The sequence below is a fragment of the Triturus cristatus genome, chromosome 9, assembly GCF_964204655.1.
Source record: "Triturus cristatus chromosome 9, aTriCri1.1, whole genome shotgun sequence".
Lineage (NCBI taxonomy): Eukaryota > Metazoa > Chordata > Amphibia > Caudata > Salamandridae > Triturus > Triturus cristatus.
Window position 1 is genome coordinate 437603689 of NC_140592.1, and position 72089 is coordinate 437675777.

The following is a 72089-nucleotide window of genomic DNA, read 5'->3' on the forward strand; positions in this document are numbered from 1 at the left end:
TGTTCGCATGCACCCAGAACTCTGGTGATGTGTTCCAGAGAGTGGGTCCCAGCCTCCTGGTGTCCCTGGGCGACCCTGCCCCTCCCACCTGCCCTGCTGCCAAGGACCTGTTGCCTCACCACTGTGGGCACCCGCATCCTCTCCCTGCCCTCCTCCATGGGTGGTTTGTGCTGGGCATCCTCTGGGACAGGGAGGGTGTTGCAGGCAGCACTGGTGTGGTGGTGGTGGCGGTGACCGCACAGGCTGTGACAGCAGTGGTCTACTGTGGAGTTGTTGTTGCTGCAGATGTGGTGGGGGGGACGCTGGGGTCCTGGGTCCTGTTGCTCCCTGGCACACCAGATGGGCCGGCCTCGAGCTCATCATCCACAGAATCCTGGGAGTCAACATCCGAGAGTCCTTGTACCGGGGGTGGAGACTGGCTCTGCAGGTTGCTGGTGTTGTCCTCAGCAGTGAGTTCTTGGTCACCTGTGGGTCAGATGTGAAATGGTCATTGCAGTGCACCCGGCAAGCTTTGTGTTAGCTGTGTGTCATTCACTTTTTCTACACTGCACAATTGACATAGCATCACATTGTTGACTGTGTGCAGTACTGTGCTTCCTGACATGATGCAGTGGTACAAGCATTACTTGTCCATGGTGCGAGGTGTCAAGGCATACCATGCGAACCGTGTACAATTGAGGTTTACTGGGACTTGAGGTTATCTAGGGCCTGGCACTACATGTGTTTAATTGTGGACTCATGGTTTATTTGTCTGACCTAGCAGATGTCACATCTGGCCATGGACTGGCCATTGTCATCTCCTGCATCCCTTTGTCCTGTCATGTGCATATCTTGATTTGTGCCACCACACATGCTTTCATATTTTTGGGATGGTCCTTGTTGCACTTGCCCCATGGTGATGCACATGTAACTAGTTGTGGCTTTCTTCTACTTGTGCATTGGTGTGTCACACTTTGGTGGTTGTGACAGTTTCCTTAGCTTACCTGTGTGCACACTGTGCTTGGCAATGGGCTAGGTATGCCTCTTTGTGCAATGAGAGGGCTGGTGTTGTCATATGGCACCATTTAATTTGGGAAAAATGGGTGGGTGCAAGTAGTGGCTACCTACTTGTGCGTTTGTTTGGTGTACTGCAATGGCTTCCAACTTCTCCTGGTTGGGGTGGTGGAGGGCTCCATCCTGCTGAGGTGTAGGACAGATGGAATGTTGGGAGTAGCAGTGCAGCCCTCCCAGACACAAACACCCTCCCAGGGAAGATAGCTACCTACCTGTAACTTTGATGTGGGTTGTGTAATGGCTGACACATTCTTCTGGGTAGGGTGTTGGAAGGGCTCCACCCTGCTCAGGTGTGGGACAGGGGGCATGGTGGGAGTAGTGGTGCAGGCCCCCCACCCCCAGACACCCTCATTGGGAAGTTGGCTACCTACCTGTGAATTTGTTTGGTGTACTGCAATGGCTTCCAACTTCTACTGGGTGGGGTGGTGGAGGGCTCCATCCTAATGAGGTGTGGGACAGAGGGAATGTTGGGAGTAGTAGTGCAGCCCTCCCAGACACAAGCACCCTCCCAGGGAAGATGGCTACCTACCCGGTTCCGACGGGCAGTTATTCTGGGCCTCGTACCGCCGCGGTCTGATTTTTGGGGCGTTTGATGCTAATTTGGACGCCGGTTTTCCCACGGGGACGGCGGGCGGTTGTTTTCCGCTTCCATGGCGATCAGGGTATTTTTCCACCCTACATCCTAATGGACCTCATGGTGTCAAAGCTCGCTCCCGCAAGGGAATTGCCAAACGTGCACATGTTGCCATTGAAAGCAATGCAACGCGTGCACGTTTTTAGGGCGAAAAGCAAATCCATTCCAAAAGGTCTTTTTCCTATGCAGCGCATGCGCACAGCGTAGGTCGAGACCTAAAAACTGGTGAAATTACAGTTTTTTTATGTTGTTCTTGTTTTCTTTGCACTTTCTATTGTTTATAGTTTAACACACCTGTGCATTGTAGAATTTTTAAGCAAAGTTGGATGCTGAATGTCTACTGGTTGTATTGTATGGGATTTTCCAATTACTTTTTTCCTTTTACAGTCTGTGGAAAAGAAAATGAAGTATGTATTTGGTAGAGTTGCATTTAAATTAGTCATTTTGCACCCGAGTCACTATCCAGGTAAGAACCTGGCAATGTTAGAATAGTAATTTTGCCCCCCTGTCAGTGTCTAGCACCTTCCCTAAGGTAAGAACCTGGCGGAGTTAGAATAGGAATTTTGCCACCACCCCCTCCCACTGACTGTCCATCACTTTCACTGAAGTAACTACCAGCGGAGATAGAATAGTAATTTCGTCCTTCAGTCACTGTCTCGCACCTTTCCTGAGGTAAGTACCCAGTGGCAGTAGCAGCTGGCAGTGAGTGGGGGTGGCTGGCCAGGTGTTTGGTGGGTTTAAAAAGAAAATTAAAAAAAACACACTTACCTCCTTACAGCCGCCGTCCTTTCACCGCTTCTCCGGGGAGTCCTGGAACAGGAAGCACACAGGTAACCCCTAAGCCAATCACAATGCGGCAATGCAGTGTTATGATTGGTCTGAGCGCTGTGGTTCGGTGCTCAGATGGGGACAGGGAGCCTGTGCATGTTCCCCACCAGGCTGTGCATTACAGTGTGGTGCCGAACATATAAACTGTTCATGACTCTTAGAAATATTGGCCCCCAGTAACTGTTCAGGATCAAAGCTGATAAGGCGATTCTTTTTTTTCTAAAAAAATGTAAAAAAATTAACACATTTTAGTTTTATATATTCTAGTGGTGTACAACAGTAACTGAACTTGGAACGCCCACTGTGGTCAGTTTTCCCAAATCTGTCCATTTTTTTTACAATTCAGAAATGTAATTTGTTTGTGAGATAATGTTTGTATTGTTAGAGAACGTTATTAGACATGTTTATCTTACTAGCTAGATGGCAGATTTTGCAGCTGGCTGTGGGTCTCTCTCTCCCGCTGTCAATGGCGTGTGTGGCGATGATACAAGCCAGTGTACCACTGAGCACAAAATGGTGGACGGCTGAATTTATATATCATTTCATTTATTCGATAATTCACAATAAAATGTGTTTTGGAATCATTTTTTTAATGTGTTTCATAATCTGACTGAATGTATATATAATTTGTTTGGGGTAAAAAATGCATTTTTGACCTTCATCGCATTTCACAGCAGCCATCTTTGTTGGGGACAAGCTACATACAAATGCTTGAAATGAAGAACAGACTATTGTGGTCAAGTCAAAAATGTAAATGCATTTATTAAGATGTTTGCTTTATGTGGGTGGGTATTTTTTATTTATTTAATGTAAAAATTGTGTACCAAAATGTTACTGCACTGCCATGTTTTGCGTAGTGTTGCATTAGTTATTAGAATGTTTTAATTATATTTTTACTACAAAAATGAGTTTTTACTTATATATTAATAAATTGCCTTCTAAAGGTATGCGTGCCAATGGTATGCGTTGTAATTATATATGTGGTAATGGTACTTATAATGTATTTATAATTATGTGCGTGGTAATGACAGGTGTGGTATAAGCATTATAAAGACTGCGTTGTAAAATCATGCACAGTAATGGCATGCGCTGTTTCATCATACATGCATACAATAGGCTTTTTCCCGAATATGGCATACAGCTACTAGGGGAAGGCAAGTGGTTGTATGAAAGAGATTTAGGCCTTTTGTGGCCTACGGTTCATTTACCCACGATAAACTGGAAGAAATCATAAGAGGTATTTTTCCTCAAATTGATTTTTCACTCTCCGCTTCATTCCCGCTTGGAGCATAAGCTATTGAAAGAAAACATTCTTAGGGTCTTGATTATGAATTTGGTAATCCCCTGCACCGCCGTATCTGCAGTGGAGGTCCAAGTGCGGTGAGCTCGTCGGCCTGATCGCTATTTTATTAGTAGGACAAATCGGCTTTATGAAGATCACCGTTGGACCGCCAAGACCGCCAGCAGACTGCTGACCATCAGGTTTGCCGTGGGGGAAAGGCAGCCGCCATAGGGGAATCCAGGGGAGCTGCACCGCCACACGCATTACGAGTTGCCTGTTCCATGAGTGGACCGCGGCGGTCTGACCGCCTGCTTCAAGGTGGCGGTGACGAAGGATTTCAGGTGCGTACTCACATCTTTGTTATTCTTCCTTGCAGATTCCCACGTGGATCCCTTTCTCCAGGTCCTCCCTTCACAGCAAGATCTTCACATCCAGGATTACGACCCAGTTTGTGGTGATCTACAGGTGAGTCCTTTTCAAACCATATACCCATTGCCAAGACTGCCCACATATGGGATGAACCCTGATAATGAGTATATATTTTTCCACATATTTCATGCATATGTGTGCTTCTGACACATGGTCAGACGAAATGCACACAGAGGCATCGATATATTTGTGAAAAATACTCACAACTGCTGCAAGATCCCTCCCTCTGCAGTGCTGGCTGTGTGGTTAACTTGCAATACAGCAGTTTTTGGACCCCCAAACTCGTCACTCGTAATAAGGCCCTTACTGGCACATGCATCAAGCAAAAATCCAGTCGGTAAAATACCGAATCGGTAAAATCAGCCGTTAGCGAGTGTCAAAAACCGAATCCCAATGCATCAACACTAATCGGGAAAAAATAAGGAATCGCTAAATAGATTAGCGGAAAAATAACTAATCGCAAATAACCAACCCGCAAAAATAAATAATCGCAAAATACCGAACTCGCAATCACCAAAATCACTATTAGCTCCCGGCAAGTGCCAATGGCTAATAACGAATCGCTACTCAATGCAAGAAAACTCGCAAATACCGAAAATCCCCAAAATCGCTATTTAGCATGAGCAGATTAAGGAGAATCAGAACCTGGAGGTAAAGTTACCAAAAGTTTACAAAAAACATGAAAAAAAGATACATGTGCCACAGATGGTACCAATCAGTAAACCCTTACATTTTGCCCAGGAGACCCTGTTGGCTTGCACTAAATGGCAGCCCTCTACGTGCTTGCAAGGAGGATACGAATCAATGCAGCAGGACAGCGCAGGAGAAGGGTCCAGGAGAGAGTATTCAGAGTGCGCATCACCTTGCTAGGACAGAATGAGGATGAGGTGTGCGACAAGTATCGACAGAATCGTGCCATGATCATGCGCCTAATTGCAGACCTGGAACCACTACTGCAGCACCAGACACAATTCCTGCGCACGTCCAGTTCCTATGCAGCCTGCACCCACTGGCCTCTGGAAGTTTTCAGGGGGCCTTCGCCGTAGCCGGAGGCGTGTCGCAAAGCGCACACTCACGCCTCTTCCACAAATTCATTGATGCCATGCTGACAATGATACACACCCACATCAGCTTCCCCACAACCCCACAGCAGTTGGACCACAACAAACAGGCATTCCACCAGGTGGCCCATTTCCCCCATGTCATTGGATGCATCGACTGTACGCATGTCCCCATCTGTCCACCCTCTGCCAATGAGTACATATTTCGTAACCGCAAGTCCTACCACTCAATCAACGTGCAGATTGTGTGCGATGCCAAGCAGATCATCACGGACCTAGTGGCACAAATTCCGGGGAGCACACACGACTCCTACATATTCAGACACAGTGGCATCCACAGGCGCCTACTCAACAGAGAATTCGGAGAGGGACTCCTGCTTGGTACGTACACATACCTCGTCCACACATGAGCACCACACATGTATATACATCACCCTTGCTAAGCCTTTGCTTCTATCTTGTAGGTGACAGTGCATACGCCCTGCGTGAATATATACTCACCACCTACATCAATCCAGCAACACCACAGGCGCAACGATACAACGCGGCCCACATAAGCGCAAGGAATGTCATAGGGAGGACCCTTGGGATTCTGAAGAGTCGCTTTAGAATCCTAAATAAGACTGGCGGTGCCTTGCAATACAAACCTGATACCTGCTGCAGGATTGTAGCTGAATGTGCCATGCTGCACAACATTGCAACCAGAAGGGGGATACCCATAGAGGTGGACAGGAATGACGACTACTGGGATGACCAACCACCCGCGCAACACCGACAGGCACACGTCCCTAACACAGCTGAGGGCCATAGGAGGCGGACATACATCACGCAACATCATTTCTGATCCAGGTAAGAATGAAACATGACAATTTCATTAGTGGTGCTTCTGTTTAATGCACAGGAGCACTGAGGTATGTGCGGACAAACATGAAATAAAATAATATCTCCCCAATACAAGTGGAACAACAAATGGCCGTTGTAGTCACGGCTGTGCAGCGTCAAATAGGGGAGGACCCTGGTTGCCCCACCATGGTCATGTATGGCTGTAAGTTTGTCTAGTGGCGCTTGCCACGAACGCCCAGCCTCCTCTCAGGTGTCTCCTCACCCTCACCACGGCCTGTCCCTGTGGCTGTGGAGCACCGTGAACTGCGCCTCCGGGTGCTGGCCTCCGCCACCGAAACACTGCTCACACTTGAGGCAGCTTCACTGCCGTCCTCCCCTCCCAATGCGCTAGCACTGAAAGTACCGCTCTGCAGGTGTTCAACTGCAGCGGTCACCTGGCCTAGGGCCTTGGCAACATCACCGCAATAATGACCCAGGTCCACTGGCAGTGACACCGAGCGGCGTGATAGAACAGCGGTGCTGTTGCTCAGCCTAGTGATGGCCTTCGTAGAGGCTGCGGACCGGAGCAAGTTCTGCCGGTGCCTCCTTCTCTCGCTGTCATGCCCTGCTCTCATGGCACGGGTGAGTTCCTGTATGTCCTCCCTCAAGTACCCATTACCCTCTGCCACCACAGTCGTCATGTCCCTCACTGCCGCAGTCAGGGAACGCATTTCTTTAGCAAGGCGCGCTATGTTACTGCAGATTGTAGCCATGTGTCTCCCCTGCAGGCGCTGGACACGCAGCATCCGTTCCTCAATGCCACCATTTGGGGCGCTTGCATCGTCGCTGACAGTTGGTGTACTGCGCAGAGACCTGCGGCGCAGTGGGAGTCGGACACGTGCTGGTGGTGCTGCAGGCGGAGGGACGACTCTTTGACTTTGGCCCGATGGTGTTGCAGGTATCTGACATGCATCCATCACCTGCATGGGTGTGACTTGTGACCTGCGTCTCCGCTCTTTTGTATCAGTTGGTGCGCCAGCAGGTGGTGGTGGTGGTGGTGTGGTTGCTGGTGGAGGTGGTGATTGCGGCTCTTGCGGAGTATCGATGTCCGAATCGGCTGGTGTCTCCGATATGATTAGCCGGCCGCTGTCGTCGGAATCGCCAGGAGATGCATCTGTGTGTGAAACAGTGCATGGTTAGTGGGATAGTTACAACTAGGTAGTACTTTAAACATACATGTCCCCTATGATTCACTAAATAAACTGTCTATTACTAGCTTCTACTGATGTAGAGAAATGAAATGTTCTTTCTTCCTGTGCATGCACACCAGGCTGACATGACTACAACTCCCATGATGCACTACTGTTAGGTGTGGATGTTGTGTGGGGCAAATCTGCATGCACACTGTGATCGTGCTGGGGGCTTGGGAATGGTTTTACGCAATGCTGGGTGTGGGCACAGGCATGCATCTTACCATGGGCACTTGTGGCTGCGCCGGAGGTGTCCATCTGTGTGACTCCCACGACGGCCTCAGGCTCAATGGTCCCTTCCACCAGCTCCTCCAGGGCAGTGTTTGCTTGCACTGTTGATGGTCCGCCTCCTGTTCTGGATGCCTCCCGGAGCCTCTCAGCGATCCTCTCCTTGGCCCGCTTCCTGAGGTCGTACCACCTCTTTTTTAAATCGTCAATGCTGCAGGGCGTCACTCCCACCGCATTGACCCTCTCTCAGATGCGCAGCCATATGCGCCGCTTCTCCGCCTCTGGCACCTTTAGGGACAGCTTCCCAAACAGCCGATCGTGTTTGCTGCTCACCCCCTCGATCAGGTGCTCCAGCTCCCGGTCGGAGAACTTGCGCTTTCTCTTTCGTGCAGCTTCAGCGCTGGATGGTGCATCTTTCTCCATCCTGGTTGTGTAGGGTGGTAGTTCTGTCAGTGTTGCTTCACTGGCCTCAGGCAGTCTCCAGTTCCAGCTCCTGTCAGCTCCTCTGGCGAGGGAATGAGGGTGGGGCTGCAGTATTTCCTGGTAGTGATGTCATAATGCCGTTCCCAGAGCGACCCGTTTTTTTACGTTTTCGCTATTACCGATTTCGCTAATACCGATTTCGCTAATACCGAAATCGCTATTAGCTAATTCGGTGATACCGATTTCGCTTTTTGCTATTCAGTGTTTGCTACACTCGCTATGGTATAATCGGTAAAATATAGCGATTTTTAAGGAATCGCTATTTTTTACCGAATCTGTTGATGCATTCAGTAAAGCGATTCCTTGATAACGAATCCTTATTTTTCGCTATTAGGGAATCGCTTTTGGTTTTGTTGATGCATGTGCACCTTAGTGTTTGTTTTATTTTTAAGATTGCCTATGATCCTTAAGCATTTTTTGAGGAACAGCGTAACTAGTTAGTATTCATCACAATTCTAGGTGACATTGGATCTGGTTACAAATCTGTATATTTAATGTGGGCTGTGACACACAGTGAAGGAAAATGGCCTTTCCATTGCCAGGCTCTTAATTGGATGAATATTAAAATAGCATCTGGGAAATATTATTTGTATCTTTTTAAGGTTTTTTCATGAGAAAGTCGGGCACCTGCTCAAACATCCAGTGTTTAAGATTGAGCTTGTATCATGTGCATCTTTTACGTTGTTGTTTATGGGACAAAAATGTCTAAAAAGTAGTGAATTAGGGAATAGGTTCGCATTACATACTCAATTTCTCAGGATATGAAGCCTGTTTATCTGAGTGCTTATTTTTGACTTGATACACATGTTTAAGACTTCGAGTAGACGAGGAACTGTTTAATTTCACAGTAACTTTAGCCCATCTTGACCTAGATTGCAAGTACTGTGATACATCGGGTTAAAATTCTGAACCCAATACCAGCCCTGATTATGAGTGGGCCGCATTATTCCCCCCCTTGCACAAGCCACTTTTTGTGCAGGGTTGGAAATACCAAGTTGTGTAGAGTTCATCGTACCCAGTGAGAACTGCCCAACCCTATGCTGAATTTCAGCAGATCGGAATTTAAAAGGGGGAAAGAGGGTGGTATTTTATTTTCTGTGATAAAAAGGGATTTTGTGCAGTAGGCACCAAAATATGCATACTATTTTCCAAAACCTCGCAACAGGTGCAATATATTGCATCCAAAAAATTCCAAATCCAGTGAGTCGTTTTTTAGGTCTCGACTGGCGTTGGAGCGCGCATGCGCTCCTCGACTCGAGACTTATAGTGAACAAGTATACTTTTACAAAAGGGCTTTAAGCCCCCACCGTTTATGCTAAACGGTGGCCAGTCATTGGAAAAGAGCTTTGTATGTTGCCTCCCTTTTGCTTTTTTGGACGGCCCACTTGGATGGGCTCTCCTGCTTTCCGTGCGTCGTAATTCTTATCTTTATGGGGCCATGTGTTTCAAACAAACACATGGCCCCATAAAGACATTTTTGTCTGTTTTTTTCATGCTAGGGGAAGTTAAGTGGCTTGCCCAGAATCACAGTATGTTGAGCTGCTCCCCAGCTCAAATGTCGGCAGCCGTAGCCGCAAGGCCACATCTCCTATCCAGCAGTGGACTGACCACAATTTGTTCTGTATGTGCCAAGGCCGGACCTCACTGTAGACGAATTAAGTAGCTCAGTTTCCTCACTTTTCATCATCCCTGGAACGGGAACAGATACCCACATCTCCTGCCGCCAGCTCTGCTCGCTCTGAAACCGGAGCCATGAGAAACAGAAGGGTCGGCCTGAGCAGGAAACAGCTGGTTTCCATTTTCTGCTGAGACTCGAGATGACAGCCAGGGCCGTGAGGGCCTGAGCCCTCTCACCTGGCTCCTCTCGCAGGCGGTGGGGAGTGAGTACATGCGAGGCGCGTGCGTTTTCTTTGAATTATCTTTGGCTCACAGTGTACTCCTGATGGTCTATTTAAACATCGCGGGGGGAATGCCTTCGGACCTTTTTATCACGAAAAATTGCTGCCCGGTTCCTGGCTTGAGTTTGGAGGTGGGATTAACTAGCGCCTAGGATAACGCAGTAACTTGCTTCACATTCTGTAATGAATTGTGGTGTGGGCTACAGAGTGTCACTGTTGGTGTACTATAAATGTACTGTAAATGTTGAACTGTGCCTTATTTGCCTAAGTGGAATTGGCGATTAAAAAAGCAGCAAAGATCGCCAAACTTGAGAGTGACAGGTTTCGCTGTGCTGGTATGACATACTTTACGTATATTACCAGAGTGCAGGAGCCAGACAGAATGCAGCGGTGTTTAGTTTATCTGCTACAGCACAAGCGAATAATTTATTTACATTTATGCCGTGGGAGTTTGAAGCAGAATTGACCAGCAAACGACAGGGTGTTATAATAATGAGTGTTTGAATGAATTGTGTTATTGGGATACAGAGACTGCATCATTCACTGTTCATCGTGCCTTATTTGAAATCCTTACGAAAACAATATTTAAGAACCATGAAAAATGATGCACATACTGCTACTGGTGAATTATAATTAATTGTATCCACATCCGTTGAGGCTGAATGCTATAAAGTGTTTAAATATTTGAATGCTTTTGTTATTTTTCATTATACTGCTAAGCTTTTTTGAACCTGGAGTTTTTCGCCACATGAAAACTCCTTGCGGCGCTTAGTTTTTTGCCACTTTCAAACTCCTTGCGGTGCTTTGTTCTCCGGTATGTTTTGCTTTCCCATTGAAAAGTTGAGGCTCACACAATAACAGACAGCACTCCCTACATGCGTATCTTTTTTAGATTATTTACATACCACTGGACACTGCTGAGCTTTTCGCGGTGCCGCGATATTATTTCACCGGACAGTGCTGAACTATTCACAGCGCTGTGCTGTGCCCTGGGACTGTGCATTTGCCCCTGCAGAGAGCAAAGCTGGAGCTGCCGGTCACAGCTCCACGGGGTGGGGGCTCGGTGATGCATCCCGGCGTCCAGCACAGGCCATCCTCTGGGCCTCCCCTTCCAGCAGTGCAGTGTCTGACAACCCCAATAACGCATACATGCACACACACAGGCACGCTGCATGCTCCAGTTTTTTGTCTCTGTCAATATTTTAACAGCTGTGACTTTACACACTTTCTCATGAGGCCGTGATCACAGTAGGCACAACTGCGCATCATTCTTTGGGTTCTACAAAGAGGCCAAGGACTGGATGAGCAAGTAGTGTGAATACCTTTATTACAGTGACTGGCAATGTGAGACACGTGACCACTTTCAAGTTCAACTCCAGAGCTCTCTCTCTTCGTGCGTGCCCCCATGCACAGTGCGAACTGACGCAGGCACCCTGAGGCCTCCGCTGACCTGAATTACTTTCAGGATTCTTTGCAGTTTGTTTACAGAGAGATCATTCTTTTTAGGTGTAAAGTTTAGGACATAAATTTAGAGCCTGGTCGGCTTCAATATGTTACTACTTACTGCCTGTGTGAGGGCCCGCCGAGCGCAAGACAGACAGATCTAATTAGTCGTGTGTACTTAGAACACATTGAATTAACATTGCAAGCTTCAGTAGGATGACTTCACAAGAAAAGGCAAGCACATCCTTTGATTCTGGGCAAATCAGTTCATCGCTCCGTGACTAATGTGTGGTTGTGTAATGTGACATTACCGGTACAGCAGTCGCGCCGTTAATTTAATTTAAAATGCTTTTACCAGAGGATACATTTCTTTTGCTGCAACAAGGGCACGTGGATGACCGGAGGAAAAACTGGAAGGTTGTCAAATAAGCGAAGCCGTCCCACCGAGCCCAAGACAGGCAGATTTAATTAGTCATGTATACTTAGAATACATTAAATTAACACTGCAAGCTTCGGTAGGATGACGTCACAAGACAGGTCCGGGAGACCCTGCGAACGTGAACAATAACCCCGGGTGTAGTTTGCGTAGTAGCGCTACGCGTAGCTACGCGAAGTGCACTTCGCACTACGCGAGCTACGCAAACTGCATAGTGCAATGTGCAAAATGGTGTTTACGATGCTTGCACAGTGCCAGATGCTTGTCCGCACTGTGCAAGCATAGCAAACAGCATCTTGCACAGTGCAAGCGGTCGTTTTCTGCCGCTCGAGTAGATTTCTACTCGAGCGGCAGCTTTCTCAACGCGAACTGGTAGTTTCTCATCACGGGCGGCCGCGAGCATACGCGACCACTTGCAATGAGAAACCTGACCTCCCTGCATTGAGAATCTCGCTGGGAGGTTTATTTTCCACGCTCGCGATCGGCAACTTGATGTTGCTAATCGCGAACGAGGAAAAAGTCTCGCTGGAATGTCATTTTGGTCGCTCGCGGTAGCCAACTTGACGTTGAGGACCGCGAGCGAGCAAAAAATGATTGCGATGCCACGCTACACTACACTACGCGTGTTTGCACTGTGCTACGTGCAATTCGCGTAGTGCAAAGTAGCGCAAACTACGCAAACTACGTGAGCATAGCGTAGTGCTTCGCCCAGGGTTAGTCAGCAACATGGAGGAGACAGAACACTCTCGGAGCCCAGAGAACTTTGTTGGGCTGCATGCAGCGGCTCTGCGCTGTAGAAGTCCCCTTGCTCTACTAGGAGAGCCTGCACCACAGAGGGCCACCGGCAAGGACGTATAGCGTGGCCCTAGAAATCAGAAATCCAACTCCTTGTTCATGTGTGGTGAAACCCAGGGCGCCATAACACCTGTGCAGACCAGGACCAGGTGATAAAGACAGGCACTAGTGGGCATCTCAGAGGGAAACAAAACGGAGCCTGGTATAGGTATCACAGCATAGACCATCTATACAGCACACTCCACGAACTGAAATGTCTTGTGACACTGAAGTCAAGGTGGGTAATAATGCCCCCCAAATCAATGGGGCTTGTGTGATTAGCTTTAGAAGGATGAATAGCTGGGTTGGCCATAGTGGGGATTGAATGTGTGATCCGCAGAGGGTGAACAGCCCACAGAGCTGCCTCCATGTTTGATTGGAGCAGTATGAGACAGACAGCAGGGATGACGCAGGACCAGCTTGCAGGATGGAGAGTTCGACAGTGACGGCTCCGAGGTGACAGTAGAGAGATTAACAGAGGTGAAATATATCTGCATAACGGTCGACAGAGCTCGAGACAAGAGTAGCCGGGAGGAATCTGAGCCGGGAGCTGGGGCTCAGCACGCAGCATAGTGCCTGCATAATCTGAAACCAGCTGGTGATAAATCTAATAAAGATCACATTAAAATGTAAATGGGAACGCTAATTCGATCCACAGAAGTGCCGTTACTGAAGAGGAACGGTGTAAAGTGCTGTCAGGGCAGATGTGCAGCTTGGATTCGCCCTGCCAGCATTCTGTCCGCCCCCACCACAGCTGCAGAAGGTTAATGGCAGGATTATTGGAACTACAGATGCTGCACGAGACAGGCGCGACTACGTGTCCCCCGTGTTTGCAGTGCCTGATACATATGTACTGTGTCTGTGTGAGTGTGTGGAGAAGGTGTATGAGGATGTGCACATCTGCCATCATTGCTCGTCTGTGTGGTGTGTCTGTGTTTTTGTGTTGATGTTTCTTGTCTGTTGTGTGTATGTATGGTAGTATCTGTGCATGAGCTGTGTGTCTATGTCTGTGGGCGTGGTATGTGTCTGCGTGTGTTTGTTGGGTGTGAGTGGTTTTTGTCTTTATCGGTGGTTTATGTGCCTGTGTGGTGTTTCTACTTGGCGTGTAATGTAAGTGGTGTGACATGTCTTTGGTATATGTGTGTTTGAGTGTTTATTGTGCGCGTGTGGATTTTGTCTTTTATCTGCGGTTTATGTGCCTGTGTGGCGTTTATGCTTGGAGTGTAATGTAAGTGGTGTGGCATGTCTTTCATATATGTGTGTGTGTGAGTGTGGAATGGATCTATGTTTATCTGGTGGAGACTGACCCCATTCGGAGTGAGAGGATCGAGCCACAGGACAGGTAAAGGACACTAGACCTCAACTGTGTTGGGTGAGGTTGTTTGCCCAGGGCTTTAAGGTGGATGAAAAAACTGGGGGGTTTCTCAAAGGGGCGTGACCAATGTGATTAGGGGCGTGGCTTACCAAACACGTAAGCTAAAAGTCTGTGCTTCGCATAGTGTGCCGCCTGTCTTGTATTTTTATGTTTCTGTCATTGCATCCAGATATATGATACAACAAGTAACATCGTGTTTACAACAAGTCAGGACATATTGGCTTTGTCAGCCACAGGACAGGCAAAGGACACTAGACCTCAACTGTGTTGGGTGGGGTTGTTTGCCCAGGGCTTTAAGTGGGATGAAAAAACTGGGGGAGGTCTCTCAAAGGGGCGTGGCCAATGTGATTAAGGGCGTGGCTTAAAACATGTAAGCTAAAAGTCTGTGCTTAGCATAGTGTGCCACCAGTCTTGTATTTGATGTTCCTGTCATTGCATTCAGATATATGATACAACAAGTAACATCATGCCTACAACAAGTCAGGACATATTGGCTTTGTCAATGGTTGTTAGTTGCATAAGATAAATAAGCAGCAACTATGGCGTGTATATAATATTGAAAAAGCTTTCACTTAAAGCCCTGGTGACACCGCGACAATGTTTCTTCTCCCAAGTTTCAAAAAGAGAAGGGAAATCCAGAGAGAAAATGACTCTCTTTAAAGGATTTCCCTTCCTCTACAACGCTCACCTGGCATGACGTAACTTCCTCAATAGTGAGAAGTGAACAGTGTGAGCAGCGCACATTGATGTGCCTGCTATAACTGCAGTCCAGAAAAAAACAGACCGCCTGTGCCAGGGCATAAAACAGAGCCCGATAGAGACCCGTTTCGAGGCCCCCTTTAAACAAGCATTGGCATAGCCAATAGGTCTCGCCTTTGGGACCTTATAAGTGTTTAGTTATCCAGCACAATATCCTTGGTGCAACAACATCAACTGTTACATGGTTAAACACTTATAAGGCCCAACGGCGAGACCTATTGGCCAATAGGTCTCGCCTTTCATTAAGTTAAAGCCATTTGCTTCACTATACAATACCATTAGCAAAGCAAATGGCTTTAACTTAATCAAAGACGAGACCTATTGCATTTTCAATGCTTGTTATATGGTGTGATAGATAGCACCTTTCACCAGTGGGACTCGTTATCAGGGCTACCAGTGTGTAAGACCCCTGGTCAGGACAGCTCCACCCTGAGTGCCTCTGCCCCAGCGTACACTGCTGACTGCAGTTCGAGGCAGCTCCTGTCTCCTCATTAGCCTGCTTTTCTTCTGCACTGCCTTTTTTTTTTTATCCCTTTTTGCCTTTATTTTTAGCCTTGTTTTTAGCTTGCTTGCCTTTATTTGTTCTTGCCTTTATTTTTAGCCTTGTTCCTTTTTCCGCTTTCTGCCTCCTTTCATTTTTTGCACAGCTTTTTCTGCTGCTCCTGCTGCCTCCACCTCTCCTGCGTGTTCCCGCTCCCGCCTCCCAGCTGTCCCGCCCTACTCCTAGTTAATGGGGGGCACTCCACGGCTGCGCCGTGCCGCTGGTGAGCCAAAGGCAAGCCCGTCTGTGGCTGTCCGCGACCCAACCACAACCAGCACCAGGGACCTTCTCGACAGCACCGCCCCCAACATCGCATTCCTCACAGAAACCTGAACGAATTCCGCCTCAGGACCTGACATTGCGATCGCCATCCCCGAAGGCTACAAGATCACCCAGAAGGACCCCCTCAACCACCCTGAAGGAGGCATAGCCATTGCCTCAAGTCCAACCTCCGGCTGAGCACCCACTCCGAAGGGACCACAGAACTGATGGAACACCTCCATTTCAAGATACAGACCTACCTGATCACCAACCTACGAGGCACCGTCATTTACAGACCCCCCAACCCCACGCACCTTTCACTGACTCCATCACTGATATCATCACCCTGCAAGCCATCTCCTCCACCGACTACACCCTGCTGGGAGACCTAGACTTCCACCTTGACAACCGCCAAGAGCCGACCTCCACCTCCCTCCTGGACAACCTCCTCAAAATCAGACTCATACAGATCGCACCAGAATCCACGCACTCAGCAGGAGACAACCTCAACCCCATCTTCACAGCAGAAACAACATCACCTTGAGCCACACTTCAGAACTCCAATGGACAGACCATCGCTGCATCCAATTCACCTTCAAAAAACACATCTCCCGCAAACGTCTACACCAGCTCTAGTGCAGGAATTCAAACAAGATCTCGGAGACCAGCTCACTGCCTCCCTCAGCAGCTCCTCTCCCACCACCATGGATGATGACCCAACCACTACCGCCTGCACCCTACACAACTGGATCACCGACTGCACCAACACCATCGCCCCCTCAAGAAAACTTCCAACCCATAAACTAAGATAACCAGCTGGTTCTCCACCAAACTCCAAGAAACTAGATGAACTTGCAGATCTCTCGAAAGTTATGGAGAAACTCTAAAACCACAGCAGACCTCGACAGTTTCGAAGCAGCCACGGTTGCCCATCACAAACTCATCAGACACTCAAGGAAGAAAGCACTCCAGGACAGAATCTCTACCCACGCACACAACAGCAAGGAACTCTGCAGAATCATCAAAGAGTCCACCCAACCCAACAGTGAGACAACAGACATCCCCCCTCCCAGGAATCTTGTGACAGACTCAGCGCCTTCTTCTACCTCAAAATCAAGACCATTTAGGACAACTTCAATGAGAGCAACCTACACTCACCTAATCATCAACACTCCTTCGAGACGGCCTCCTTCCCTGATGACTAGAAACAGGCAGAGATTAACTCTCTACTGAAAAAACCCTCGGCGGACCCCACTGAACTCAAGAACTTCAAACTAATCTTCATACTCCTGTACCTGTCAAAAGTCATGGAATAAGGCGTAAACAGCCAGCTCGCCTCCTTCATAGAAGAAAACAACATCCTCGACCCCATCTCAATGAGGCTTCAGGAAAAACCACAGAACAGAAGCCGCCCTTCTCGACGCAACAAACGACATCCGCTCCCTCCTCGACAGAGGAGAGACTGTGGCCCTCATCCTCCTGGACCTCTCTGCAACCTTCGAAACAGTCTCACACCACACGCTAGCCTGTAGATTCCTTGACGCTGGGATCCAGAACAAGACCCTCAACTGGATCTGCTAATTGTTCTCTGGCAGAGAACGCCTGGTCAGACTCCTACCCTTTCTCTCGGACCCCTCTTTGACCACCTGTGGAGTCCCCCACCCTGTTCAACATCCACATGGCACCGCTCGCACCCATCATCAGATCTCACGGACTCAACATCGTATCACATGTAGACGACACCCAACTCATCCTCTCCCTATCCAACGAACCCAACGACACCCAACTAAACCTCTCCCCATCCAACGAACCCAACATCTCCAGACACAACTTTCAGGAAGGGATGGAATCAGTCGCCAGGTGGATGAAGAACTGCTGCCTACAACTAAACTCAGACAAGACCAAAGTACTTCTCAAGGGCCTGCACCCGAATGCCTGGAATGACACCTGGTGTTCCCCCGCCCTCGGAAACCAGCCCACTCCCACCGACGGTGCACACAACCTTGGAATCATACTGGACTCTGAACTCAAAATTGACCACCAAATCAATGGCATCCCTTCCTCCTCTTTCCACACCCTCCGCTCCTACATAAGACCTTCAATTGGATACCCTCGAACACAGGAAAACCATCACCCATGCCCTCATCAGCAGCAGATTGGACTAAGGCATCGCACTCTACGTCGGGATCAACAAGAACCTCACACGCAAACACCAGAACATCTAGTTGGTCTCCGCCAGACTAGTCCTCAATCTGCTGCGCCACTGCCCAATCACCCAACACCTGCGGACAATACACTGGCTCCCTGTTGAGAAGAGAATCACCTTCAAACTTCTCACCTACTCCAACAAGGTTCTCTACAACACCGGACCTGCCTACATGAACCATCGCCTCTTGTTCCACGCAACCCAAAGATCCCTCCACTCAGCCCAGCTCTCCTTTGCTACGGTATCACGCATCAAGACGACCAGAACAAGAGGGCATTCCTTCCCCTTTCCTGCGGCCAAGGCTTGGAACAGCCTCCCTGTCCACCCCCCACAGACAACAGCACCCCCCAGGTTCTTGAAGGGCCTCAAGACCTGGCTCTTCAACGAATCTCCATGAACATCCAGGAGCCTGCGTGAATCCCCCCCTCAGTGCCTTCAGACCCCTTCGGGTGAGTAGTTGCGCTTAACAAACCTGTGATTGATTGATTGTAAATGTTCACAATTATGATTTTTTCTGCACCTTGTGCGATCGGTGTTTAACAAATGTGGAAATTATTTAAATCTGATAAATATTATACCTGGTAAAAATCCCATGTGCAGTTTTTATCATGTACAATATTTAGCACATATGTTAAATTTTTTTTTTTTAACTTGGTTGTTTTAGTTGCCTCTTCATGAGCTAAACGCTAGGCTACGCCATTATGCTCGTCACCCGCTCTGGGATAATCCGTAGGAGTCGGCACGTTGTAAGACAGTTTAACAAAACATAACATGAAGAAGCAGGCAGAAGACATTGGTGCATATTTACAAGGAATATGACGGAGCACGGTGTTAGCCTTCTTGGCTCAACGCCCGCTCAGCCATTTTTGAAACGCAGGGCTGCACCGTATTCACAACAATACGGTGCAGCCCACGTTTCCCCCTGCCTGGCTCTAATTAAAGCTGCCTAGTGCCAACACAGGCATCCTTGCACCTTATTGCAAGGGTGCCTGCGTTGTGGAAATGATTGTTTATGTGAAAGAAGGTGTCCCTTCCTGCACATAAATAATCTTAAATGGCGATTTGTAACTTCTGTGTGTGCTGCTTTGTGCAGCACACACAGAAGTTGCAACTGGTCTTTTTTAAATGATTGTTTATGTGCAGGAAGGAACACCTTCCTGCACATAAACAATCAAGCATGGTGTGTTGCTGTCTTTATGCGTGTTGAACAATGCACATAGAAACAGCAAAAATTAGGAGAAAAACAGCATTTGTCCTAGTTGCACCATGTTAAGACCAGCCCTAGTATATGGGGCAGGGTCAAAATCAATGGGCGGAACGCTCATTTCAACACCTATTGCCCACCCCTTAAGTATAGCATGTAAGGATGCCTTATTTGCACGGCCGCTTAATGTGGCTTAACGCTGCCTTGTAAATAAGGCGAATCCCGTATCGCACCAGTAACATCGAAAAAAGTGACATTCCTGTGGCGATAGGGGCTTGTAAATATGCCCCAACAAGCAAGAGGTCCTCACAACAGGTGAAGGTGCACCAACTCAGGTGCAAATTTAAACCCTGGAGGAGAAAGTTCTTTCTACCAAGAACTTATTAGCAATAGACTGATGTTTGCCCCTTGATGACAGTGCATCTCTTTCTGCTGTGGCTTGACAGGCAGTAGTGTTTTCTGAACTTTACACAGTGCTTCACAGAATCTAAATGCATGTTTTTCACTTTTATATTGGCTTACAAAAATACCCTAAAAATTAAGGCTTTCTATATTTCTTTGCTGTAATTATCAATTAGAATTCAGTTGCCAACTGTCAATCATGTCAGCCTTTGTTTTATGACATGTATCAAAAAGTGAATTTCCTTCAAACAGTGGCAGCTGGCATGCAAATGGTTTACCAAATATTTGTCCTGCCAAGGTAATTTCAGAGTCACACATATGAGTGGAACATCAGAAGTAGACAAGGAGATAGAACTGAATAGATACCGGCTCATCGTGACTCTTTCATCTGGCCATAATTTCCAATCACATTACAACATTTAAAAGAAACGGTATGAGCCCTGAGAGCCCTTACAGTTCCAGGCTCTGTATTCAGAGCATTACAGTCAACAGAAAGGCACGCAGGAGGATTGCATAGAACGAAGCCAGATAAATCAGTGTATGAGGGTTAGATGGAAGCAGTTCTTAATTTGAGCCGGTGGCTTCACTTACTCAGCTCCTGCACTTAATTGTCAGCGCAGATACTTATGATAGTACACCACATGGTGGCGCTATCTGGCTAATTTTGAAATGAACGCAACAACAGTTGTTTAATAATTATTACAAATGAGTAATACCAGCCGTCCAAGTCATTCCTATCGCTTTGGGCGGCCTGGTATAGTCCAAATTGTCTCCCATGTAGAAGTATCATGGTTAGTAGTTGTTAGCGCCAGAGTAGGCAGGGGAAATGTGTGGTGAAAGATGAAGTAGCCTCCTGACAAGGGCCTTGGCACTTATTATTTTACAAATCAAACACCGGTTAGAAATGAAGAAGGCATGGGATATGAGACTGCAACAACACCAGAGCCACCACAAATGTACTCCTACTGTAACTCTTCTTTCTAGTCAGGTAATGTTCACTTGGCTCCTGGGATGAAGCCCTAGAGCACCAAACGTTTAAGGGTAAAACTACAGTTGGTCACGTTTAGGAAATTTTAACGACACGTTAAACAACCCACTAAAGTACTGAGCTAACAACAAGTAACGTTGTAGCTGGAAAAAAATTGCTGAGACATATCTGAGAAATTACAAAATGCATTTATTTTAGAGAATCAAATACAATTTTTTTCCTTGATTCCAAGCATTAAACCCCAATACCAGAAAGAGGGTTTTAGATCAACGAAGGAAACACAGACCTATACATAAACAGAGCCTTTTCAGGCCTTAATAAATATTAATTAATTTGTTAAAGTTTTATTTTTATTTTTTTATAAGAAAAAGCACTATAGCCAACTCCCATCCCTTTCAAAATAGGCTTTCTGATGATATTGTGTAGCCCAAAAATGCGTTACTATCCTAAAGGAGGAATAAACAAATTGGTGATTATGACAGTAAATAAAAAAATGTCTTCCAAAAGATTTATAAACTCTGTTGCTAGGGTGGGCTGGGGCCCCTATGAATATGAAATTGGGATATCATTTGAATACTTGGGCACAGGTGTACTAGGAAATTTCAGATGTGGATATCCCTTTATCAAGGGCGCAGCATGTCTCATGACAGCTCCTTCAGTGTACTCTGTCTCTTATGGCGTGACTCGTGTTTTCTTTTCCTTTCTTCCTTCTTGTAAACTCATGGTGTCCCAGTATGTAATAAGCCATCATGACACCAGGGGGGCTTTGACTGTCCTTGTGTCCTGGGTACTTGCTTCGCTCTCTGTACATCTGAGGTTTCTCAAGGTCTATCTCTCAAGTTCCTTCCTCACATATACTATATATAGTCATGCAAGCCTATTTTAAATTGTCCCTGACATGTGAAACAGTGGAATATGCTGGTATATTTTAGAGAGCACAGAGGGTTATGGAAGACAACCAGAATGTGGGTTGAAGAGATTGTGTCTGTGCATTTTTGTTCTTGTGCGATTATTACATGCACACAAACATGTCAATATAAATATGCACTTGATAATAACAACACTATAAAATCCCAAAATGTCTTTAAAAAAACCTTTCAGAAAAAATGTACAGTCCTGCACCTTGCCCCATATAAAATAACAGAGCTTTTAAAATAGTACAAATTTAAATATTGCAACATGGAGTATGTACAATAGGGTGGGGCACTTTATTATAAGGAGCTAAGCAGGGGTCTGGAGTACATGTTCGTGTAATAAGAGCCAGAGTCAGAGGAGATTGGGGGCATCTCCAGCCCTTGCTTGATAGTCATGGGGTGATAGTCGCCAGTACCAACAGAACCATAGCTGGAGTAGTTCATCATATGCTCATGGGCCTGTCTTACGTCCATCTTATGGTACTGCTGCTCGGAGGACATAAGATTGGTGATGGAGAACGGATGGCTGAGCGAAAGGGTCTCTGGCTTGATGTGGGCTTCAGCACCTAGCTGCGAAAGGAAGTCATCATTGGCTGGCCCCAGGTTGTGGAACATTTGCTGGTCTGGGGATTGACGCTGATCCGAAACTGGGCTAAGGCTTGGAGAGGAGGCTGCCATGCTAGGATGCTGCTGGTGCATCATCCCCTGACTGTGTTCCAGGCCGGAAGGCAACCCAGGTGATTGCATAGGAGAGCTGGCGTCACTGCTAGGAGCCGGGGAATCTGATGTTTTCACTGTTGCCTCATTCGACTGCTGGGAACTAGTCTCATCCTGCACCCGCTTGGGACCAGTTTTCCGTTCACACTTGAAGCGCTTCTGCCGCCGCAGGTAGCAGCCATTCTCAAACATGTTGCCCGAATCTGGGTGGAGAGTCCAGTAGGACCCCTTGCCTGGTTTCTCGGGGGACCGTGGCACCTTCACAAAGCAGTCATTGAAGGACAGGGAGTGGCGGATGGAGTTCTGCCAGCGTTGCTGGTTCTGCCGGTAGTAAGGGAAGAGATCAGTAATCCACTGGTAAATCTCATTGAGGGTCATCATCTTGTTGGGGGACTGCTGCACGGCCATGGTTATGAGAGAGATGTAGGAATACGGAGGCTTGGCGTGGGAGTAGTTGCGCCTGTATGCCCTTGGATCACGCTGATAATCCAGACCGCCCTGCCCGTATGCCAGTGAGTTCATGGGCGAGTATGGTGTCAAGGAGGAGGAACCCTGAGGAGCCACATTCATAGACTGGCTGAGCGGGGAGGACATGTTCAAGGAGCTGGGTGCCATGGAGTTCACAGGGCTGCCCCCACCCGGCATGCCCGGCAGAGAGCTGGCAAGCCCTGGGTTCATGTAGTTCATGCCGGCTGAGGCTGCATGTATGTCACCGGGCATGTACGAGCTGCTGGGGAGGGATGATGACATACTGTGCATCCCGGAGTAAGCCTACAAGACAAAACAAAACCAGAGTTAGGAAGAGGAAGCAACCACATTGGTTATAAAACAAGTTCTTACGTAAACGTAAACTTAAGCTTTATGCAGTGTCCGAATGTTTAAATAGCTGAACAGAAGTTTGTGAGATAAAATCGACCTCGATATGGCCTTTCACTTGAAACTAGAATGCTATGCTTGCTTGAACAAACGTTTTGAGATAGCCCTCTGCACAATCACTGCCCTGGTGCCCAGAGCTGCTCAGCAACCTGCGGACACATCTCATAATTCAATTTAACCTCATTGAACTTAATAGCGTATCAAAACCTTTGTACAAAAAATGAAAATGGAATCAAAGAAGAACAGAGAGGCGTAGCTAAAATACGTTTGACGTAATTATCCACAACGTAATACTGTGTTGAGCCAATCTACACAATCAAGTTGTATTGAATTGTCCAAGACTGACTGACATTTTAGAAACGTCTTCCTGTTTCTGTCCTATGGCTGGTCCGTCTCCCTGACTCCAACTCTCTGGTCGTCTGTCGTCTCTATAGTGAAGACTTGTAGAGCGGACGAATTTCCGCTCCTCACGCAGAGGCTCTCAGGCCCCGGAGCTGAACTGCTGACAAGACAGGCGGCGGCGGCTACCTTGGAAAGCAATCTCGCGGGCCCTTTCAGACAGCCAAGAAACGGATCCAAAATCAATCAAATGCGGGTAAATCTGGGCCTGGCCGCCTTTGAGGGCTCCCGCCGCTTGTGTGTTCTGGAGGGGCGTAAAGCCATTGATGGGGTCAGGGGCCTGGTGTTCTCCATTGTGAGGGGACCGCCTCCCCCTGGGCCACCCACCCTGCAGGAGTCCGGCTTACAGCACCCGGCTCAGATCAATGCCCCGTCCCAGGAATGTGCAGGGGGTGGCAGGAGCCCCCCCAGGCGGGAAGACTGAGGACACCAGGTCCAGGAGCCCAGTGAGGGAGGGGAGAAACGGGGAAAGAAATGAGGGGATCGTGGGTAAGAAGAGGGAAAGAAAGTAAGAATGGTAGAGAGATGCCAAAGAAGGGATGGGCAGGGATTGAGAACCTGGCAGTACAAAAGGAGGTGGGTGAGGTCGGGAACAACCTTGCCGAAAGAGACCTTGCCGAATGAGATGGGGATGGAAGGAGAAATAGTAAGAAGAGCCCGGGTGAATAAAGTGAACAGAAAGTGAGTAGTAAGGGAACAGAGAAAGGATGCAAGCATAAGGGTGCGGTGTTAGAGACAGAGAGAGCATAACACAAACAGAAATGTGACAAACATAGAAAGGAATCTAAAGTGGATTCTGATGGAAGGAGGAAGATATTGAGGTAAAGTGAGTGAAAGTGGGAGGGAAAGACAGAAAGACGCAGGGATGGAAGAGTGCTGGAAAAGAAAGGAGGGTGAAATATACAAAGAAGCAAACATAAAGAAATAGGCCTTAAAAGGAAGCGATTAACTGGTTAATGTAGACGCTGGTGCACATTGAGGGCATAAAAGTACTCCAAGCAAATAATATTTGCATCAACAAGCAGGTGGGGGTTTTCCTGATTCAGACCTCTGTATACAAAAAATTGGCACGAAACATTAGCAAATGGATTTTCTTCTCCTGTCGCACGCATTCTTGCTGGGTGTTTTTTTTTTTTTATGTGCATGCGCATTTACTACCAGCAAAAGTCTGGTGGAAGCACCATGTGCAAGTTGGAAACAAGTGCGAATTTTTCACAGTTCCTAATCAGGACTGTTTGGGTGGCTTAATGAATTCCACTTTTTTGCCTTCTTGACCATGTTGCCAACCTGTTGAGCACTTGTTAAAGATGGGGAGGTTACATTGGTGGATTTTTTGTAATGGGGAATACTGCTGCATGCTGTGTTTGGATGTTTTTTTACACACTTAAATCCGAGTTTGCCACCTGGTAATAGGGAATAATATGCAGTAACAGACTTCGGTCCAGATTTAGTCTCTTTCATGTAAAATCGCGCAGCACGAGATTTAGTAATAGCCATTTGCTGAAGATGTTGATGGTGGTGCTTACACTAAGGGGCAGATTTATGTTCCCTGGCGCATCCCTGCAAATCAGCATGGATGCGCCTGGGAAGATGCGTCACGCAAGTTTGCCCTTGCGCCACCGCAGAGGCGCCGCATTTTCAATGCGGTGCATCGTGGCGCAAGGACAAGCAGATACGTGACGCATCTGCCGGCGTAAGGTTGGCGCAGTGCTGAAGTTCCGTCGCAAGCGCGACGCAACTTCAGCACTGTTCCAACCTACCCTATCCCTAACATGGTGCGTCAAGCCTTACGCCTGCTTCAAGCAGGCGCAGGGTTATGACGCATCAGCGTTGGGAAAGTGACTCAGTGAAATCTTATAGATTTCACTGAGTCACTTTTCAGGGGCGTTCCTGCGACGGAACGCCCCCCCCCCTGAGTAGAAACGCCCACATGAAACCTGACGCAGGTTTCATGTGGCGCAGGGCTTTACACCGTGACGCATCTCCATAGATGCGTCACGATGTAAATGGGGCGCAACATGGCGCACGGTTTACGCCGCCACTGCGTCACAAAAGTGACGCAACGGCGGCATAAAAGGGGCGCAAGTCTGATATAAATCTGCCCCTAAATCTGGCTAAGCCTTAGGCTGTGGAGCAAAGTGGACTCTGCGATGTGTAATGTAGGATGTGCCCTGGAGGTGCACCATCCATCCAGTACAAATTCCTGTGTTTGGACTCCAACACTGGTGTCAGGCTTGTAATGTAACCATACGAGGAGATATACCACTTGACCTCTGGCTTAAACCTGCTTTTGCTTCGCATAAGGATTTGGGGAAAATCTAGATCACTCTATTTTAGTATATATGGCTTTGAACCAAAGCCCAAAGCTTTTGTGCTTCTCGGCCACAGATACTCCCCCAACCACATGGATACATTAGCAGGTTTGTGGTGCAAAGGGTCACGGTGCAGCAAAAAGGTCAAGTTTCACTGCAAAAAAGCTTTTTTTGAGAGAAAGTTGATCTGTTGTTGTACTCTACGATGCTTTCTATATTAGCATTTATGTACTTTGAACTTAGCTATGATGCAAGGGAGTGCTGTATGTTATGATGGAAGTTTGGCAGACCATCTACAAGATTGTGTACATCAATTTAGGAGACTGCACAAAAACGTTCACACACATTACATTTTTTGGGGCACAGAGAGATTACATTATTTTCCCAGAATCATAAAATGTTAAGCCAAGCACCAAAGATGGGATTCGAACCAAGATTCCAGGTAACAAAAGCGGCAGCTCTTGCCACTAGGCCACATGTCCCATGCTTTGTGTCACTTTGCGTCACACGAGCACCAGCGAACCTCTATGGTTGGTTTTACTTCATCGTGTTCCCTGAACTGCACATTTACGGTCATACAAATTCTTCCAGGTTTGGCCTGGAAATAACTGCTGCGGAAAAACATGGTTGGAGCACAATTAGAGTCAAATCAGTGATTTCAAATGAAGTTGAAATACTATTAATGTATGTCCCTTTAGAAACTCACTCATCTGTGGATCATTGAGTAAGGCAAGGGTGATCTTCATGGTTGTTGAAAAGTTTTGCAACTTCTAAAGGCCCTTCTCGGTGGTCTATCACACTGGTTGGTTCTACCGGGGGCACATGTGGGGACAAAATAACCATAGAAGTAGTCTCTGGCATTGAAAAGAGCTGCTTTTTGTTGTAAAGTTGTGCCTTGAGAAAAGGCAGAATGGCGTTACTCGCAGAGACATTAGCTAGTGATGGAATTGGGCTGATCCACTATCTAATTCTGTATGCTGTAGTGGGTACAAGAAAAATGTGAACGACACAATACCAGATCAACAGGTGAAGAGGGCTGACTGAAAACTCCTACCAGCATATTATAAATATAATTTTAGAATAATCAAAAGATATTGGCTAGCATCAGACCAAAAAACTGGTGTAAGTGGTGGACGTAGTGTAAGCATTTACCCTAACACAACCATATAAAATTATTTACACAGGAAGAAAAAAGAGGAAAATAAATGTGTAAGGCACATTTTGCATAAACCTACACTTGGAGATTGTCCGCACTTTAAACGATCCACTGCCATATGGAAGGGTTCGAAAAAGGTCATGAACTGTCCACAAGTCATAAATCACTGTGATCTACGCTAGCCACCTCTTAAATTAAAAAAAAATATGGAATGCTAATCTGGTTGGTGGAATATGCCTAGTCAGTAAGGTTTTCCTAATTTCTGGTGACCCCAGCTCAGATTGCAAAAAGCCTAAGGCAGAAACAGAAAAACAAAAGGTAGGGTCAGGCCAAAAACAGTGCTAGAGACACTGGAATATACATTGTTGCAACTGGCAAGGATGTGTTCAGACTGGATGGGCCTAGAAGTGGCCCCTACCCTGAAAATCTACGTATCTACATCTGTTTTAAGCTGTTTAAAGGTGCAATTATTTATTGTGTGTACAAGATTGTGCTCACAAAAGTATATCTCTTTAATATCTCTTGTAAGATGTGATCATATCTTAAAATTGGCTTATGCAAGAGAGTGAAGTAAAATAAAGTGCCAGTTTGGGGAACCACTGCACTTTCCAAAGCCTTTTTCTATTCAGCCATCTAAAAAGGGAGAAGACGTTTTTTGAAGTGAAAAACTTCAAAACCCGTAACCACTCCATGGAAAAGATGATTTTAGAATCCAGCTGGCTTTACTACAAAACAACTGAAGAATATCCTTGATGTTACCGACTTCGGAAGGATAGCGGGCCGACCGAGCACTACCAGTATTTGAACTTAGACTTGCAGATAACCTCCTGTTTCAGCGGCAAACTGAGCCATCCTGTCATACCTAACTGACGTATTCGTCATTCTTCTCAGGATGGGTTTCATGCTAAACATGCTGCCCGGCACAAAAAAAAGACAACTAAAAATGATAATAGTAATTATGTTTTTCTCACAGATTTAGCCTTGTGCCAGCACTCCTGTTGGCATGTGAAGTGATCACAGTGCTTCAACGATGAACATGGAAGGCGCTATTGTGCTGTTTTTCAGCAAACCTACTCAAGTCTGAACAATGCAAGTGCATCCCTCTGGATTAAATTCATGGGCTATGTAAGTATATATATATATATATATATATATAAACCACCATCCTGCAGTAATCGTAGTCTCGATCACACCAACCAGGTACAGACCACAACGTGGATATTCAATTCTTCTTTTTATTGTTGCAGATTTATAAAGTGCAAATGCGAGTGCAAAAATCTCTATACAGGCAAGTGCCCAGCATGACGCGTTTCGACTGCACACAAGCAGTCTTGATCACATTACCTAGGCTTGCTACCTTGCTGACCACACCTCACTTGGAGAGGCTCGAGCATTCGCGACATAATTTCTTGGATATATATATATATATATATCCAAGAAATTATGTTGCGAATGCTCGAGCCTCTCCAAGTGAGGTGTGGTCAGCAAGGTAGCGAGCCTCATAAATCCAGCACAAACTGCAGCAAATACAAGTATAGATCACCCAGGAAAATTAAACAGAGCTGCCACTCGATTTTCCAGCAGAGCATATATTTTATTTCACACACGGACAACAAAGAAAAAGACCAACCGCGTTTTGGAGTTTAACCCACTCCTTGCTCACGAGTTAGGGTTAGCGCTATTGTGCTGTTTTTCAGCAAACCCACTCAAGTCCGAACTATGCAAGTGCATCCCTCTGGATTACATTCATGGGCGATGTGTGTGTATATATATATATATATATATATATATATATATAGCGCAAACCACTGTCCTGGGACATATAAACACTGTCCAATACCATCAGGACTTGAAAACATGGTAGAAACAGATACTGTCTCTGCTCAGAAGGGGGGTTTAGCAGATGACAAGGTTCTAGCTTTTTATGTCTTAGGTCAACAGTTCTCGGGACCATCTTTCCCGATCCCCGACATCCCATTTAACTGGCATCAACTCATCCTGCCATGATATAACATTACTCACTTTTGAAGCAATCTAAACTGAACCTTTAGACCTGCCTTTAAAATGCTTGGCATTAATGTCTAGCGGAAGGCCAACATTGACTTTTGGTACTGCGGACTCCCCAGGGGTGTGTTGTACATTTTATACATACTTAAATGCTCTTTCAATTATTTTGATACATGTATGAGTAAGAAAAATTATATAAAATATTTTAATGATGTTTAACGTTTTTTAAACTTGGCAACACTTTACCAGCGGTGCATGCATTGTCAATCTCGCAAAAAAGCGTTGGAGGAAGTTTGTTATGCAAAAGAAGAGAAATCTGCTGACAAAGTGTTTGATTGCTCAATTTTTTTTAAAAGTAAAATCAACTCATTAAATATTTTGTTTCTTGCTTAAGTTTTTAAGAAAACGTGACTGCCTTTTTTCATCAGGTGTTAGAAGATAATTAGACAAATTTTCAATTTTCTTGAATGCAACGTTTTTTTTTTAAATCACTTACAATGAAGATAATATTTTTATACTGAAACTGACCGACTGCACTGTACTTAGTTTTAAACTGAAACTGACTGACTGCGCTGTACTTAGTCGACTCCCGTAGCCTTTGTGTATAGATACCCCTTTCTCACTTCTAAATGCAACTGGAGTGCTTGCGTCTTGGCGATATGCACAGGTGTGACATCCGGACAAGTCATTATTTTCCAACAAGAGCGCAATATGCACCCAACTTTGCACAAATGTAATCTCGGATTTAATTCCTGGAAATCTCCTGGAACGGTTTACCTGCCGCAGATTCCCTGGACGTGTCACAAGCATGGGTATTTCTCTATAGGGAAATGTAACAGATGGCAATATCCTCTTACAGAAATGTAACGCAAATTTGCTATCACTCCTGAAAATGCTTGTGTATAAAGTTTCTCCTCAGAGAAGCATTTTTTGCCAGTGGAGAAGCCACCTCCCTGCACCACCATCACTCCCTTCTAATTGACACTCTGAGAGTTCAATTACTGGTATACTTAAATTGGAGTACATGTACAGGAGGTGAGGGTTAAGTAGTGAGCCATACGACCTTCAGCCTCATATCAAATACCCATGAATCAGTGGTTGTTCACCAACTTTTGCTGGTAGGCCCACCTAGGAAGTTTCACAAACCCTCCCCTAGTAAGAGATTGACTTACAGGGAAATTCCACAACAGTAGTGGAATTCCTGTGTGAACGAATCCCATTTGAAAGGATAAAATTCCAGATTCTGTGATTTAGGAGTGAGATTTTCCTCATGCAAAAACTTTTGAAAATTGGGCCCAGTGTAATCCCGCCACCAGCATAATTTGAATTTTTAGGGTTAGGCGTACTGCACAACATTTTTCTCCTCAGGCGATCATGCCTTTGCATGGACTTTTCAATCAATGGAGACTGGTTCGGGCAGAAAATATCTTGCAAGAACCCTCAAACTGATGTGTGCTGCTTCTGAAAGGCGTCCGTTTCCCGCCAGTATTTTGAGTGACTTACGTGTGTGAGGCTTATCCTTCTATCACAAGGAGAACCATTGAAGCGTATTTCATTTAATATCCGTAAACTTCGCAAAAATTAAGCATTTTTAGTGATACAAATGTTTGCACTTTTGCCCACTCTCTTCACCATGATCTTATGTAAAGTATTTCACGCTGCTGAGAGGTTAAAACAGTAAAGAAAAATAGCTGGCATGGTGAGCCTGACGGTTGCTATCTACCATTCGTATCCATATATCTCCTATGTATACCATACACAATCAAGCATATATGTGTAATTTGAGCCACATCCCCTCTATTGATGATCCAACTAAAAGACAACACAAATTTCAGTCTGTGATGGAATCCTCAAGACCAGGCAGTGAAGGTACTTGAACCAGACAGCGCTGCAAGACCATAGAAACAACAATGTAGTGTTTGGCTGCTCAAAATATGGATTTATTAAGGAAAAACTGCATGTTAGCAACTGTAGAACTGAAAATAGAAACTATAAAGACAAAACAAAAAGGTGAGCTTTAAACATCTGATATTAAATTATTTTAATGTATCGTAATGTTTTATGGCGTTCACCGCAACTAGGATGTTAAGCAGGTATTTACGAATAAAATAAACCTGGTCGATCACCTTGAGTTAGAATTAGGGGTGGGCCTTGAGTTAGAATTGGGGTGGGTGTAATTTGCTGTAGTGTAACAATGTGAAATTACAGCAAAATTCTGCGAGATTACTCAGAATTATGCAAGGAACGTAATCCTGCATTTTGCGCTATTTTCTTAGTGCAGAATGCACCCCCACATCCAAAATGAACTTGAGGCTGCATTATATGGGAAGAAATAGCGCTGCGTGCAACAGAACAGGCACAGCAGCAGCCACTCGGACTCTGTTCCTGTGCTCCTGGACTGGCATTTTTCTCTGAATTACCTGCACGGTGTAATCCTGTAATTTTCATTCATTTTAAAATTATTAGATTACGCCCTTCATGTAATTTGGAGTAACTGGGTAAAAAAATGCCTACCCAAGAGCACAGGAACAGAGTGCGAGCGAAGTAACTCCGGCGCAAATAACATTTTGCCTAGACCCAATAAGAATTTATTATGCCATGACTAAATAATTCTAAATGTAATTTATCAGACCTTAATTCCCACTGTCGAGCCATCAAAGCACCTAGATGCCAGTCCAGTTGCAAGAAATGTTCTTTACAAGGCCTAAATCGAACAATAGTTGGATTTTGTCCACACATTGCGCATGTACTAAAGAGACACCATAGAACAGAAGAAGCTATCTTAGAGATGAGTGGTACGGCCCAGTGCCCTTGCACCCGGTACTCTTAATCACCGTCCTCTGTACACCCCTGAAATATTTCCACAGCCAACACTGGTTCACACCTTTACATGTGTACTGGGTCCTATGGCACCAAGCAGGTGTAGCCAAAAAGTTGACACAGTCTTAGTCCAGACAAAAAATTACCTGGTGTATTAAGATATTTTTCGCACAAGGCCTCAGACTGAATTGTGACTAGTGGTTGGAGGCGGGGGTGGGGGGATGCCAGCAAGGTTTTGCAGTTTCCAACTTTTACCCTTTGCGAAGGCTTCAAAGTTTCTCGGTTTATATGTGCAAACAGCTGTCGAAAGTTTTCTCCCTTTCAGGACATAATTTTTCACATATTTGAGCCAATCTAAACTGGACAATATGTGCAGACTTTTTGTATGAAGTTTTACTTTGATAGACATTTTCTGTGCTCAATGGCATCTCTCAGGAGAAAGAAAACGAACTGTCTTCTGCAAAGTATATATCATGTCAAGCCAATTTGTTAGTAGTGAATAAGATCACCTCACTATGCGCACTACACCACTAAGCTGTCTGAGCAGGTGCACCCATCCTCTTTAGCCCTCTGTTCTGAAGAAGCACAAACATGGCGGAATGTACCTGAGCGGCTACATATTTATTTTATTTGGTATTGACAACATAAATTCAGCCAGCAGTAGTAGGAGCACCTCAAAAACATCAAAAGACGAGCATTAATATGCTGCTATTTTTAAATTAATATTGTTTAGGATGGGTTTTGCGCAGTCAAATGTAGGGTGGGAGCACATACATTTATTTTTCTCAATTAAAAAAAACCAGAGAGTAGTAAACATTAAATTTAGGTTCGGGGTTCCTGCTCTTTAAAAAAATCTTATTCATGAGAACATGTCGACCTTTGGCAATACCGGAAATATGCACGCTGGCAGCTAAAGTAGCTCGGTGGGTTAATGAGCCGTTACGATGGTCTGGATCTACCCTAGGGCTTTCCACTTCTGCTTGTATGATTGGCTCCGTACGTCATTTATTAAATGAGTACCCATGACTAGGAGTCATAGAAACAGCCCCACCACAGGTCATACCTTTTAGAAGTGAACAAACTTTTAAAAAAATATAGATAGATAGATAGATAGATAGATAGATAGATAGATAGATAGATAGATAGATAGATAGATAGATAGATAGATAGATAGATAGATAGATAGATAGATAGATAGATAGATAGATAGATAGATAGATAGATAGATAGATAGATATATATTCCATTGCTTGAGAGCGGAGGGATTCCAGTGCTTAATTTCTACATATGGGATATAGTGGTAAAAAAAAATCTTCAATTTACTAGTCTGAAAAGCTTCAAAGTGAAGGCCCGACTAGGATTTTCTAATAAGCCCCTTTTCTTCTTGGTGTAAAGGCTCTGAAACTAAAGTAACAGACTTGTCTTTTACAGTGAAATCCAGAAAATCTGGGCTGATTGTATTTTTTCGTGTTATTTCCAAATAAAGTATTTCTATACAGAGCCCCATCATGCTTTGGGAGCCTGGAAAGCAGCCGTGGGGGTAAGGTTTAGTTATAACTCGTATAAGGAATTTCACACTAGAGTGCTATTTGTGATGCAGCGGGAGCATCTTAAATGCAAGCGCTATAATTACAAGAGTGTGTTGTGCGTGGTGTGTTTGAGACCTGAAATCAAGAACCAGGGTGCGTTCGAAAGGTGAGATTCTGTACTTCTGGCAGTACTAAATATTACACTTGGGTGTTTACTTTGCACACATTTATTTTTCAGGAACAGAATCACGCGATAATTTTTTTATGCAGTGCCGACGCCGGGATGAGAACCCTGTTTTTTCTGGGTTATAGACTCAGGAAGTCAGACCAAATGTACTTCCCAATTCAGATAGGCTGTACTGCATGCAAGTTAGCGCCCCCCCCCCCCCCCTCCCCCCCTCCCCAGTCCTACTTTTAGAAGGCCATCCCGAGGTACTGTAGTCCTTTGCCGCCCTAGTCAAGTGGTTCAATTGCCATTTTGCTACAAATGAATCATCGATTCCCTGAAAATGCCCAGAGTCACGTCGGGATCCTGCTGCCACCTGCTCACTTTCTAAGGGCTGGGATCGTTATTTCGCCTCTCGGTAATTTTAACACCGAAACATTCCTGCTGGCCCTCTGGCTAAAGCAATGGTGACATTTTTCCTAAAGGTTTGACACCAAAAGGCCGCAGAATCGACCCCTACCTCCCCGTCCCTGCTGCGACACACCACACACACCTCGGGAGAAAGCCATAGGTCTCAATCCACGCAATGGCAGGTCCCTTCCTGAGGTAGCAAAAGAAATCCATAAATTGGGGAACAGTCTCCTCGCGCTGTTAGGCGCAGGCTCCACTGCACCTGCTGCACCAATCATAACTCGCTGCTAACGTCAGACTTTCCCGCCTCAGCCTGGGGCCTCAGGGCCACGTCTGTCATTTCACCTTGGGGCCGTGGGTGTAGCCTGTAGGCCTCACTTGTAGTAGGCCCGAAATGTGCGCATTAGCATCAGATTTGCTAGGTTTTCCCCTCTTTTTGTGACTCTCCCTGTAAACCCTATGCTAAGGCGCTGCCACAGGAAACGGTCATTTCCTTGCATAAGAAAGGGCAACCAGACAGCGCTGTGTCGCCTCCTGGGAATCAAGTGCCCCCCGCGGAGCAGGCTTATGTCTCGCTTCCGGTTAGGCCTAAACTTGTGCCAGTCTTACAGCCATGATTCAAATGCTCTCTGGCACTGAAAGGCACCTGCTGCAACCTTGTCTCTGCCCCGTCACTCTTTTGAGGCCCTTCATTACTCTTTCTGGATCACTACGCGACATGGGCCTTTTCATAAACTGAAGACTTGCAGGGCTCCCCCTTTCAGCCCACTTTCAGCTGTAACCGGATCATGGGCATACACTGATAAATACAATACAAACAACTGCGAGCACCAGGTTGCAAAGGAAATAAAAGAGAAAAGGCTGCTGCTGTCACCTTACATTGAAAGACTGAGAGAGATATGACGGGTAATAGAACCTGAATAGGTACAACTGAGGCATTAACAATGACTTTCCACATCGCCAGGCAATGGATGGCTAAAATGCGCTCTTGTTTACGCCAATTATTGCGCCATTAAGAACAGTTAAAGCGACATGTTCAAGAAACAAGCAATGGTCTTAAATACGGCTTTCTTTAGGATTAACATAGCTATGCGCCCTCTCTCTATATATGTCTTGCATTCTACAGAGTTCAGTTTGCATCAACATCCTGCCACGTAACCACCTCTGTGCTTTAAAATCCAAATAGCATAGCATAAAATACACGTATTTCAGTTCAAAGCTATAATTTGATTCTCACCTGCTGTCATGCTATGGAACTTCATTCGTGTATTTTATTCTGATTATTATTATTATTAAAAGTGCAGAGGGTGCTCTGGGTTGTGCTACATTATTATAACTTACAATGATGATGCATTACTTTTGAGGTGGAATTTGCGTACTCTTAAAATCTAAAACCAATCTTGATCAAACCAATTTGTGCAGCTTGTAAAATGACGGGCCAGTTTTGACACAGGCAAAAAATGAACACATCTTTGTGATTCTGTTGAATGCACTGAGCTCCATTCTCTTTTTATCTCCTTCTAAAAATGACTCCTGAACCAGGAGTGTGCAACCTGTTGAAAGTGTTGCGCAACCTCAGAGAAAAATCAACACAGACCAAGCCTAATCTACCCATTTTACCACGTGACTGGACAGAAACATCATTCGGGCGTGCCAGGGGATCTGTTTTCCCCGACTAAGGAAAAGTCGCCAAAAGCTTAAGCTTGTGTTAAAACTTAAACTAAAATAGGGGTGCGAGAAGTCACTTTTGGGAGAAGAAAACCATGATAACACAGCGAAATAAATCACTGACAGGCAGCTTCAGACTGATTCAATCCAAATACAAAGTTGGCTACATCTCACACAGTTGCACGCTTAGTATAGTGAAAAGTCTAGACAAGGCCTATTGTCTTTCCACATATTGCTAACTATAGGACAATTCATTGGAGCACACCAACACACGTCTAAATATTGTTGTGTTCATAAAAAGTGAAGAAGTCTGTTTCCCTCTGTGCCATTGCATGATTTTTCACCCCCGCCCACATGACGGCTCAAGAGGAATCTGGGAGCAGGGGTACCCCGCGAATGGACCGGAATCCTACCTCGCTGTCCTGGTAAAAGTGTGTCCAATCCATGGCTGCTTGGTTTTCCAGTTTAACTCCACTCAACATGGCCCGGAGTTGGCCCTTTCCCTCGTCTCGTGCTGTGGCGTTCACAAGAAGCAGAATGGATAGGTCCGAGGCCCTGGCAGCAGGGTGGGGTGGAGAGGCCCCCCCAAAACAGTGCGGGAAGCTGAAACTCTGTGTACTGGGGCACTTCCGCCAGTGGTGGCCCTGATCCCAAGACGACGAACGACGAATTCCTACAGACACCCAGGTCTCTTCTGAGCTCGGACTCTCCGTCCCCAGCTTTTTATCACCTCAGTGGCCCTTTCAGACCCCCCGCCCCCTCCACCTCTGGGCTCACACGTTTTTTTCTCCACAATCGCTCTCCTCCTCCTCTGTGACACGTCCATCCTCTTTCGACACCCCCTCTCCTCACCCCCACCCTCGGCTCTTCCTATTGTCCACCTGCGGAGCCAAATCACTTTAAAAGAAGAGAAGATGAATTCGTTAGCCCCCCACCCCCCGTTCCAGGCCCTGTCTAATGAAAATGCTAATGCCCACAGCTGGCTCAGGGCGCTGGGTCCACTTTGCAACAAAGTTTGAGTTGATATGGGTGAAATAACACAATTTCAAGTTAATCTCTCGTCGGATTTCACTAACAATATCTGCCCAGTCCCAGAGGGTCACTCGTTGGTAGTAATTCATTTTAAAGGACAGCCCCATTTTAGCACGCGCGTAGGTCTGTCACTCCTCCGAGCAAAGATTCTATTTGTGTACAAAATATCCTGTAATGAGAACGTGCCACTAATGGGTCTGTCGCCCCGCAGCCCGGTCTCTATTTGTACCACACGCAGACGCTGTAGCAACTTTTGTAAGGCCCTCCCCTCTGACATGCCGATCCCTCAAAAGCCCCGGTGTCCACCCGTACTGTGTACCCAAAAGCCACTTTCCCGAACAATTACAGCTTGTCCGATCGGGCTGAAACTACTGTTGTAAAAGCATCCACGGCTAAGAACACCCCTTTACTGAAGCTTCCTTTGATGTAGCACGTCCCCTTGATGGAGACATCGCTGCACAGCCACACTGTCTATTTTTTTTATATATTGTGATTCTTATTACAAGGCCATTCCCCCAGGAACAAGGTCATCTCTATACAGTACCGCCTGCCCCGCTCTGTAGAACAACTCACCTTTTCGGTACTTTCTGTGATAGTATTTCCTTTTCACAGCCCAGCCTGTCCCTCTCTATTGATGTATATTATGTCATCAGAACATTCTCTGATATGAAGGTCTCACCATAGCCCAGCACGTTATTTCCTGTGGATCTAAACCATGTTATCAGAACATCCTTTGATATGATCACATCTCAAAAATTCCAGCCTGTCCCTCTCTGTACAACTAACTTATGCTATTAGTACATTCTCTGATATGATCAGCTCTCCACAGACCAGGCTGTCCCTGCCTGTAGAATTAAGTAACATATTATAAGAACATTCTGTGATCTGACCATCTGTGCATAACCCAACCTGCCCCTCCCTGTAGACATAATTAACATGTTATTAGAACATGCTTGGATTTGACTCTCTCTTCTCACCCCGGCCTGTCCTTGATATAGAAGTAACTAACATGATATCGGAACATTCTCTCATATGACCTTTCTCACCACAACTTTTTAACCAATATTTCCTGCCAGCGGTGGTGTAAAGAGAAGATGCTTTTACCTATAAGAATTTAAAATTTTAATTATTTCATAGTTTTTTTTTAACATATTGACTCTGGGGTGACACTCTCAACTACATCTTTCATTAAATATAAAAAAAAAACAGTATAAAAACCTGCATTACGTTGAGTAGAGTATACAGCGGACGGGGTATTGTGTTTATGCTCCAGGAGCAGAGTTGCTGATAATAGTACTAACATCATAATTGTGATACAACTACTCTTGCAATGTTATGTAACCGTTATATACTTTTATTAGTAGGATAGATATCAGACAATAGCTATATCTCTTGTACTACTAAATTTGTTCAACCGAGTCTCATACTTTTTAGCTTCAGCTACCTTGAATTCGTGGAGGGAAGATGCACAGAATACGTAAAATGATAGACGTTCTATGGCTCGATGGCCTATGTCACCTAACAACCTCATAGACTCCTCCTTCCTTGCACCCAAATCCCAATAACAAAATCTTTCAGTTCCGGTCACAATATGTTGTAGGTTGTTTAGTATTTTTTTTTTAATAGCAACCAGAGAGACTTTTTAAAGATGTCCAAAACGGAACAACAAGTGTGTCCTCAACAGGCGCCACCGGGAATTCGGGCATGCTGCGAATATGTCGGTTGTCCCGGTCACCGGGACGCGTGTCTTGCAGGGGTTGGGGTCAGGCCAAGGCCGATGACACGGCCGGCGCCTACCCCCGCAGGCAGTGATTGGATGAGCCTGGGAATGCCCCAGAAGCGCAACAAGCACTTCCAGGGCCAAGTAGGAGGAACAGGTCCCGGATCCTGCAGGGACCTGTTCGAACCAGATTCTTGGCTGGAAGCTCCTTTAAAAGGAGCGCAGAGCGACAGCAAGGTCTTTTCCTTGCCGCTCTGCCTTGGGAAGATCTGCACGCCTCCGTGACGGAGGTCACCTTTAACCACCATCTCTTTTGTTTCCCCACCTACCATATCCTGAGGCAGCAATTTTAGGAAATGTTCATGTGGAAGCTTTGTGTAACGATTTCTCGTGCAGATTTGAATTTTGTTGGTTTTATTTTCAGGTATTGCAATGTTGTGCTAAGTATGTCATATCAAAATGTTTTTTGTATTACAAGGTGACGTCATTTTGCTTGTCGTATTTTATGTTTGAGTATCCTTGGTCTGCAGTAAGGTCATAATTGGTCGGTCAAATTTTCCATCTCTTAGTAGGCATCCCATTATTTAATGGGGACGCCGGGGGAGGGGGGGCAGTGGTCTCTCATCACACTCCAGGGGGCGTTTACAGCCGGTAGGCTGAAAGGTGCGGGGGTAGGAAGTTCCGCTTCCGGCAGGTCCTTGGGCCAATCCCCGCACAGGCGCATGGGCGTCAAGTTGGCATAACATCAGTCCCTGGGACGTAGTATTGGTGGGCGTAGGGGATGCTGAGGGAAGGAATCTGATAGGCAACTGGGCCTCCTGCGCAAGGCCACTCCGGTAAGAAGGGGGACCTAGCAAGTAGTTGGGACCAGTCATGACCTTGCACGTAGGCTCATCCGGGATATGCAGAAAACAAATTGTACATATTTCAGTTTAGGTGAGGTATGGCTATGTATAAGACATGTGTTAAGGTTAGTCATAAAGATGTGTAAATACATTGTATATGAACTTAACTCGGGCCGCAGGGCCGGATAATCTCCCAGCGTATATATTAAAATCTAATACAAAATGGTGGGCAAGGTTCCTATCCCAGCTATTCCAAGTAGTATTAATAGAAGGCAAAATGCCAACAAACTGGAAGGGCGCAATAATAAGGCCTATTCATAAAAAAGGCAGTATGGGTGAACCCCAAAATTATAGACTGATAAACCTCCTGGATATAGGAGAAAAGGTATTTGCGAAATTAGTCTTAAATAGATTAAATACCTGGGTCAATGAGTGTGCAATAATACCCGTGGAACAGGGAGGATTCAGAGAAGGACACTCTACAATGGACCATTGTTTCTCCCTATGGGCATTGGCAAGGAAGTCGACGGAACAGAACGGAAAGCTCTGTTGCTGCTTCGTAGACTTCCGCGCCGCCTTTGATTCAGTGGACCGGGAATGTCTCTGGGAACTATTAATAAATAAAAATATCCCAAAAGACCTGCTGACCATACTGAAAGAACTACATAGAGGCACCTGGGCCCAAGTAATTAGGGACATGGAGGGGTCACTAACACCAAAAATACCAATTGAAAATGGCCTAAGACAGGGCTGTGTACTCGCCCCCCAGTTATTTTCCATATTTCTATCTGACCTACCTGAGGGCTTAGAAGTGGAGGGTAGTGCAAGCCCCAGGATGAATGGCAAAAAGGTACCGTGCCTTTTATATGCGGATGACCTGGTAATAGTAGACCAGACGGAAATAGGTCTTCAAAGGAAGCTGACATTTTTTAAGGAATATTGTGAAAAGAAGTTTTTAACGGTAAACCTAGATAAGACGAAAATGTTATGTTTCGGGAAAAAAGCGATTAAGTTTAATTAGTTTTTAGGGGACTTTAAATTAGAATCTGTAAATGAATACCGTTACCTAGGTGTGTGGTTCGATAAAACATTAAACTGGCACACACACCTAGAAGCCCAAAAAGCGAAGGCACTCACAACAATTGCCGGGCTAAAAATGTTTAATCGTGACTACGGGGATATGTCCCATCGTCCTTTATTCAAGGCCTTCAATGCAATGATACCATCACAAGTACTCTACGGAGCAGAAATCATTTATTTGAGCGGTAAAGATTTCTGGGACCTGGAGGAAGGAAAATGCCTGAAAAATCTTTTATCACTACCCCCATCAGCAATGATCCAAGCATTAAGATTAGAAATAGGAACAATGGCGTGGGGAGTACAAGTACAAGTAGCCGCGATTAGATTTTGGAGACGCCTGGAGAATGATAATGGACAAAAAATTGCATATTGGTGTCGTAACGAGATTCAACAAAGTAATTTAAGTTGGGCAAAAAGGTTTAGTAAGAAAGTGGTACAGGCCGCTGAGAATATAAAAGTGGTCTTATGTCGAGCGTCACTCAAGATAGAATGTACAAAAAAAGAGTTAAAGTACAATGGTCAAGAAGTCTCAAAAAGGGCAGACAAGGAATACCCTAGTAAGAAAAAATCAGTAAAGTTTAGGATGAACTCCTGGGCAAATGAAAATTGGTTCCCCTATTTGGATATTTTACCAAACCCATGGTATAGACAGGAGATCTTAAGGTTCCGCACTGGGATTAACCCATGGTTAATAAATAAAGGAATTAAAAATAAAATGCTCGATTCCAGAGGGTGCTGTAAATGTAACCTGGGAACAAAAGCAGACTCAGTGCATATTCTGCTGGACTGTTTGACTATCCTAGAGCAACGCAAACTTTGGTTACGCCCAATATTTGTAAAATATGGCATAAGAAACCGGGCACAAGCGATCGATTTTATCACAGAAATGCCCAACATAGAAATTGCAATCGCTTTGGGGAAGTTCATAAAGGCAGTTCAGAGTTTTATAATAAACTAGAACTAATTTTTGAATTTTAAAACGAAATATTTTTATATCTTGTCTAGAACCGGTTTTATAATATTGAAGGGAGTAGACCCACCAATAAAGAAGTGAGTTTTATTTATTAACTGACATGCATATAGGTCGAGAGGAGTTTAATCTGTTTTTAATTTGGTCTGAATATTTAATTGGTAAAATTGTTTATGAGATCGTTGATGTGAACCAATTTTAAAGTATATTTATTGTTTTGTATTGTTTAAAGATTATGATCTAAATAAACATATCTTTGACCTTGACCTTGACATTGTATATGAAATGTATAAAGTTATTGAATATGTGTGGGTTTTCTGCACATTGAAAATATGTTATAAAAATGTTAATTATGATTTTTTAATTTTAATAAAATACGGCTGGGGTTCTCTGAGCCCTAATCCAAGATCTGTGTTGGATGATGATTTATTATCTGTGCCTCAGGGGAAAGGGGGGGTGGGAAGTACCCCTGGGTCTCTGGAGGGAAGGTTGGAGTCAACCTGATGGTAGGGGACTTGGCAATACCTGGCCATATGGTGGGTTAATCTGGCAGAAGACAGCTGCAAAAGGGAGGGAGCCCGGGATGATGCTTTTCAACTGTTTACTGATATATTCTAGCCAGTTTTCACCATCTGTAAATGCCAAGGTTATTGCTTACAAAGAGAATTTGCAGTGGTAGAAGTTTCAAACCTCACCCATCAAGTTGACTAAGTTTGCAGAATTTTTTAATTTGCTTTCCTTCACTTGTATGACGGGCTTACCTTAAAAACATGTTTTTGCAAGGGAATTTGCATGCCCAAAAAGTTTCTGTGAAAGCATTTTGCCACAAAAAATATTTTTTAGTGGAATTTTTTTCTACCACTAACCTTCTTTTAGCAGACGTTTGCTCCCACTTCATTTTTGTTTCAGGTTTGCAAACTTCTTTCAGTTTACAGTGAGAGGATTTAAAAATAAATAAATAAATAAAAAAACTCCATGAAACTCTAGAGGAAAAAACCATTCCCATATAGTTTCAGAATAATGTTAGTTATTGACTTCCTCTCTCGTTTCCAGCAGAACCATACTCTTGTTCCATCCCTAATCTTGGAATGTCTCTTTAGAGCACAGGTCTTCAAACTGTGGGGCGCGACCCCCTTGGGGGGCGTGGATGGGTTCCCTGGGGGGCGCAAAGGCCTCTGCAAGCACATGTAAATGAAGACGCCTGGAAGTGCAGCCATGTTTATTTGCGGCATTTTCAGGCTGTCTTCATTTACTCGGAAGCCCTCAGAGTGCCTTAGGGCCAGAGGTCAGTGGGTGTGCTGCTGGGGGCTCTGCTGGGCAGTGTCTGGAGTCTTATTAAGACTCCAGCATGCCTGAGTTTTTCATACCTTTGGAAACTGGTTAGGAGGCTTAGTTTTTTTCTTCTTTTTCCAGTACCCCCTAGGCCCCAACTCTGCCAATTCCTTACATTTGTATTTTAAATTTACTGCTGTAGTGTGAAAATGCATTTCATGAAAAGGAATATAAAGTAGGGTTGCCAATAGAAAAAATACCAGCCATGTATGTTTAAAGAGCCTGCAAAGAACTTGCTTTGACACTAAATAGGGTCTTAAATAAAAAGTATGTATTCATTTGTAATGTGACTTTCTGTCTGTTCCTTTTATTCTCAGTCATGAATCACTCAGGTAGCTCTAGAGCACATTTAAAAGTGCTTTATATTTACTTTTCGAAGTAGGCACAGATAAGTGCTGAAAATAGGGCTTTAGGTGACTGTTTACTTTTGTACCGTCTGCAACATCAAAATAATGAGCTGGCAACACTAATCATAAGACTGGAAGTTTGTTGCAGGATCAGCACATTATTTATTTCCTTCACTCTTGATTCCCTGATGAATTCCATAATAGCAATAGTTTAAATTATATCTAAAACCCTATGTCTGTCAATAACATGCTGATTAACTTCAAGTGTCTGGGAATTCACCCTGCATTCAGACAACTCACTCCTCATTATCACCCTTCACTTTCACGCTCACCCTGCACTCACAGCGCATAGTTATGGTTTTCCCGCATTTGCCACATAATCCATCGTCTGCTGCATAATTTGCAGATTAAAAAATGCAGCAACACAAATTACCTCACAGTGGAAGGCCATTTCTAAAGGTTGACTGGTCACCTTTCTGTTGCTTATTGCTATATGTGGGTGTTAATGTGGTACTTATAAGGGGCAATAAAGGCCAGGACAATGTTAACAAGTGTAAAAATAGTAAAATAGTGCAGTAATGCTATCACAAAATGTGCAGCATAATTCACTTTTGCTTGCTGCAGAATTTAGTCAACGATGCTGCATAATTTGGCCTTCTCCTGCTGCATAATTCCAATGACCCTGTTTATAGTGCTATGAGGTCCCAGCCTGAGGCAGAAAGCACTGTGAATATGTAAGTCATTATTTTAAAAGAGTATTTACATACTCTAAGCTAGGCTGCTGCAAAATGATGCAGCGAATGAGATAAAACAAGTTCTTACAAAATATACTTTTTAGTAATAAGTAATCAAACTGTATCTAATGCAGGCATTTTTGTAAGTGTATCCACTATTCCAGATCCCAGCTGATAACTCCTTTACATTACATCTTAAAAAGAATAGAGCTTTGTCACCATAAAGCTTTAAGCAGATCCACTGGAATTATTCAGCAGAAGAGGACAACATTATGCGGCAGGTTTGACTAAATTATGCAGCAACAAAAGGTAAATTATGTGGCACAATGCACCACATTTTGTGGTTAGCATTACTTCATTATTTTGTCATTTTAACTCAAGGTAATGCTGTCAGGGGAAATATTTCACCTGATTTGTACCAGATTAACACCCAAATACAGCAGTAAGCAACTACAAGATTACCAGTCAATCTTCCGTTATTCCGTTTGAGCTAGAATCAAGTGTTTTGTTGTTGAAATCTGCAGATTATGTAGCAAATGCAGTAAACTGATAATTATGTGGAAAATGCTGCTGCTGCAGAAACTCATAGTTCCAGTGGTCCTGGCTTTAAGTGACTCAATCAATTAATGGCTGGTTTATTTTTTAACTTTCTGCACTACCACCACACCCTTCGCTTTCAGGCAGAGGCATATCATAGTCAGTATTAACCATTCAGGGGCAGTTTTTGTGTGAAAACGGAGTCATTGGAGAGGCAGGTAGAAGGCCAGCAGGGTTGCATTCAGATGCAGAGCCCTAATCCTCTCGATCCCTGGGGGCCTCACAGTAATGGTCTAGGAGACAGAGGAAAGGAGCGAGATTCACAGATATTGTCAAAGAGAAGGCCCAGAATAGGGAGCACTGTATGCAGACTCATGTTTTTGTTTACAAATGGCCAGAGACAGCTTCTTCAGAGAGATGTCCCAAAGAAGGGGACAATATAAGTGTTTTTGGTTTTTTAAAAAGGACATTCATTAGTAAAGCTGGTACTGCTGCCAAGTGTGTAAGTGTCCACCTTTAAAAAAAGGGCATCAGAGCTTATTGTACTTTCAAGCATTAGGACAGAGGTGATGATCCATCATGGTGGGGAAGAGGTAAAAGATGCAGAGGAGATAGCCTGCTACTCAGGACTGCAGTTATCATTAGTGCAGCAGGTATAGTTGCATTGGGGTCAAAGAGTGTGAGGTGCTCACAACACCCCAATTATGGGGAGCAGTTTGTTTGGGATATCTGTTTTTGTTTGATGCATTTGCTGTTTTATAAGTCTCATATTTGCTGCGGTTCATAAGCTATAGAAATGTATTCCTGAAATCATCTCATAAGCCCTGCTCCCTGCACGCAGCCATGTCCCTCCCGTTCTCCCATTCCTTGCCATAAAGTTTAGGAGGGGGGCTCGACCTCAAAACATTTTGCTTAGGGGAGCTCAGAGTAAAAAAGTTTGAAGACCTCTGCTTTAGAGTAAATACCTTGAGACTTTCAGAGGTTCTCCCACTGGGGAGAGCTGACAATATGGCGTGGGAGCCAGGGGCCATCCTGGGAATCAGGGTGTGTGGCCCTGAGCCTGAGCCAGGGGCAATGATTGCCCAGGAGCAGGCACTGCCCCGGAAGCACTCAATACCACCCCTAAGGAATTGTGCGGCGGCTAGCGGGTCTCTGTGTTTCTGGGGAGGGGGGGGAGTAAGAAGAAGGGTCACAGAGCCAGTCATGATCTCACTTGGAACGGTTATGTTTTGTTGGTGGCACAGGAAGAGTCTAGTTATGGTTAGGTGATTCCCATGTATTAGTCTCTGTTAAGGCTAAGTCTCACTTGTAAACAAGATGTAAATCATGTGATTACTGTGCAAATTTAGACTGCTTAAAATGCTTTTTGTGTGCGTGAAAAATTAATACAGCCGGGAGTCTTATGAGACCTGACTCAAAGAGCTGGCCTCAGGCATTGTCACTGACATGGATGTTTTGGTACGGAGTGGTAGGTACCCGTGGCATATCAGGGACTCCCTGGCCATAATTCTCAGTTCAGCAACTTGTCCCCCCTTTTTGCATTCCTGAGTCCAAATCCTTACATATGTGATTTAATTTATTTTAAGATGACTTGACATCATTAAAGTTAACAATACTAAGAGATGTGGCCAACACTTGATGGCTGGAGACAGGCTTTGCTTCGGGTCTACAGCCTTTCGAATCATATTAAATAAAAGGCCACACTTACATCCGACCCTGGCTCCAAGCAGGAGCCTTACAATGTTGGGTAACCAGTGACGAGAAACATTATGTCACATGAGAGCCTTTGAAGTTTAGTAATCTGCAATGCTTGGACCTAGGCGCAAATCCTAAGCTGGAGTCCAGCCTTGGAAAATGAGTTTAGGAGTGTGTGATTAGGAAAGTGTGAGCATCCAGACAGGCTGAGGCTGACGGCCTGAAGATCACACAGCTAGCAGATCATTCCACGATTTAGGAAGTAGACTTGTCAGTGTGAGGGCCATAAAGAGGTGAGACATTTCTCCTGGTGATGACCCCTCCAACACCCTTAGCATCATATCGGCTGGTGGTGGCATGATTGGTTGATCACTGAGATCAAGACTTGTTACTTCAACAGTAGTAGCACGATTACTCAATTGCAAAGATTGAGACTTGTTGCTTCAATGAGATATACAAAGGTGGAAAAAAGTAGGGTATTTTTATATCCTCACATTAGTGTTGCTATGCTGCTGTTCCCAGCAACATTTAACATCCCCACTGATGAGAAGACTAGTTTCCTCGTGGATTCCAGGGAAGTGAGGTAATAGATAAATGCGTTGGCAGATACAAATGGAGAGAACATTGATGTCGATTTTCAGCCCCAATGCAGAAGGAGATCCCGATGCAGGAGATACAGCCCTCCATGCACTGAAACGGGCTTAAAGTAATGCAGATAATGGAGGTTCACTGTCCAGGGAGAAAAGGCTCTCACATCTTACAGCTAGATCGAGCAGGTGAAATGGCATAATATTGTTGATACAGGCACCATGTAAGGTGGGCAGCTCATGAGGTTCAATCTGCTTAGGGCATAGGCAGGGTATCCATACCGAAGGCCTTAGTAGGAGACCATAGGTTGGAGGCAATGCTCCCTAAATTATAGTGTGTGGACAGATAATACTGGGATAGATGTCTCAGTAGAAAAAAAATGGCAAAAGTGATGCAGGCACCTCACATTCTTTGCAGAGCTAGAGAACTAAGATGTTAATAAAACAGCCTCAACAGTGGAAGATGTAGCATATGTGGGTAATTTCTATGCAAATAATCACCTGTTTGACTTCAAGGATCTCAGTGAACCCCCTGCTTTCACTGCTTAAGCGGGGGGGGGGGTTGTTTGACAGAGTTATCTATGAGCCATTGTGTCTGCAGACTAAAGCTCTTAAAAATATAATGAAGGGAAAACGATAAAAGAGGGCAGGGATGCAAAGCTACTCACAGTTAACAAATGAAGAACAAAAGAGAGGGAAAGAAAGGAAAGAGAGGGAGGGCTGGAAGGAAGAGTGAAAGGCAGACATCAAAATAAGGAAAGCTGTGATAAGAAGGAAGGGGAGAAGGATGAAAGAATAGTTGCAAGGTTGAAACGACTGATGGATAAAAGGGTAACATCACATTTCAATTGGTAGGTGAAAGAAAGTGGCTGGAATGATCAAAGGCTGGTTGATGTGATGGATAAATGAATGGATAGAAGGGTGGAAGGATGGATTGGTGGATTGATTAAAGGAGGGCAAATTAGTGCATGGATGAAAAAGAATGAATGGATGGATGTGTCGGTAAAACGATGTATGAATTATTGGAAGTGAGACTGTAAGGATGAAAGGGAAAGATTGGTGGAATACTGAAAGGATAAATGGATGGATGAAAGATGGATAGATGGATGGATACATGAAAGGCTTAAAGGATGATGAGATATATGGCCAGAAGGTGAAATGAATGGACCTCCTCCAGAGTGGCTGTAGCTTACTTGCTTCACTCACCCAATGGCGTTCGAAGTATGGATCAAAGTGGGGTTTATTTTCTAATTTTGGCTACTCCTTTGATCTCAGACAAGAGTATGATTTTCTTGTAGGTGAATACAAATGCACACCTCACTGTCAAGAGCTAGCCAGTTAATTTGGGGTTGTGAAACATCAGAACCACCGATGCAAATGGTTCGAAAGCATGACTGTTGTTGAGTCACTAAAGAAAATTATCTGCTCAATGGTGTTGATTGGGGCAATGATCCAGGTGGATTTGGGTGTGTTTAAAAGAAAAAGTAAGGCAGATTTGGGGAAAGCACTATTGGATCAGGAATGGGAAGCAGCTGTGACCACATGGCCAAAGATTCTACTAATACTAAGTTTAAATGATTACAATTGCATTATGAGCATCACATACAGCTGAAACCCTGATGACGCCCCAGGATGTACCTGCATATCTCCGATACCTAATGTATGTGCGGACGAGATGTAGCAGCCATCATCCACATAGTATTGGATGGTTTGGCACTTGAACCATTCTGGAGGGACATAGCAAGCAGACTTGCCTCTCTGACGAACACACTTCAGAGATGCATCTATTGGCCATGTTGACAAGATTTAAAAAATATATCTCAATATGTAAGTTCACATACCTGGCAATGCTGCTAGCTAAACATCAGACAACAATGCTCTGTTGCACTGCTAAGGCCCCTGCTAGGTCTACAGGGAAACCGAATGTATCTTAGAGCCACATGTACAAACCATATTTGTGGCCGCAAACGGCCCGATTCGCAGAATTGGGCCTTTTGCACAGCAAAAATGCTTTTGACATGTGCAAAGCTCAAATAGCAATTTGGTAACTTGTTTCCGAATTGCAATTTGGGTTTTGTGATTTGGTATTCGGAAGGGGCGTGTTGAGGGCGTCCCTTCCTAATAGAGAATTAAAATGGTATGTAAGAATATTTTGGGCCTGTAATGCGTTCGCAAAACATCAACAATGCACTGCCATTTGAGAAATGGTGGTACCCATTCGCAAATGGGAAGGAGTCCCCAAGGGACCCTTTCCCTTTTGATAATGGTTGGCAAAATATTTTTAAAGAGCAGATAGTGGTCCCACGGACCACTGCCTACTCTTAAAAAATGAAATAAAATGAAAAGTAAACTTTTCACTTTTTTTTTTAAGAACATTCCGTTTTCCTTTAAGGAAAATAGGGAAAACAGGCTGCATTAAAAAAAAACTGCTCATTGGCAAAGCAGTCACACACATGGTGGTCTGCTGAACCCATTAGGCCACCAATACTGTGAGTTTTGCGATTCCAAATGGATCTCAAACCGAGACCTACCTCATTAATATTCCTGAGGTAGATCTATTTGCGACACACTGGGAACCACAAAATGTGCAAAACACATTTTTACACTGGTGTTTGTGATTACCAAATAGCGAATTGAAAACATTTCTTATTTGGTAATCGCAAACGATGACCATTGTACATGTGACCAATACTGTTGCCAGCAGAAATAGAGCAGGTGGTGCTCACAGCCAGCAGAGGCACCACATCAATTGACATGGGACATCCTCCTGTTGGAAATGGACTGAAGTTGAGATGGGTTGTCACTCTGAGCATCTGCATCACCTTGATTGAAGGTCATGCCTGAAAAATATTACAAAGCCATGATTTACATCCTCTTCGGATAGATAACCGTGTGGGTAGAGAAGTATACTGCACACAGGAGTTGTAAGCACATGGCTTCCACATATCATCCTCTCGCAACGTAGTAGCAGTAATAACATAATTCAAGTTACGTAACTCAAATAACATATCAACATAGCTAAAATCTTATAATGCTAATGCCAACAGTATATTTCACCAGGGGTTTCTTTAGTTCAATTAGTATGACAGTCGGAGCGGGAGACTCACCAAAGTTAATAAATATTTGTCTTGATGTTTCGATTATTGCAATGTGAATGTGGACATGAGGCAAACAGACAATTATGTAAGGTAAGTCACATCACAGTGACAGGTAACAGAACATGTATATCTCTGTTAACTTTTATCTGGAAAACAAACATTGGCAAAAACAATAAGTCTAACACTGCCAGCTAATCTTTTGGGTTTCTCAATACTTGTTTTGTTATGATTTTTTCAAAACGTTATTATTGTGGAAGCTTCTGGGTACTCGTCAGTCTATAAAAACATTGGCTAATAACAAAAATAGTTTTTGGTCACAAAACGCAAACATTGCTTTAGTAGTCCCTGGCGCTGAAGAGATCTACTTTAAGTCTGAGTGTCTGATATGGGGGTCGAACCTTATCCTACATCGCTCCTAGGGAATGGAACGACCTGCTGTGACACATAAGAAACTCTACCTCACTTCTTGAATTCTATAAGAAACTGAAGACCTGGCTGTTCGAGTAGTCCCACTAGGTCCTAGGCGTGGCTAGGCTGACATGTGATCAGCACCAGGATACCCTCCAGGGTGATAGTGCACTCTGCAAATCTGCATCACATAACATAATAAAGACTAGGAGGTCCATTAGGATGTAGGGCGGAAAAACACACCGACCACCATGGAAGCGGAAAACTACCGCCCGCCGGCCCCGTGGGAAAACCGGCGGCCAAATTAGCATTAACCGTCCCAAAAATCCAACCGCGGCGGTAGGAGGCCCAGAATAACCGCCCGTAGCGGGTGGAGATGGCCAAAATCCGTCCACGGTGGTTGGATTCGCGGCGGAAAAACAACAACTCACTGCAAGTATAGCGGAGACACCGCCCCGGAAATTAGTATCTCCCCGACGGTCCCGCGGTACGTACCGCCGTCTCCGACCGCCACTGTCAAACAATGGGATGAATGGGAGAGCCAGTGGAAGAGTTGAAGCACAGCCACCGCGGCGGATGAACCGTCAAAAATATGGCGGACAAAGCCAAAACCCCACAAGAAGGCCAAAAAGTGCACACAGAAAACTAGACATGCCTCCCAAATACACAAAACACACCCCAATGACACAACCACATGGCAAAACGAAAGATACAAATCCCAGGACAACACACCTGTCAGCAACACCCCAATTAGACACACCTACATAGCTGTGTATAAAACCAGCCCCTTCACTGACCACAATCCCTTGCCAAACTCCAGGAGAGAAGGGACACATACCCCAGCTGACAGCAGAGGCAAAGGACACAACATCACCAGCCACACCACACACGGCACCACCACCAGCTCCAAACCATCACAACGAACCCCCCTGCACAACACACACCATACATGGCACAACCACAACCACCACTCACACCCCTGCACCCACAATCACTTTGCACACCACACACCATGGCCACACAGAAAATGCCCAAATTCACTGAGAGCGAGTTGAAGGTCATGGTAGATGAGATAGTCAGAGTGGAACCACAGCTTTTTGGTAGCCTGGTCCAACAGACACCATTAGCCACAAGGACACAAATGTGGGCTAGGATAGACCAAAGGGTCAATGCAGTAGGGACCACCCCAAGATCAAAAAAAGAGATCATGAAGCGGTGGCATGACCTGACGAGGGTGGTCAAGGTGAGGAGGAGCAAGAACCGTGAGCTGGCTCAGAGGACTGGCGGTGGCCCTCCCATTCCACTAAAAACATTCACACAATGGGAGGAGAAGGTGCCTGCCATACTGCATCCAGAGAGTCTCACAGGAGTAGCCGGGGGAGTGGAGGCTGGTAAGTACAAACAAATGACTACTGCCACTCTGCTATGTACTGCTTTGCACAACTACAAAGCTACACCACCTAGGACACACACCATCCATCTGCACCACACACTCACAAAAACATGCCTCACAGATCCAACATTCACCCACTCCCATTCACCACAAACATAGCTAACAACATAACCATGGGGGCATATGTACAGGCAGACAGCACTACAACAACCACCAGGCCCCTTGGCCCACACCTGTGCAGGATGGATCCCTCCCCCACCCCACCCAGAAGCATGTGTCAGCCATTACAGAACCATTATCAAACTTACAGGTAGCTAGCCATCTTCACAATGAGGTTGTATGTGTCAGGGAGGGCTGCAATACTACTCCCACCATGCCCCCTGTCCCTCACCTGAGCAGGATGGATCCCTCCCCCACCCCACCCAGGAGCAGTTGGAAGCCATTGCAGTACAACAAACAAACTTACAGGTAGGTAACCATCTTCACAATGAGGGTGTCTGGGGGTGGGGAGCCTGCACCACTACTCCCACCATGCCCCATGCCCCACAGCCAAGCAAGATGGATCCCTCCCACCACCCCACCCAGAAGCATGTGTCAGCCATTACACAACCCTCATCAAACTTACAGGTAGGTAGCCATCTTCACAATGAGGGTGTTTGTGGCTGGGAGTGCTGCACTACTACTCCCAACATTCCCTGTGTCCCACACCTTAGCAGGATGGATCCCTCCTCCACCCCACCCAGGAGCAGTTGGAATCCATTGCAGTACAACATCAAACTTACAGGTAGGTAGCCATCTTCACAATGAGGATGAATGTGTCAGGGAGGGCTGCACTACCACTCCTACCATGCCCCCTGTCCCACACCCGAGCAGGATGGATCCCTCCCCCACCCCACCCAGGAGCAGTTGGAAGCCATTACAGTACACCAAACAAACTTACAGGTAGGTAGCCATCTTCACAATGAGGGTGTTTGTGTCAGGGAGGGCTGCACTACCACTCCTACCATGCCCCCCTGTCCCACACCTGAGTAGGATGGATCGCTCCCCACCCCACCCAGGAGCAGTTGGAAGCCATTGCAGTACAACAAACAAACTTACAGGTAGGTAGCCATCTTCACAATGAGGGTGTTTGTGTCAGGGAGGGCTGCACTACCACTCCTACCATGCCCCTTGTCCCACACCTCAGCAGGATGGATCCCTCTCCCACCCCACCCAGGAGCAGTTGGAAGCCATTGCAGTACACCAAACAAACTTACAGGTAGGTAGCCATCTTCACAATGAGGGTGTCTGGGGGTGGGGGGCCTGCACCACTACTCCCACCATGCCCCCTGTCCCACAGTAAAGCAAGATGGATCCCTCCCACTACCCCACCCAGAAGCATGTGTCAGCCATTACACAACCCTCATCAAACTTACAGGTAGGCAGCCATCTTCACAATGAGGGTGTTTGTGGCTGGGAGTGCTGCACTACTACTCCCAACATTCCCTGTGTCCCACACCTCAGCAGGATGGATCCCTCCCCCACCCAGGAGCAGTTGGAAGTCATTGCAGTACAACAAACAAACTTACAGGTAGGGAAGCCATCTTCACAATGAGGGTGTTTGTGTCAGGGAGGGCTGCACTACCACTCCTACCATACCCCTTGTCCCACACCCGAGCAGGATGGATCCCTCCCCCACCCCACCCAGGAGCAGTTGGAAGCAATTGCAGTACAACAAACAAATTACAGGTAGGTAGCCAGTACGTGCACCCACCCATTTTTCCAAAATTAAACCAGCCCTCACTTTGCACAAAGAGCCACACCTACCACATTGCCAAGCACAGTGTGCACACAGGTAAGCCAAGGAAACTGTCACAACCACCAAAAGTGTGACACACCAATGCACAAGTAGAAGAAAGCCTGGGCACATTCATGCACAGCAACTAGTTACATGTGCATCACCATGGAGCAAGTGCAACAAGGACCATTCTAAAAATATGAAAGCATGTGTGGTGGCACAAATCAAGATATGCACATGACAGGACAAAGGGATGCAGGAGATGACAATGGCCAGTCCATGGCCAGATGTGACATATGCTAGGTCAGACAACTAAACCATGAGTCCACAATTAAACACATGTTGTGCCAGGCCCTACATGGCAACAAGTCCCAGTAAACCTCAATTGGACACGGTTTCGCATGGTATGCCCTGACACCTCGCACCATGGACAAGTAATGCTTGTACCACTGTATCATGTCAAGGAGCACAGTACTGCACACAGTCAACAATGTGATGATATGTCAATTGTGCAGTGTACAAAATGTGAACGACAACCAGCTAACCCAAAGCTTGACGGGTGCTCTGCAATGACCATTTCCCATCTGACCCACAGATGACTAAGAACTCACCGCAGAGGACAATACCAGCAACCTGCAGAGCCAATCTCCACCCCCGGTACAAGGACTCTTGGATGTTGACTCCCAGGATTCCGTGGACGATGAGCTCGAGGCCGGCCCATCTGGTGTGCCAGGGAGCAACAGGTCCTAGGACCCCAGTGTCCCCCCCACCACATCTGTGGCAACAATAACTCCACAGCAGACCCCTGCTGTCACGTCCTGTGTAGCCACAGCCACCACCACCACCAACACCAGTGCTGCCGGCAACACCCTCCCTGTCCCAGAGGATGCCCTGCACACACCACCCATGGAGGAGGGCAGGGAGAGGATGCGGGTGCCCACAGCGGTAAGGCAACAGGTCCGTGGCAGCAGGGCAGGTGGGAGGGGCAGGGTCACCCAGGGACACCAGGAGGCTGGGACCCACTCCCTGGAACACATCACCAGAGTCCTGGGCGCATACGAACAGGCCCAGGGACGAACGGGCCGGTCGGGCGATATGTTGCATGAGCTCATCCTACTGATGAGGTCCATCGACAGACGCATGGGACAAATCGTGGATCTCTTGGGCCAGCAAGTGGCGGTACTGAGGGACAGGCATGCGCCCCAGACAACACCTCTGCCTCCCTCTGGTGGGCTGCACACTGACAGTTAACCATCCTCCCCTGCGCCCACAGAGAGGGGTGAGTCCTCAGACCTCACTGGCCCTGCAGCAGGGCCCCCCCAGCCAAACGACAAAGGGGCCATCCCAAGAAGACCCTGGGAGTATCTGGAGGAAAAGCACCTGCTAGACGCATGTCACGGAGCCAGCCATGATGACAACCCTCTCCACCACTGCAGTGACTCTTTGGACTGTCCTACCCCACACTGCCTTGTGAATGGCATCTGCCTGTTGGACTGGGTCACCACAGCAATGTGGTGACTACTCGACCATCTCATCTACCACGACTGTCAACTCACTCCCCCCATGGAAATGTACACCCCCCTTGCATCTCACCATAGTAAATAAACTATCCTCACACACGTTGTTGTGTCTGCTCCGTCTTTATTGCAGGGTGTACAGTCTTCAACATGATCACAATGTACCCGGACCATGGGCTGTATGTAGGCAAGGAGAAGTCGAAGGCACCTAGGGAAACACAACAGAACAACTGCCACTTGTCTGGGTGTGGCATCACAGACATCACACAAGCCCTAACACCAGGATAGCCCAACATGCACATGTCACAATGGCCCCCAAGTGTCAACATACACGTCCCGTTGATGTTCCCAAATGACATGTCCTAGAAACATTTCCAACCACCACTGAGTCTACAACTGGCTGATGCTACAATTCTCACATGCCCCTTCACGACAACAGCAATCACATCAGACAATGGGTGTGTTGCATATTGCCACCCACCGTCAAGTGAAGTAGCGGGTGATGAGCTGTTCACGCAGGCCAACACCTTCCTCCTCTCCACTGTCCTCATCAGTGGACATGGCTTGGTTTGCAGGCTGGGGCCTTGGGTCCTCACCATCATCCAGGAGCAGGGGAATCTCCCTGCGAATGGCTAGGTTGTGGAGCATGCAGCATGCAACAACAATCCGACACACCTTCCCGGGCTAGTATGCCAGTGCACCTCCAGTCTTGTCCAGGCACCGGAAACGTGACATGAGCAGGCCAAAAGTGCGCTCCACCACACGACTTGTCCTCCCATGGGCCTCATTGTAGCGGACTTCAGGTGGGGACCTGGGATTCCGCAGTGGGCTCAGCAACCAGGGACGGTTGGGATATGCAGAGTCACCTAGGTATGACAAACACAAATAGACATTGCAATGTCGCAGAGTCTCAGGGGAGCAGGTCACACACAGAGCACGCCACACGACTAGGCATACTCACCCACAATCCATGCATGCTCTGGAAGGAGATTAGCCATCAGCTGGGGCACTATGCTGTTCCTCAGGATGTAGGAGTCGTGGGCCAAGCTTGGGAATTTGGCACACATCTGCGAGATGGTCATATCTGCCAGGCACACCACCTGCACGTTGATGGAGTGGTAATGCTTGCAATTGCGGTAAATGTACTCACTTGCCTGTGGTGGCACAAGAGCGACATGGGTGCAATCAATGGCCCCAACAACATTGGGGATGCGTCCAAGGGGATAGAAGTCTCCCTTCACAGCTGGCAATTCAGCACCCCTGGGGAAATGGATGTATCTGTCCTTGTATAGCATCATGGCGGACAGTACACCACGCAGCACCCTGCTGAACATTGGTTGTGACATCCCACCAGCACTGGCCACAGTCTCCTGGAGAGATCCTGTGGCAAAAAAATGCAGGGCTGCCATCACCTTATAAGTAGGGGTGAAAGCTGTTGGATATGTCCTGTGTGGCTGCAGGTGGGGCTCCAACAGATGACAAAGGTTCTTCAGGGTGGCTCTGTCCAGGCGGCATTTGCGTATGATCGCAACATCCTCCATGTCCTCCAGCACCGTCAAGTGACAAATCAAATTTGGCCTCCTCCTATTGGAGTTGATAGGGGACACATGTCAATGCAATACACCAAGAGATGTGCACAGCATATCACGTTCTGGATGACACAACGACAACAATGACTGACATCTAGAGTGACTAACAGACTAGCTTACATGGAGGGACACCTTCAGCTACACAAAGGGCACACGTGTCAACTTACACAGGACAAGTACCTCAAACACCACCTTTGGCTATGTGAATGCACATAGGGATATGGCCACAGTACACATGTGCACGTCTGGGAGTCTAGCATCCAGCATATGTGTAACTAATCAAATACACTGTCTCCTACCTAGCTGCTGTACCGGTCACACCTTGATGCATCATTCCAACCTGGCACACCTCCACCACACAATGACCACAGTCGGCGCTGGAATGATGAATGTGTTCAAGAGCAGACATGAGAGGCAATGCTAATTAGATCAACATTCATCGAAACAAGCATTGCTGTGATTGTCACTGGACCTCAACACATTGACATGTGTACACATTGTACAGTCCAGGACTACACTGTCCTGCCTACACCAACATCAAATCCTCAAGTGATATGTGAGTGGGTACAGACAAATGTACGTTACACACACACAAACATGGCATGTGTAGCTATCAGTGGAATAAATTGAACATTGGCATCGTGTGCACAATCATGTGCCATTGAACATGTTGGCACTATGCACTGTTGATGTGTGACAGATGGCCATCGCCATTGCATGGTACCCATATTGCGGTAGCTGCCGCCTGGCACCGGCGGTGTGTCACCAGCACCCCCATTCACACCAGTGCAGTAGTCATAGGCATAGAGACATGTGGAAATGGCGGTTGGCATGCTCCGCCGCCAGAATGGCGGTGCCTCGTGTCAATGCATGGCACCCATATCGCGGTAGCTACCGCCTGGCACCGGTGGTGTGTCACCAGCACCCCCATTCACACCAGTGCAGTAGTCATAGGCATGGAGACGTGGAAATGGCGGTTAGCATGCTCCGCCACTAAAATCGCGGTGCCTCGTGTCAATGCATGGCACCCATATCGCGGTAGCTACCGCCTGGCACCGGTGGTGTGTCACCAGCACCCCCATTCACACCAGTGCAGTAGTCATAGGCATGGAGACGTGGAAATGGTGGTTGGCATGCTCCGCCACTAAAATCGCAGCAGCGCACCCCGGGCCCCAGCGGTGTTACACCGCCATGGAGTTCGCCCTAGAGCCAATGGGAAGCTCGATAGCGGTGGCATGATGCAATTTTGAAGGTCGCGGTAGGCGTGCTCCACCACCGCGGAGGCGGTCATTGGCTGCATTTGAAAGTTGCACCATCGCGGTAGCGCACCCCGGTCCCCAGCGGTGTTACACCACCATGGAGCTCGCCCTAGAGCCAATGCGAAGCTCGATAGCGGTGGCATGATGCAATTTTGAAGGTCGCGGTAGGCGTGCTCTGCCACCACAGAGGGGGTCATTGGATGCATTTGAAAGAGGCAGACATGACCACCAATTGCTGCAGCTTGCCATCTTTGAAACGACCCCAGGGGGCTATATATGTGGGAGTGAGCCTCACATTGCCACTGCTCACAGAGCCTGCTGCCTGAGACCCATCACCTGCTGCTGCCTCCAGGGACTACTGCCTGACACCCCTCACCTGCTGCTGCCTCCAGGGACTACTGTCTGACACCCCTCACCTGCTGCTGCCTCCAGGGACTGCTGCCTGGGGACCCTCGCCAACAAAATCCCCTGCTGTTGTCTCACGTCCACAGTGATGGCAAGGACAGAGAAGATCCGTGCCAGTCCCTTCACGAGTGAGGAGCTGGAGGTCCTGGTGGACGAGGTGCTCACACAGTACCCAAGGCTATATGGTGCCCCAAATGTCGTGGTGAGTCTTAAACAGTGTTGTGGTAGGGCAGGGGGGGGCACACATGTAGTGGACTGATGCAGTATGTGCCTGGGAGTGAGGGTTGTGTCATGCACTGCCTGACAGGCTGTCTCCAGTGGGAGGGTGTGTGTACCCAATGCCACAGCTTTCCCTCCCTGCACATGTAAGTATGAGTGACCAGTGTTGTGTTGTCAGCCATACAGTGACACAGAAGGTTGTTCATGCTGTAGTCAGGATAGTGATTGCTTGGCTGGATGGCTGTGTGTGCCCCTGTAGTCCATCTCACTGTGAGCCCAGCTGGACAGCACCGTCCCCATCTACAAAGACAAGGACACACACTTCACTTACAGAGTATGACATCAGTCTTTTCACATTGCACTCCATCTGTGGCCCATCTCAGCACTGTAGATTGCACACAACCACCCTTGTGAAGGGAATTAAAAATTTGCGAACATTCGTGACAAGAATTTTCAATTCTATTAAGGACTACGGAGGCGAGGATTATGCTTCTCAATCTTTACTAGAAGCTCACAGCAGCCAATGAAAACACAGAAATAAACCATGTGACAACCATAGAGTCTCTGCTATATAAAGTCCCTGTCAGCCCATAGAGTCCTCTTTCTTTGGAACGGTAGTTAAGTCCATGCACGACCTGCTCTCGAGGATCACCGATAGCCAGGGCCTTCTCCAACCAAGGAACTGTAAGCCCAACGGGGCCGAACTTCTTTCTGGATCCCGATCCAGACAAACTCGCACGTGAGCGGAGCACCGAACGGTAGTCATCCAGTCACCGATAAACTATAGTCCAGTTTACTTGCTGTCTGTACCTGAAAGAAAGGAAAGGAAACACCCCATAAAAGCTGTTCCAGAGTGCTCAGTAAAGCAACATTACAGCATGAGAAAAGGGGGGGAAAACAGTACACAGAGAAATGCAAATCCATAGCATAAGCAACAACATCACATGATGAAATATAAGCATCATAACATACCATGATGAATAAAAATCATTACATCAAACAATGTATATCTCTGGGTGGGATAATCCTCGCCTCCGTAGTCCTTAATAGAATTGAAAATTCTTGTCACGAATGTTCGCAAATTTTTAATTCTATGTCTGGACCGGAGGCTCCGATTATGCTTGTTCAAAGCTGATCCACCACCATTGACGCAATATTCACAATGGATTTATAGTAAAATGTTTTGAAGGTACTCTCATTAGACCAGTCAGCTGTATTCATGATATCTACCAGGCTGACACCTGACGAATATGCTTTCGTAGCCATGGCTCCGCGTGCAGAATGCGCTCCAAATTTGGAGATGTCAATTCCCGCTTCGCCCATGAGCCAACGCATCCATCTATATAAAGTAGCTGGAGTCACTGGGCGAAATGGCTTCTGCAGAGCAATAAGCAACTGTCCTTGCATATTAGTACGAAATTCTTCAGTACTTACCTCGTAATCCTTAATACATTGCACTATGCACAATTTAGGATTAGTAGGAAAACTTGGATATGTGACTGAAGTGGTGTTGCACTTGGTTCTCCTGGATAGAATGAAATGCACACCGTCCGGGGTAAATCTACGCCCCGCCAAATCCAGTGCCCGTACATCAGACACCCGTTTGCAAGAAACCAAACATAGGAGCATAGTTAACTTGGCCGAAAGCTGTTTCCGAGATAAGAATCTGTTGGAAGGCCAGGCTTCAAGAAATCGAAGGACCACCGAGACATCCCAGAGATGAGAATACTTTGGGCAAGGAGGTTTCACCATCCTGACCCCTCTAAGCAATTTACATACCAGAGGATGTTCCCCTATGGGTTTACCGTCTAAAGGTAGATGTCCCGCCGATATCGCGGACCGGAAGTTGTTGACCGTCCTGTACGCTAAACCGGAGGAAGCCATGGAGGCTAGGAAGTTGACCACTAAAGAGACATGTGCCTTAGCGGGATCCACGTCCCGTTGAGCGCACCAATCACACCATCTCCTCCAAGATGAGGAATATCTCTTATGGGTGTTGGCCGACCAGGCCTCTTTGATGAAGTTGCTAGCTTCGCGTGAAAGGCCCGGGACACTCCATCTGTCCCTGAAACCCGCCAAGCAACGAGTGGGAGCTGGCCCGATGCCACCAAGGGATGAGGATTTTGAAGAGGGTCCAGCAATAGGTTCTGCACCCGTGGAAGAAGGATCGGAATCGCACAACTCATGGCTAACAATACCGGAAACCATGCCTGAGCCCTCCACAAAGGGGTGATCAATATGAGTTCCGCGCGAAAAGTCCTGACTCGCGCCAGGACCCTGGGGATCATGAGAAACGGAGGGAACGCATAGCAGAGAGATGTCGGCCATTCCTGTAGGAAGGCATCCGTGGCTATCGCCTCTGGATCCGGCCTCCAACTGAAGAATTGGGGAACTTGCTTGTTCAGTCGAGATGCAAATAAGTCTATCAGGCAAGGACCCCAAACCTGTGTCAGGCGTCGAAACACCGTGGGTAACAACCTCCAATCGCTGGAGTCCTGCAGATGGCGGGAATTCCAATCTGCTACCTGGTTGCTGGAGCCGGGAAGGTATTCTGCAACCACCGAAATTATGTTCTGTAGACAGAAATGCCAAAAACCTTTGGCGATCTCCGCCAACATCTTCGACTTGGTACCACCCAACTTGTTGACGTAGCGTACCGCCGATATATTGTCCATCCGGAGGAGGATACAACAATCTGCCTTCTGTGGCGAAAGGCATCTGATCGCAAAGGAACCGGCCAATAGTTCTAGGCAATTGATATTTAAGCGCAATTCCTCCGAAGACCAGCGACCACCCGTGGTCAATGTGTCGCAACGGGCTCCCCAACCCCACCGGCTGGCATCCGATTCGATTATCACATCCGGTGCCGCTCCAAATAGCGCTCGGCCGTTCCAGGCCTCCATGTGATTTAACCACCATTCCATCTCCAGCCTCGCCACTTCTGAGAGAGGGATCTGTTCTGAGTAGCTGAGACCTTTTCGGAGATGTCGGATCTTGAGCCGCTGGAGGGCCCGGTAGTGAAGGGGGCCCGGGAAGATCGCCTGGATGGAGGAAGATAGTAGGCCCACCACGCGGGCCAACGATCTCAGGGAAGTTGTTTGCTTGTGAAGGACAATTCGCAGTTCCCTCTTGATTGACTTTATCTTTGTCATTGGCAGCAAGAGCTGGCATGATAGAGAATTTATCAAGAACCCTAGAAACTCGATGGATTGCGAGGGAACCAACATCGACTTTTGTGGGTTGACGATGAACCCCAAACTCTGCAGCAGATGTATTGCCCAGTTGAGGTGTGTTTGGACTGTCTGAGGGGAGGACGCCAAAATTATTATGTCGTCCAGATATATTATGAGGCGGACTCCTCGAGCTCTGAGAGACTCCACTACCGGTCTCAGAAGCTTCGTGAAGCACCACGGTGCTGACGAGAGGCCGAATGGAAGGACTTTGTACTCGTAACAAACTGTCTCCCAGATGAACTGAAGAAACCTCCTGTGGGGGGGGAAAATGGGAATGGATAGATACGCGTCCTTGAGGTCCAACCGGACCATCCAATCTCCTTCCTGGAGGAGATCGCGTAATAGATGGATGCCTTCCATCTTGAAATGCCTGTAAACAATCCAGGAGTTGAACTCTTTGAGGTTCAGCACTAACCTGGATCCGCCTCCTTTCTTGTCCACCAGAAAAACTGTGCTCAGGAAGCCATGAGGGTGCACCACGGAAGGCGCAATCGCGCCTTTCTGTAACAAGCAGTTGATTTCTTCCGTGATGAAAGCGCGATCTTGTTGGGAAAAAGACAGCGGGGGCGGGCGGAACTCTTGCGAAGGGGAGTTGTACATCTCTAACCTGTAACCCTGTACAGTCTGCAACACCCATGCATCTTGCGAAATTTCGCGCCATTTGTCTAGAAAAGATGCCACTCTGCCCCCCAAAAGCACCTCCGAAAAAGGAACCAGGCTCACCTGAGTTTGCGGCATCATGCTGGTTGTTGGAGTTCCCTCCAAATCTGCCACCTTTGCGGAATCTGTTCCTTGAACGGCGGGAAGGGTAGAAATTGGAGGTATTGGCAGAATTGTCCTGGTAACCTCCTCTTTGCTGACCACGCTGGGCGCCTTGATTGTAGCCCCGGCCGAATGAGCGCCCACGAAAGCGTCCGGCCCTGCCGAAAACCGGGCGGAAAGCCCGCTTCAAAGAACCTTGGGCCTTGTCCAGCCCACTGAAGGTGGCCACGAACTTTGTTAGTTCCTTTAAAAAAGGTTGGCCAAACAAAAGACCTTGGGCCAGCGGACCTGATTCGGATGAGGCCAATTCAGCTAACCTGGGATCCAATTTCAGGAGGATGGACCGGCGCCGCTCCGTCGATAGCGCACAATTAGCATTGCCTAGTTGGCACACTGCCCGCTGTGCCCAGCCAATCAGCTCGTCCGGATTAATCAAGAGGGCCGACTCTTTGGCCCGAAAACCCATCTCTAAAATCTTCGTCAGGGGACCAATAACGTCCAGCAGTTTATCCTGGCAGGACCGCCAGGACCTATCTAGGCCTTTCTTGGGATCTTTAGAATATTTTTTCAAATATGTCAACATTGACGGGTTCACCTCCGGGGTAGCCGCCACTTTGTCCGCCAGGTCTGGCCTAGGGCATTCCGACCTCAGCCGAGTTCGCACATCTGTATCAAATGCCTGGCGCAAATGAGACTGGACATAGTCCGCCACTTCCTGCGACGGCAACCAGGATATAGAGTTAGGGTGGATAATATCCGCCGGTTCAAAGGTGAGAACCTTGGGTGACGTGGACGGACCGGCATGCTTTTCCTTCCGTGCCTTCTTGGCTGGTCGAGGGGATTCTTCTTCGTCAGAAGTAGGATCCGGGGAAGTATCGTGGCCATCATCCTCCTGGGAGATTTCAGTAATCGTAGCTTCCCTAGAAGCTGAGCGTTCTTGCTCCACCATTGACTTGGCCAATTTAGCGAAATCCGCGGCGTGTGGGTTCGCCCTTCCTTTACCCCCAGATTTAATGCGGGAGCCAGACGCCGGCAGCCAACCTTGTTGCTGTGCATAAGAGCAAAGGTGGCGTTTTAGGGGCGCAATCGCCCTCACCAAAGCCGAGTTCACTGACTGCTGGACACCCGCGTCCGATGCCTCAACGAGGTCATATTCCATCGACCCAGAGGGCTCTTCATCATAGTAATAGTATTCCTCCTCATAGTACTCAGACATGATTTCAGCACGAGTGCAGTAAATGACCCTGGAGGAAAGTGAGTGACTTTAGTCACCACCAATAAGATATTCCAATATGAGGTCAGGGGGAGTGGTAACCCCAAGCAAGCCCTAATCAGACACCCACAGGTGACCTCTGTATAAGTTTAGAATGTGGAGGGAGTGAGGGCTTGCAACAAAACCCCACTCTAGGCAAAGCCTATGCACAATTTTACAACCCCTGAGAATGAATACACATCAGGGGCGTCAGAGGAGCAAAAACGAGCCTTTTAGGAGTCAAAACGCTATAATCCCGGGTCAGAAGCATGTAAAAACGCTGCTCCGGCGTTCATTGAAGTCCAAATGTGGACAAATATGGCCGCCGCGCATGCGCGCTGGCCGAGGCTCGTAGCAGCTGAAAGGGGACTGCGCGTCAAACCGAGCGCATCCCCGCTCCTCAACCTCCCGCTCCACTATTACCGGCGATGCGAGGGAAACCCCGCTGACACACACGCGCGCGCGCGAAGGTAAATATTTAAAACAGTGACAAGAGGAGAAGCCGGTAGGCGCGTACAGCGCGACGCGCAGAAAACAGAGTGACACTCTCACCAGAGGACAACGTCTAGATCGCAGTAGCGCGTAAAAGACAGCGCAATGCTAACAATAACGCTTAGCAATAAAGGCAACTTGCGATCATACAGTCATCAAGAGAAAATTTGAAATGCACTTAACTGGCTGCGGAGCAGCAAAGAAAGGGGACTCTATGGGCTGACAGGGACCTTATATAGCAGAGACTCTATGGTTGTCACATGGTTTATTTCTGTGTTTTCATTGGCTGCTGTGAGCTTCTAGTAAAGATTGAGAAGCATAATCGGAGCCTCCGGTCCTGACATAGAATTCATTTTGTATTTGTGAGATCATGTTTCTCAATGTGACATCCATGACACAGTTATCTATTCATAGGGCAGGGACATTGAGGGCTGCGCAGTCTTGGACACAGTGGGTCACCCCCTCATCACAGGTTGATATGTGATGTATGTGTTGCTCAACCCAACTATTGACTGGAGATGGGGGCAGGCAGGTTTCAGTGCTGGCATCCTGCATGTGTGTGAGATGTGCAGGGACTATGTTCCCCCTCACACCTGCATGCTTTAACATCAGCTTTTCCCATGCAGGGGTCACATGTGGGCTGTACTATGGTCTCTGATTAATCTATCGATGGATATGTGATTTTGTTGTATCTTGCTGCTATACTGATAGATGTCGGTACATGGCACTGTGTACCTGATCATTTCTCCCTCTTGCTCCCATGCCTGCAGCTCAAGGTACACCAGTGTAAGGCCATATGGAGGGCCATTGCAGCGAAGGTGCGAGACCTGGGGGTCTCAAACCGATGGCGCACCCACTGCCACAAGAGATGGGATGACATCAGCCGGCTGGCAAAGAATGTGGCGGAGATGACCCTGGGGTTGCTTCCTCGCACTGGGCGTCTGGCACGGCGCAGTATGACACCACTAATGGGGCACATCTTGGCGGTGACACAGCCTGAGCTAGATGCACATTTGAAAGAGCATCAGCAGCAAGCCAGGGGTGAGCATTTGGGGAGTCTGACTTTGGATGGGAGTGGCTGCATGTGTACAGAGCCTGTGCCAGCGCTGGCCTCTGTGATGTTGGTAGTGTGATGCTGTGGCATGTAAGTGGCTGCTGGCCTTGGTGCCTGTGGCATGCATTTGCCCTACCGGTACTTACAAAGTTGATTTGGAAGCTGTGCCTTCACAATACATTCTGAGTTGTGCTCTTCAGGTTTCTTCTGCATTGGTGTAGTCTTGGGAATCCCATGGGAGGGAACGGCAGTGTGCCCAATCTGACTGTGCGTACATCAATGCGTCCATTGCATGCACCCATATTGGGGAGGGCTAGATATCTTACAGCAATGTGCAGCATTCTATTGTCCCCAAGGTACGACATGGTGGGTGGCATGGGCTAATGTCCATTGTGGACTGTCATGTTGTAGTCTGAGTCCGTGTTGTCCCCTCCTGTTACATCCAGTTCTGTCATTGGCAACAAGTTGTGTGCCCCCATCATGTCCCTTGGTTTGCTCAGAACTAGTTGTGTGTCTGTTTGAACAGAGCCACAAGCAGGGTGTTGTGCTGTGTGGTCATCACATGGCTCACTCATGCCTGAGTTTCCAGTTTGCATGCACTGCTTGAGCCTATGTAGTGAGTTGGCACGATGTGATTGCACAGGGTGGTGTCCAACATGTAGATTTGCTCAACTTTTGTCATGCATTGCTTGCATATGTTTGTTCTGTTTTTTGCCACTAACCTGACCCTACATCTCTCTCTCCCATGCAGCATCACCTGTGGTTACGGAGGGACAGGAGACGGACACCAGTGGGGGTGAAACTAGCACCACAGCTGCCCAGGAGCCCAGTGACACAGATGTCACCAGCGCATCAGAGGGGGACAGGAGTCTGCTGGAGGAGTCCCAGCCAGAGACGCAAAGCACCACATCATCCGATGCCAGCAGGGATGCATCCATGTTGGAGGGCACAGGGAACAGGGACTCTGCATCGACTTCCACCACACAACGGCCATTGCCCACCCTCCCAGCCACTTCCTCTGCTGCTGCCCGTGTCCGCCTCAGTAAGAGGGGAAGAGTTTCCTTCACCCCTGGCACCGCTGCCCCTGCCTCTGTCCCCCCTGCTGCCATTAGTGCTGAGTCTGTGGACCTTTTGCGCCAGCTGTGTGTAGGCCAGACAGCACTCCTAAATGCCTTCATTGACCACAACAAGAAATTGGCCAAGGTGGTTGCTTTCATGGAGGGCATACTATACGACGTGGGTGGGCTGCACTGAACAGTACAGGCTTTGTCATCAACAGTGACGTCTGCCCTGCAACAGACACATTCTCACAGTCCAGCTCCAGTCCCTTTGTCCACCACTCAGGCAGTGCCACGTCTGACGATAGTGACCATGGTCCACATGCATCAAAGTCACGATACAGCACACGGAGCACACAGCAGCAACAACCCAAGCGGTCCCATGCGCAGACATTATCCCCACAGAAGACCAAAGGCACCCCAGAGCGCAGGGAGAAAAGCCCGTCAGTCGACACCAGGGGACAATTAGCAAAGCAGCAGACCTCAGGCACACATGCCTCAGTGGCATCCCCATCCAAGGACTCTCCTGCCCCTAAGGCATCGCACAAAGATAATCGTACAGTGTCTGTGCCCACCAAGGAGGTGGTGCATGCCAAGGGTACACCTGGGAAGGGATCAAAGGCAGTATCACCAACCACCTCGACTCCCATTCCAAGCCCCGTGAAGCAGGGGCAGTAGGGGACTGTAGGGGTGACACCTAGTAAACAGGGGAGGGGGGTCAGAGGCGATGCAAGGCAAAGTGTTCAGCTGGGTCCAGCACATCACCAGAGGGGCTGACAGCACCTGCACCTGCTGCAGCAGTGGTGGTGTGTGTGCCTGTTGTGCCCCCACCAATTCCCATTGATCCCAAGTCAGGCAAGCCATTTAGGATCCAGAAGTGGTGGAAGGGCACCCCTTCACAATCTCCCGGCCACTCCGTAACTCCCGTCTGCCTGACTCCACCTCCATGTGCCACTACACCACCTGGTCCAAGCAGCCCTCCAGCCTGCCAAGACACTGATCGCTCTACCTCAGCTGTTCCGCTCTCTCCCCCTTTAAGTGCCCCGACAGTCCCCGAGGCACAGCAAGCTCCCAGTCTGCCTGACAGCCAAGTCTGAGTGGTAGTCTATCTCACACACCTGTGTCTCACACAGGAGGGCCTGTACTGCACATTGTTGCCCTCTGACTGTGTTGCTGGCCATGGAAAGGTACAGTCGCACACATTCCCTGTGAAGCTTCTCATGGACATGCTCTGCACTCTGCCCTGGCCACTGGCCTTGTTGTTCACTGCTGTGTTGGACCCTTGCCTGTGCAGCTTCTCATGGACATGTTCTGCACTCTGCCCTGACCACCGGCCTTGTTGTTCACTGCTGTTTTGCCCTTGCCTGTGCAGCTTCTCATGGACATGCTCTGCAGTCTGCCCTGGCCACTGGCCTTGTTGTTCACTGCTGTGTTGGACCCTTGCCTGTGCAGCTTCTCATGGACATGCTCTGCACTCTGCCCTGGCCACTGGCCTTGTTGTTCACTGCTGTTTTGCCCTTGCCTGTGCAGCTTCTCATGGACATGCTCTGCACTCTGCCCTGGCCACTGGCCTTGTTGTTCACTGCTGTTTTGCCCTTACCTGTGCAGCTTCTCATGGACATACTCTGTCCTGGCCACTGGCCTTGTTGGTCACTGCTGTTTTGCCCTTGCCTGTGCAGCTGCTCATGGACATGCTCTGCATTTTGTGCCTTGCTCTTCTCACGGTGCCTATCTGTGCAATATGTGAATAAAGACAGTTTCTCCAGTTGTCTATTTTGTCAGTGTCCTTCCTGAATAAAGTTCTTTTGCTGTGTGTAAATGGTTTACTGTGCCACATGGTCTGTGTGGCACTTCAACATGTTCAATGTTTGGGCTCACTTGCTCTCTTTTTTTCAGGGGTGACAGGGTCTTCAGTTCTTCTTGGCCCAGATACCTGTTGTGGCAATGTTGTCAATTTCGAATGTTTAGCAGTAGTCATTTACTTGATTAGTTCATGTTGGCTCTATTGTACACGTCAGGTTGGGGGGGCACTGCCAGCACAGGGTGGGTTTCTGCACACAGTATTGCAGGCAGGCTGTCCAGGGTCATCATGTGTGTGTTCTTCCTATATGTGTGCCCAGTGGTGTATGTGTGTGGTCATCTTGTGATGGCCATTCATCCTAGTCCCATGCCTTACTTTCCATGTGTGCTATTGGATGGCCAGGTAGTGTGCAGTGTGAAGGGTGTGAGTTTGTGGGGAGTGTTGATGTGTGCATGCCTCTGCAATGTCAACTACACACATGTGTCAGCCAGGAGTTGTGTGCCTGTTTTTTTATTTGTTCATCCCTGTGGAGGTGGTTGTATGCCCATGTGTGAGTTGTATGTTGTGCACTGTGCAGTGTGTTGGTGTGTCCTTGCAGTTCTGTCTGACTCCTACTTGTTGTTTTTGTCACTTGTGAGTATGCAGAGGGTGTTACTGGCAATTCAGTGTTGTGTTTTGTTGCACATCCCTGTGTCTGGTGGCTGTTTGTGGGGTCTGTGCAGACCTGCTGCTCCACACTGCCATTGTGGTTGTGTTTTCCCGTGCCTTGCTGTCCCATGGTGCCTTCTTGCCTCCAGTGTGGCATGTTGTGTGTGTTGTCATGCCATCCCCTATCTGTGCTACAGCTGCGTACCCATTGTGGGTCTGTACTCTCTCTCTTTGTGGATGGTACACTCCTGCCATGTCCCCTACTGACATGCAGTACACTTCACTTTGGTGTGAACTGTCCCCTTGTTTTGTATGTGCGTGCCTCCCCATGACTTCAAGTGTGCCACTGTGCTTTGTGGCGCAGTTCTTTGTCCAGGGTCAATGTGTTACTCAGTGCATTTCCCCAATGGGTCATGTGTGATGTTCTGGTGCTGTTTGTCAGTCATGGTTGCTGCTATGCAGTTCAACTGTGTGTGCTGCCCAGTCCTGGGGTCAAGTTGTTTCCACCTTTGTGTCCCAGACTTGTGCATCTATTAGGTGTTGTGTTGTATGTATGTGTGTTGTTTGTGTTATTGCTTCACTTCCTGGGTGTGCTGTGCTGTATGGTGTTGTGTGGGTTGCTGTTCTGTCTCTGATGTCTGTGTGTGTCTGGTATGCTTGGTGTGCACACACAGCTTGTTGTGCTTGCTGTGTTGTGTGTAGGTTGCCTTGTGATTGCCTGTTGTGCATCCCCTGATGTTGTGCTATGTTTGCTATGTGATTGTTCTGCCTGTGCATCTGTTGTTTTCTGTGGCTGTGTTGTTCTGTGATGGTGCACTTCTTGTGTGTGTTGTGGAATGTTGTCTGTGCATTGTTCCTGAGTGATGAGGTTGTGCACTCCTGTTGTGTCTGTGCTCCCATTGCCTTTCCCCAGTTTAGCTGCACAGGGCATGCCTGCTGTTGTTGTTGTGGCTCTGTGTGTGTTTCAGTTGGGTCATGTGTTTGTCTGTTGTATTTGTTTCCACATTTGTGGTGGCATCCCTGTGTGTGTGTGTGTGTGTGTGTGTGATGTTTGTGGCTGAGCCCAGAGTGTGTGGTTGTTTGTGTGTGTATTGCCTGTCAAGTATTGGCAGCCTTCAGTGTGTTTGGCACTGGTTATGTGTGCTGCTGCTGTGAGGGGGGTATGTGTGTAGATTCTTACTGGTGTTTGCCAGTCCTGAGGTGTGTAGATGGTCCCTGTGTGTAGTGCTGCTGGTGTACTCATGTGAAGTAGTTGTATGTATGTGTGGCTGTTCTCAGTTTGACTTCAGGGCCTTCCTTTCATCCTTTCATCCTTGTGCCTATACATGGTTTGCCTTGCTGTCTCCCTGTGTGATTGCACTGAGCTGTCTGTGGTTTGATTTCACTGACTGTGCCAGCCATGTGTGCTTTGATGGTGTGAGGGTGTTGTGCTCTGTTCCTTGTGTTGATGTGATGTACACATGCTTGTTGTGTGTCTCCATTGCCTTATTTATTTATTTATTTATTTGCAAGTTTTTACCGCGCTAGAATCGACTCCCTAAGGAGCATCTCCGCGCCCTTTAGCATCATCAATGTCAAGACAAATACTGGCCGTGTACATTATAACATTAAGAAGATATGTTAGTCTTGTGTGCAGCCCACTTTGGTTTCCCTATTTGTTGTGCTCCATTGCTGTTGGTATGTGGGGTGTGTATGTGTGTGTGTGTCAGTCTGTGATATGTATGTGTGACTGTGCAGGCTGTGTGTCCATTTGGATGTTGGTTCCTTGTATGTGTTCATTTGTTGCTTGTCCTCGTTTATATTTCTCTGAGTGTGGTGCTGTGTGTGTTTCCCTGGCCCTGTGCTACTGTGCTGTGTGTTGTGTGTTCCGTGCAGCCACTCCTGCAGTGTGTGTCTCCATGATTGTTTGTTGTGTGGTGCAGGGCGTGTATTGGCCTGGCTTGTTGTTGTGCATGGGGTCACAGGAGAGGCACATGGCATGTGCCTTCATGGGGTGTGCTAGTGTGTGGTGGGAGGGGGTGTGTCCCTGTGGTCTTTGTGCCCTGCCCATGCCTGGCACTGGCCCTGCCTTCTGCATTGCGCATGTATTTGCTTGTGTTCGCCGCTGCAGTGACGTGACCGGGACATTGCTGCATGGTGGCGGTAGCTATGTGTCCAGGATGCAGCGGGTGCATTTGTGGCAGGTGGGTGATGTGTGGGTGCCCTTGTGGATGTGTCCCTATCCCCCCTTGGGTGTCTGATGTGGATTTGGACCCTGTGTCAGGCCGTGGGTTGTGTGTTGTGTATTGTGTTATTGCGTATCTGTGTCGTCGTCTGCGGCGGTCCATGAGTTCCTGGTGATGTAGCAGGTACAGCACCGGAAAGATGTGTAGAGCTCGGTCCATGGTGGTCATTACCGGGACTCTGGTTTCGCGCTCCGCTGTCGAGTTTCCGCCGTCTCTGGTTGGGCGGTGTCTCCGTTGCGGTGCGTCTGCTTGCTTGAGTCATCCTAATTTATGGAGCGGGGCGGACGTCATTCCGCACGGCGGAGGGTCCCCATTGGCTCCCACCGCCACGGTGGCAGGCGCACTTTGATGGCGGTGCGCATCGCACCGCGGCGGTCGGGAATTCGCCTATGTTTGACCATACTAATATGGCGGGCGTGATGTCCGCTGCTAGCGGGCGGAAAAAGGCATTTTTCCGCACCGCCAGGGCGGCGGTGGTCCCACTGCCCTACATCCTAATGGACCCCTAAATGTCTCTCAAGTACCCATCAGCACATGGTAAATATAGTGCTTGTCTTGCATGTGGTAAGTACCCCTTCGGAATCAAGGATGCTTAGAGGGTGAGAGTACCCTATTTTAGGCATATGAGTGTCTGTAAAAAATTTTGACTCCTTTTCAAAATACTCACATGTTAAATGGTGAAAGAAATCCCTCTAGGAAATGGAAAGACTGAAAAGTACAGATGCTAGCTTGTATTTGTATGGACACCCTTTTATAACAACAGTTACGTGGACTCGTCCATTCTTAAGCTCATTGCATCAAACCTAGATACCTACATCCAAGCAAACTGGATGTAGCAAGTTTGAATACAGGAAAGAAAGATACAGTGCCCATTCTCTCAGTATCACCTTTCTGACATAGAAGGATCAAGGGCCTTTCTTTCGTGACTTTGGTATTGCAAAATTCTGTTGAGACCAAAACAGAGGCTCTCCGGTTACTCCGCAAAATTTGGTTAACATTTCTTTCCTCAGACAGCAAGGCCTCTATTGACAAGAATTTCAGAGGGCTTAAAAATAAATACAAATTTTGAACAATCACCAGAGTTATGCCCCACAACTAATGGTATTTGAAAAAACGGTGTTGAATGAAAATGACGACTTAAAGACAGAGAAAATGCATTTTAATCATAACTGTGAGAAGTCAGATATCCAAGCAGTCAATCAACTTGCCAAACATAATTACACCATAATCAGAGGAAGAGGACAACATCTTAGTGGCAAATGAAATGTGGAAAGTCGAATCCCAGGAGGTCATACCGGCCCTGAAGAGAGACAAAGTGGGCAAACATCTGGTGTGGGACCTGGAACGACTCGGTCTACGGGTAATAAATGGAAGATCTATATACGATAAACCCCCTGCTTCCACATACATAGGTCACAATACAAATTCCATCCTGGATTACACACTAGTAACTTTGCCTCTGCTGAGCCTAGGCAAAAATTTTTAAATAATCAGCTCTCTGGATAGCGATCATTCGATGCAACACATTGAGATGAAACTATGTTCTCCCAGGCATGCAAATGCTCCAGCCATACCAGGTCAACTCTCAACAATAATTTGAAGAGGTTAAAGTGGACAAGCATCACATT

The 72089-nt window shown here is 47.0% G+C and overlaps 1 protein-coding gene across 1 annotated transcript; it reads right to left on the reverse strand.

The window, feature by feature from the left end:
- Nucleotides 1–20607: 20607 nt before the first annotated feature.
- LOC146798105 (forkhead box protein A4-like) lies at nt 20608–36203 on the reverse strand. Its single transcript, XM_085627924.1, has 2 exons — nt 35806–36203; nt 20608–22819 (listed from the first exon to the last, which is right to left on the reverse strand). The coding sequence occupies exons 1-2, from the start codon at nt 35872–35874 to the stop codon at nt 21629–21631; spliced, it is 1260 nt and encodes a 419-aa protein (XP_085484050.1). The 5' UTR covers nt 35875–36203; the 3' UTR covers nt 20608–21628.
- Nucleotides 36204–72089: the final 35886 nt, after the last annotated feature.

Excerpts from the sequence above, each read along its gene's own strand:
- LOC146798105 (XM_085627924.1), bottom strand. The coding sequence starts at position 35,874 with ATGTTGAGTGGAGTTAAACTGGAAAACCAAGCAGCCATGGATTGGACA. Across the intron at positions 22,820-35,805 it reads ACTTTTACCAGGACAGCGAG|GCTTACTCCGGGATGCACAG; the intron begins GTAGGATTCCGG and ends TTTGTCTTGTAG.